A 72,089-nucleotide genomic window follows, 5' to 3' on the forward strand; every position below is an offset into this window, starting at 1 on the left:
GAGTTAATGAATTTTATATTGTATAGTTTATTAATAGTGTTAATTGTGGTTTCATCATATAGAATGGGCGATAGGTTCAATATACAGATGCATCGTGATAGTGCTTTGCAAAGGCATCTAGAATTGACATACCTAGGAGGCAGGATTCATATAGGGGACAATTGTGATCTAGATTTCATTTTATACTTTGAGTTGGTAGATATGGTCAAGGAGTTAGGGTATCAAGAGGCATCAAGAATGTGGTACAGGGTTCTAGACATGAATGCAAGTGAGGGTGTTAGAGAAATTAGGAGTGATAGTGAAGTGATGGAAATGGTACCTACTCCACTTTAACATAAGACCATAGTAAGTTATGCAGAAGGTGTGGCTATTCAGGACTTGAAGGATAGAAATATAGTTAAAAGTAATGAATCTGAAGCTGAGGTTATGACTATTGAAACTTTTGGTGAAAATATTGCAAATATTCAGGTTGTAACACTTGTAGTTAGTGATAGGCCTTCTAATATAGATGATGATCCTGACTACATACATACCAATGAAGCCAAGTGAAATTGAGGAGACTTTGAGTAATGATGAGCTCATGACAAATGATGAAGAATATCTGGAAGCCATAAATAAGCAGAAAGCTGTGAGGTAAAAGGATACTAGTGGAGTTCATGAACTTGGTAGTGAAGTTGGTGGCATACTTAGAAGTGGAACTGGTGTTGTTGGACCAGGCGCTATTGGACTAAGTGCTGTTAGACCAGATTTTGTTGGACCAAATGTTGTTCGAGCTAAATCTAATGAACCTACCCATTCTGTATAGATTAATGAAGAGGTGAGAAGAGAGTTGGATAATTACCATATTGAATATGAAACTTCAAATGCTAAAGTCCTAACTCTAGAAAGTAGTGAGGATGAGCAATTTGAGTCTAGAAGGGGGAGGAGGGTAAGGTACACTTATTACAACCCAAAGCGTGACAACAGGAATGTGATGTTTGAACTAAGGATGAAGTTTGAGGGCCCTAAACAATTTAAAGATGTTGTTAAAGGATATGCGATAGTGAATGGACACAATATTAGATGGGAAAGAAGTTGTGAGAAAGAGGTGGAGGTCAAATGTGTAGACAAGTGTCCTTGGAAGATATATGCAAGTTAGATATGGATGGAGAAAATATTTGTTGAAAAAACCCTTGAAGGACAAATAATAATGAGATTTAACTGAAGTTGATAGGCTATTTCTTAGAGCAAAGCCATATTTTTATATATTTTATATGGGTTTTGATGCTTCGAAGAGAGGTTGGCTAGCAGGGTGCGGACCAATCATTGGCCTGGCTAGTTGTTGCTTTAAGATGTTCCTAGGGGCCAACTACTTTATGTTGTAGGAAGAGATGAGAACAACCAAATGTTATCTATAGCCTAGGTAATTGTGGAGGGAGAGAGTGAGAATACTTGGACTTGGTTTCTACAACTACTGCTTGATGATCTTGAAATTCATGATGGATATGGATACACAATAATTAGTGACCAACAGAAGGTACTTCTATTAATATCTTAACAACTTATTTTCCATCTCCTTTGTTTATTTTCTTTGTATTATGTTAATATCTTAATATGTAATGCTTGTTTGTCACAAGGCCTTCTTAATGCAATCACAAACTTAATTCCACATGTAGAGCACAAGAATTATGCCAGGTACATATATGCCAATCGGAAAAATCCTAATCTTGTCCATGTACTGAAAAAGTGGTTCTGGGTTTCCATAAGGGTTACAAATCATATAGATTTTAATGATGTCATTAGAGAGTTGCAGGACTTGTCAGGTAAGGCTATTGATGACTTTATAAACTAGGGTCCACACCACTTTCTATAAAGCATTTATCAGTACCTTTCCGAAGTTGTGACATTATTGACAATAACGTATAAGAGACTTTTAGTGGTTACATTATTCAAGCAAAGCATAAACATATCTTAGATATGCTAGAAGACATAAGAGCTACATTGATGGAGAGGATGTATGAGCGGAAACAAATGATGATAAACTCAGATGACAACATATGTCCAAGAATAAGAAAGAAATTGGAAATTGCTAATGTGGGGTCCAGGGTCAGCACTCCAAGGCCTAATGGAGAGTTTAGGATTGAAGTTAGAGTTTTAGATGATACGTATATTATAGACCTTAGTCAGAAGCTAGTCTTGTTCATGTAGACAGTTGGACTTTAACTGGCATATCTCGCATCCATGCAATCTCATGCATCAATTGGATGAAGCAAGATCCAGATATGTATATTGATGATTGCTATAAGAAGAAGGCCTACTTGATGACTTATCAGTATGCCTAGTAGCTCTACCTTGGTTCTAGGAGAATAATGAACCAATATTGCCCCCTCCCATCAAGAAAATGTCTGGAAGGCCTAAGAAGAACATAAGGAAGGATAAGGATGAAGAACTCGAGAACAAAAGGAAGCTGTCTAGGACTAACTAGACTACAGATGCAATGCAAGGCCTATGGCCAATATGGCCTTAATAATAGAATATGCAAGATCAAAGACCAATCTCAAGGATCTAGACCTAAGAAGCTCCCAGTATGTATAAATCCCTAGTGTAATATGCCTTATGGACCTATATAAGTCCCAATGACTTTGTAAACTTTTTTTCATACTTGCAAGTTAGGAGAAGAGGAAGACCACCAAAGGATCAAGGTGTAGGAGCCAGTTCTCAAAGACCAATAAGTGCAAGGAGGGCAAAGTCCAGTTGCAAGTGATGTTAGTGCAAGCACACGCTAGGGTAACCAGCTGCAAAATAAGGCAACCTTTCACGACATCATTGTTTCATACTTTCTTATAATTGTTAGTTCTTCTTTTTAATTACAATAATATACACTACGTTATTAAAGATACAAACATTCTTCATCGATAATGTCATTTAACACTTGTAATTACCGGGTACTAACTCTATATGTGTAATGCTGACCTTAATGAATGAATAATTTATGATTCAAAGATGCCTGGAATTAGCACAATTCAAACCATTGGAGGATGATGAAAGCATGCTGCCATCAGACTAGAGTTAGTACAGACTAGGTATGTCAATTGGTTTTGGGTGCGAACTTGTAAAGAAGAGATAATAACCAATTGAACACAGCTTCCTAAAAACTACATAATAATATTCGTTCATCACAATTAGCATCCGTACCCTAACATCAGTACAGCCTAACATCAGTATATGATAAAGGTCATTTGACATTCAATGCATACATAAACGAGCAAAATCTGAGAACAACTAAAATCATTGAGCTAATTCATGGTAGATGTGTGCTCGTTCACTTCTCAAGACTGTCTGATTAGGAGATTCTCGGCTACCTTATGGTAGTGGTAGAAGCTGATAAGTTTAATTTCTCTTTCTCTCTCACACGCGCGCGCACACAATACATAACTCAACTAGTGCCTCACATCAAACATCAAAACCTAGGGCAAGATCTGTTGAGTTTGTTTTCAATTCACCCTCGGCAATAGCCACTAGATCACTAGCATTGTCATCCACAAGAGGACGGTGGTCCTAACATACATCTTTTCTTTTCCTTTCTACATAAAATCTTGAGCCTTAAGTACCTATTCTCCTCTTGGAACCTTGCGTACTCAATTGTCAGTTTTCTAAGCTCATCCTCCATCTTTGCCTTCGACATTTTCATTTTAACAGTCTTCTCTTCCAGCATTCTCACCTTTCTCGAGCAATTTCTTTCATCTCCCCCACTAGTTGAAGTTACTCCTTAAGCCCCTCCTAGTTAGTCAATATGGTAGCCACCTCCTTCCCACGATCACACATATCAAGGTTAATCCATTGGACAAAACCACAGTTATTATTCTGCAAAATAATAGTTCAATTGACAATTATCAGCTTTCCTAATATCATCTAATAATTTGATCATACCTAAGATCGGCATCGCAGGAACCTCTTGGTTTCACTTACTTCATGAAGTATAAAGCCCAACTTTAACTTGATAGTGGCATAATATTTCATCTCCAGGCACCATTAAAGTTGCTGAGATAGCTGTTCCCTTGATCATATCCAAGCTTGCGAGAGCATCCATTGCAAACCTTAATCTAGCTTCTCGCCCCTCACCTAATCTCATAAGGAAATGCAATCCTAATCACAATTCTCTCTCCATGCTTCTTTTTATTTTCCGCCCTCCTTTCAATTAAAACAAAAAACTCGATATTTTTCGTATTTTTTTGAATACATTTTCATGTCTTTTTCTAGAAAATATCTGCATCATTTTGATGCTTGCACGTTACTAGTACAGTTGGATGCTGATTGGCAGCAGATCAATATTATAATAATTTATAAAGTATATATCTAATTTAGAAAATAAATGATGAGCTAAATTTAGAAGGAGTTAATATATTATAACTAGCAATAGCCTCGTGGGATGAATGGATGCAATAGCTGTGGAGGGTTCTGTTTGGCAAATTTTTGCTTGGCTCAGCATTGCATAGGAAAAAATTGTCCCGTCCAATGCTTGAGAAGCTTCAGATCCTTGACCTCAACTGCTTCTTGGGTTTCTCTGTTCTCTTTCCCCGGAAAGAGAACAACGTCGTCGGCGGCGGCGGCGATGGTGGTGGCGGCGGATGTTGGAGCTGGGAAGGATCCGAGGGTCCAGATACATGGGTTCCATGGACTGAGGTCGGCCGGATCGATTCCTTTCGGACGATCTCCCGGGGCCTTGCCAGTGGCCTCCTCTTCGAGCTCTTCTTCCATCATAAGCGCCGTTTCCATGGTTAGATTTATTTCCTTCTCTCTTTTGTATGCCTGCTTAGTATTTTGTGCTGGCGCTAAGATTCCTGGTTCTTGGATTTATTTTTTTGACAGATTGTCTGCCTTCTTGATGGAAACGTGGATTTTTTTTCATTCTCTTGTTGCCTTTTCCCCTGATGAAGCACTCTCTCTTTACTTTATGTGCTGGGTACTTTGCTTGTGATGTCAAAGAAATGTTGGATTGATTGTTATGTTTCATTTAAAATGTAAAAGAAATTTAATTTTTATTTTCTGTTCTTGGTTCTGTCTTTAAGATAGTTCATCTTTCTCCATTATTGCTGGAACAGAATTGTAACTTTGGGGAGTTGCCCACACATGCCTGATCATTTTTCAGTCCTTTTGGTTATGAATATGATAAATTTACCCTTCGAATATGTAGCCTATTTGAAATTGGATGTTGTTAGGAAAAGAAAAATTATGATGCATTAGATAGTTCACATTCTAATTTTTACTGACTTGCTGTGCTTGAGATTTCAATTCAGGTAAACCTTTTTGATTCTAAGTTCTCAATTAGTTAAAAATAATTCTATTTCCTGGTGCAAACCCATATATCACTTGACTGATGTTGAACATATCTGCAGAAAGTCTAGAAAATATGGTTGGAAGGGGATCTTTGGAGAAATATCCTTTTGAAAGGCATGAAAGAAACAAAAAGTGGTTATAACAATTTGTGATTAGATATGGATAGGTTATCCTAAGTCTGACAGTCAATATTTGTCCAAAGTCCAAACTATCCTTTATGAGTAGCAATGCCGCATTCCTTGCTTTTAGATTTCCTACTTTCCAATCCTGTACTCCATTGGGTGATCTGCTTTGCTGGTGAGATCTGCAGTCTCGTCCAAATTGTGGTTCATCCACAATTCTGCTTTTTCACAGATCAAACTCCTGCAATGTCCTTTCACATCCTTGTTACGAGTGATGTATTCTAAGGTATTATAACTTGCCATTCTTGACCGCAACTTTTCTTCCTTGCGTGGATACCATTTCATGATTACTTAATGATCTGCTCATGATTAGGCTTCTTTAGATTGGGTATAAAGCAGGGAAATGACTCAGATTAAGGCAATTAACCTTTTCCAGGTGTATTTTACTTTTTGATATAATTAGCAATCATAAATCCAGTAATGCTATTTGGGTTGTGTTTAAGGGTTAGGCGTGTAGTCTAATTGATTGAGAAGGAGGTCCATGGATATAAACTCAGTTTACTTATCAATCTAGATAAACTGTTCAAGTCTTGGTAGTTTCATAATTGCATGATATCCATAACCCTTTCTGTTGATGCCATAACCAGGATTTTAACATATCAGAGCCTTAAAAATATTGGCTTGTTATATTGCATAGTACGAGTTTTATATATGCACATACCACGTAAAAAGTCAAAAAACAAATGTAATTATATGGAATGTGCTTTGCCCTTGTCAGTTGTTTTTGTTGCACTTTCACAACTATTCAGCACTTGTTCCTCAAGTTTCATAGTATTAGAGCTCCAATTATGACTTCCCTTGACCACCATAAAAGATCCAAAGACATACTTCCAAACATCTATTCATTCATTGGAGATCTACGATTGATGTAACTATGACATCTGAATTTATAGAATATTACTATCAAATGTAATCTTTACTACATAATTTTGGAAATACACAAATGATTATCAAGAACTTGTGAAATTTTCCTCAAAGCATTTCTGAATCTTGTTTACCACAATGTGGAGATTTCAATTTGTACTTCCATCACTATAATTGTTCAGTTGAAACTTCAAGGCAGTGTGCATGTTGTGATTCCCTGCCACTTTCTTTTCCCTTTGATCATTGTTGGTGCATAAAATCATGCTTGAATTGTCGTGCGAACTGTGGATGACATTTAGTATTCCCAATGTTTGGCCACTATTTGTAAGAACCCATCTTTTTTTTTTTAATTGGGCTGGGGCCGACCCCTAGGCCACTGCGCCTGGGCCAGCCTAAGGGCCCCGGCTGTTTAGCCACGGGAGTCTTCCTCTCCTCCTTCACCGAACTCCCCCAAATCCACCAGAAAGGAAAAAAAAAAACAGAGAAAAAAGGGGGATCAAATCTTACCAAAATTGAACCAATTCTCTTCTATAAAAGATCCCTTTCCCCTCTTTCTAGGGCATCAATCGAGAGCTCTTTCAAAAAAAAAAAGAGAGAGAGAGAGAGATCCGTGAGAAGCTTGGGTTGTTCGCCGTCGGGGCCGGCCGGAGGAGTTCGCCGGAGGCGAGGTAAGGTCCTCCTCCTCGTCCTTGTCTTTAGGCCACTATTTTTCTTGGGAATCCGGCCGGCAAGCCGCCGGATCGATGTGAACCGTGTTTTCCTGTTTCGGTTTGCTTTTCTCTTCCATTCCGGCCGGCCGTCGCCGGTCGTGGCGCACCGCCCGCACTGCCGGCACCGCCAGTCATGGGGCAGTGTCGACCATGGGCCGCCGCCATCAAGTTTCTCTGCCAATCGGGAGGAAGGAAGAGAGGGGGAGAGAGAGAGAACCATCCACTTCCCTCTTCTTTGTTCTTCTCCCTCTCTAGTTGCTCTCTCTTATTGCTATGATTTCTCCCTAGTTTAATTTAGGGAGATCATGGACTGTTGGTTAGTCCTGGGGTGATAGATACTGGTGGGCCCTTAGAGGATCCATAAAGATTTTTGGGTTGTCAGATATTTTGGATAATTTTTAATGATGACTTGATTCTGTAGGGGAACAATCTGTCGGACGAAAGAACGCTGAGCAGGGTTCTGCATATCTGGATTTATAGATCGCCGTGAGGGCGGGTGATTAGTCTATCTGAGTTAACAAAAGTAAGAATCCTTGTACGTCAATCCTGCATGATATAAATATTTTTACACCATATATGTTTGATATGCTATGATCCAGACAAAGCAAAAATAGTTTTATATTAAATTATATTTTGATCGTGTTGGCTTATGATTGGTTCTATGGTGGATGCATGTATGCGCATAACCTACGCCTGCATAATTGGATTTATAAATATGGTTCCTATAATATGATGGTATTAAATCATGTTTTGGTTATATTTGTTTGTAATTGATAGTATGATGGATACAATCCTGGGCATAATTTATATTTACATAATTAGACTAATGGATATGGTGGATAGACTAACCATGTTATATTGATTGCCCTGTCACGGGCTGGAAACGTAACTTTGGTTAGTCTAGGCCGGATATAAGATGGAAAAGGGAATTGATGTGTGTGTGTGAATTGATTAAATGAACATGGACTTGGGCTTATCTCGTTATTATTGATTGCCCCATCACAGGATGGAAATGTGATATTATCGATTGCCCCGTCACAAGCTGGAAATGTGATACTATTGATTGCCCCATCACAGGCTGGAAATGTGACACTATCGATTGCCCCATCACAGGCCGAAAATGTGATACTATCGATTGCCCCGTCACGGGCCGGAAACGCGATCGGGATGTAGCCCAAAGTCGGAAAGATAATTGATCCGGATCAAGTTAATAGAAAATAAAAAAAAAAGCATTGAAAACATTAATTGAAGATTTTTAGATATCGTATGACGTATCACACTTGAGTGGCTGGACTTTTATTGACATTTGACTTGCATATTCATACTGATTATTCGAGCTTTCGATAGCCGGTATATGATTTTATGATATGTACATTGGTTTGTCGTGGTTTCCAAATTAATATTATTATTGTGTTGGTATGGATGTGTAGGGATTCTTACTGGGCTGTAAAACTCACCCCCTCTTCTTTTTTTTCTTTACCAGAGTTGCAGGATGCATAGATTTGGATGGGATGGGCGCAAAGTGCAAGTACCAGAGTCATTAGTTAGTTTGTTTATCATTCTTTGATGTTGATGAACATTTGAAGATCTTGTAATTGATCTAATTTGTTTATTTGGACATTTCGGATTTGTCTATTTGAATTATAAATTTCTTGTGGATTTATTGGAATTTTTGTTAATCATAGGCCTTGCATGATCTTTAGGGCACTGCTCTAGGGCTCATGCGGCCGGTCGCGTACCGGACCTGGGTGCTGGGTTCGGGGCGTGACAGAGTGGTATCAGAGCTTAAGGTTAAGGTATCCTAGGGTTTATGTTCAGGTGAGTGTGAGTGGGGATATGATAGGAAAACTATTAGAGCCTTGGTTTATAATCACTTGAGATTGTAATAGGAATGATATTGTAATCTAAGCTTTAAGACCACTAGAGACTATGGCCTTAGTGGCATTAGAGTTTGAGGTTTAAGGTCATTGGGGATAGTGACAAAATTGGAATCCGAGCATATGTTTAAGATCACTAGGGATTGTGATAGAAATATATCATAGCTTAAGGTTATGATCACTTGGGACATGATAATTAAATTCAGTGCTTAAGGTGTAAGATTACTGGGCATTGTGATAAAATGTATGCATCGGGTTTGGTTTTCGATGAGTGTGGAAAGAAAGTATAAATTGTCTTTGATCATGATAAGAGAGGTTTGACCTAAGATTAGTGTAGGAAGGTCAACATTGGTATATCGGTTATACCATGTTCAGATATTATTTAAATGACCTAGAAGTTCAGACTTGATATGGGTTTTGATGTGATCGTACTTTTGATTTTGCTGCTAATTATTAGAGTGGGGTTTGTACGTAGATTTTCCATAGTATTGGAGTGAGCTAAGAAGATTTCATAATATTGAAAGGAATGTTCTTCGAAGTTGAATATGTATGTGGATTATATTTGGTGTTGGCATGTTGGATATTGCAAATAGGTCTATTTCCTATTGATGTATTTGATTATTTTGAGGCCATAGAGTATGCATATTGACAGGGGAATTCTAATTATTTGAATTCTCATGTTTGGATTGGGCTACTGGATTTTACTTATAATTGTAGAAGACTATTTGATGTGTTATTTTAAAACTAAAGCCTAGGTTTAAGATTTGAGCAGGGATCTTTTGTCATTGTTGATGAAGCCACTAATAAATGCCATATTGAGTAGAGACTTCGGTCATAAATCATTTAGAGGCTTTAGAGTAATTAAGGGATTAAATCAGAGTGCGCAGCGGAAGTATGGTGGTTTGAGTTATTTTGAAACTGGTGAAGGACATTAATATTTGATCTAAAAGGTATTATGATGGAACACTTGAGTTAGTTTCTAGTAGAGAAGAATGTTGTTGATTCTATGGATGATCGAGAGGTAGCTATGTAATTTTACCAGTGGGCTCTTCTATTGCTGAGAACTTTTGGGAGAATCTTGGGCATATTAAATTTAGCATTAACGGTTGATGATTTTTTGGTTGGTCTTAAACCTGAAATGTTTTAACATGAATCTTGTACTCCTAGATCGGTATTGTCAATCTAGCTATTTGAAAGGGGTTTGAGGTTTTTCTAGGATAGAGGTTGATCATTAAATTATGGGCAAAGTTAAGAAAAGAAAGAGGATTAAAGATTATGAAGACCATTTGACGATAAAGCCTTCTCCTATCCTTGTTAAGCCAATTATGATCTTTATGCAAAATTAATCAAGATAATTAAATTCTCGGAAAAAGAATTATGACATTGGGAGGTGGGCCTTCTTTTGAAGGAGATCAAAATAACCTGCTATGTGTTATAGATGGAAAAGATCAAGTTTTGTGATGTCATGATTTTGTATGTCAAATCTTGTGAGCTTGCATTTTGAGAGGGAGATTGTTTAGGAGTTCAAGGATTATGTGACGGTTGCAACCTCTCAAAGTCTGAAACTTAAGTATGGTAATTTCGAGGACGAAATTTTGTTTTTTAGGGGAGGAGAATGTAAGAACCCATCTTTTTTTTTTATTATTTGGGCTGGGCCGACCCCTAGGCCACTGCGCCCGGGCCAGCCTAAGGGCCCCGGCTGTTTAGCCACGGGAGTCTTCCTCTCCTCCTTCACTGAACTCCCCCAAATCCACTGGAAAGAAAAAAAAAGAGAGAGAAAAAAGGGGGATCAAATCTTACCAAAATTGAACCAATTCTCTTCTATAAAAGATCCCTTTCCCCTCTTTCTAGGGCATCAATCGAGAGCTCTTTCAAAAAGAGAGAGAGAGAGAGATCCATGAGAAGCTTGGGTTGTTCGCCGTCGGGCCGGTTGGAGGAGTTCGCCGGAGGCGAGGTAAGGTCCTCCTCCTCCTCCTTTGTCTTGAGGCCACTATTTTTCTTGGGAATCCGGCCGGCAAGCCGCCGGATCGATGTGAACCGTGTTTTCCTGTTTCGATTTGCTTTTCTCTTCCATTCCGGCCGGCCGTCGTCAGTCGTGGCGCACCACCTGCACCGCCGGCACCGCCAGTCATGGGGCAGTGTCGACCATGGGCCGCCGCCATCAAGTTTCTCTACCAATCGGGAGGAAGAGAGGGGGAGAGAGAGAGAACCATCCACTTCCCTCTTCTTTGTTCTTCTCCCTCTCTAGTTGCTCTCTCTTATTGCTATGATTTCTCCCTAGTTTAATTTAGGGAGATCATGGACTGTTGGTTAGTCCTGAGGTGATAGATACTGGTGGACCCTTAGAGGATCCATAAAGATTTTTGGGTTGTCAGATATTTTGGATAATTTTTAATGATGACTTGATTCTGTAGGGGAACAATCTGTTGGACGAAAGGACGCTGAGCAGGGTTCTGCATATCCGGATTTATAGATCGCCGTGAGGGCGGGTGATTAGTCTGTCTGAGTTAACAAAAGTAAGAATTCTTGTACGCCAATCCTGCATGATATAAATATTTTTACACCATATATGTTTGATATGCTATGATCCAGACAAAGCAAAAATAGTTTTATATTAAATTATATTTTGATCGTGTTGGCTTATGATTGGTTCTATGGTGGATGCATGTATGCGCATAACCTACGCCTGCATAATTGGATTTATAAATATGGTTCCTATAATATGATGGTATTAAATCATGTTTTGGTTATATTTGTTTGTAATTGATAGTATGATGGATACAATCCTGGGCATAATTTATATTTACATAATTAGACTAATGGATATGGTGGATAGACTAACCATGTTATATTGATTGCCCTGTCACGGGCTGGAAACGTAACTTTGGTTAGTCTAGGCCGGATATAAGATGGAAAAGGGAATTGATGTGTGTGTGTGTGTGAATTGATTAAATGAACAGGGACTTTGGGCTTATCTCGTTATTATTGATTGCCCCATCACAGGCTAGAAAGGTGATATTATCGATTGCCCTGTCACAGGCTGGAAATGTGATACTATCGATTGCCCCATCACAGGCTGGAAATGTGACACTATCGGTTGCCCCATCACAGGCCGGAAATGTGATACTATCGATTGCCCCGTCACGGGCCGGAAACGTGACCGGGATGTAGCCCAAAGTCGGAAAGATAATTGATCCGGATCAAGTTAATAGAAAATGGAAAGAAAAAGCATTGAAAACATTAATTGAAGATTTTGAGATATCGTATGACGTATCACACTTGAGTGGCTGGACTTTTATTGACATTTGACTTGCATATTCATATTGATTATTCGAGCTTTCGATAGCCGGTATATGATTTTATGATATGTACATTGGTTTGTCGTGGTTTCCAAATTAATATTATTATTCTGTTGGTATGGATGTGTAGGGATTCTTACTGGGCTGTAAAGCTCACCCCCTCTTCTTTTTTTTTTTACCAGAGTTGCAGGATGCATAGATTTGGATGGGATAGGCGCAGAGTGAAAGTACCAGAGTCATTAGTTAGTTAGTTTGTTTATCCTTCTTTTATGTTGATGAACATTTGAAGATCTTGTAATTGATCTAATTTGTTTATTTGGACATGTCGGATTTGTCTATTTGAATTATCAATTTCTTGTGGATTTGTTGGAATATTTGTTAATCATATGCCTTACATGATCTTTAGGGCACTGCTCTAGGGCTCATGCGGCCGGTCGCGTACCGGACCCGGGTGCTGGGTTCGGAGCGTGACACTATTGAAGTCATATTGTAAGCGCAGTATACCTGAGAAGCATTCATCGTTTTTTCTGAGAGAGAAGGATGGGCGAAGCTCATCCATTCATTTGATGAAAATGAAATAAATAGAGTTGGAAAAACAAGAAGGAAAAAATATAAATATATCTAGTGTTGGAAAAAATATTGGACACCTCGATCTCGGACCAGACCTATCCCTTTGACCTTGGATATAAACTAAGGAGATCAACCTTGGCTCCAACCGAGCAGCCAACCAACCGAAATTAGCTACCTTGGCCCCGGCCGAGGAGCCAATTAGCCAAGGAACCATCAGCCAAAGAGAATAATCAGCATGTGTCGACAAGGACTAACAGTCCCAACAACCGACAGCTTGGCAGCTCGCATCGTGGCAGCACCATGGCATGCACCCCACTAGCGCTACCTGCCACCCATGCGGACTGGCTTCTACGCTGCGGCCGTACTATCGGGTGTTAACTGGTCATCATTGCACGCTACGTCAGGCTAGGTAACGACAAAGTGGGCACCCCTATATAAGGGGGCAGCCCTGAGGACCTCTGGTGTATGCAATATTACTCACAAAAATCACACTCTACTGAAATTCTCTTTCTTCTACGTTGTTATCTTGTTATTCTGACTTAGGCATCGAAGGGTCTCTCGCTGGAAACTCTCCGACAAGCGGACTTTTTACGGGCCACACCCGGAGGAGATCCACCTCTGGCACCTCGGCCAGCTTGCTCAGCTCATCTCCAGCCGACCTTAGGGTCGTCCGAGCTTCGCTCTGACCTCAGCCCCAGATTCGGCGACGATAGATTGTCGCTAGAAGGAGGACCCTAGCCCCCAACAGCATCGACATCCATTGAAGAGAGAGACAACCAGCATGAAGTCACCAGGAGCCCGCGACGCATCGTGTGCTTCGCAAGGCTACGCTCCGACCTTCCGGAGGTTGTTGCAGAGCTCGGACCATGCTCCGCTGGAGCAACCCGCTGTGCTTATAGACAATGAGCAGTTCAACTTGCTCACTCAACAGGTGCAGGTGCTAACCGCGGCGGTCCAAGGCCTACAACAGACAGTGGTGCAACTGGAGATGGTCTGATCGGAATTTGGCCAGCCCAACCACCACTCAGTCGCTACCGCACAACAAGCATTTGGTGAGCCACCACTTTCGAGATCGGGTCTCGGAGTGGTCCCCCTAGGATCGGCGCTCCCAGTGGAGCAGTCCTGTTCGGAGGGAAAAACAACGTGCTCCAAGCCTCCTTTTCAGCAAGGATTGCGCTCCAACCCTATCGCCTCCTCGCCACATGGAGCCTCCGTCCTGGTGGAATACTGACCACGATCGGAGAATCGAGGAAATAGGCCGGCAGATTCAGGCCCTCAAGGGACAGGCTTCGAGGGCGAACCTGGACTTCAGCATCTCCTCAGAGCCCCCCCTTCACCAGGCGGATCATGGAGGAACCGATTCTATCTCGGATCAGAATGCCGAAGGTAGAGTTGAACGACGGCACCTCAGATCCCCTAGACTACCTTAAGAGTTTCAAGGCTCTCATGATGTTACACGGAGCCACCGACGCTGTGCTTTGTAGGCATTCCCTACAACCCTTTGCAAGTCGGCCCAGTTTTGGTTCTCTAGGCTTTGGCCCTATTCCGTTCACTCCTTCGAGCAGCTCACCCGCCTCTTCGTGACCCACTTCGTCTCCAGTCGAAGACGACGCCGTAGCTCGAATGCGCTGCTCGACATCAAGTAGAAGAAGAAAGAGTCCCTCAGAGACTATGTTAATTGCTTCAATGCGGCGACCCTGGAGGTCCGCGACCTAGATTAATCGATCGCGATGTCAGCAATAAAGAATGGCCTGCGGCCATCGAGCTTTCTCTTTTTTTTTGAAAAAGCGCTTTTCCGTCGACTTCATCGAAATGCTGGCGCGAGCCGGCAAATATGCCAAATGGAGGAAGCCATGGCCTTCCATCGCGAGTCTGCTGGCGGGAGACCCTCTCGAGGAGGAAGGAGGGATGCAAGGAGGGAAGGGAGCCGAGGAATATCTCACCTCGATGCGAGAGGGGCCCGCGACGGTGCAAGAGTCCTCTTCGAAAGTTTGAAGAGTACACCTCTCTCTACCCCAAGGATTCAGATCCTTATGGTAAAGTTCTACATGGATCTAAGCTCAAATTAATTTTTTAAAATATTTATATTTAAAAATTATTTTTAATTTAAAATAATTAAAAATATATAATTAATACCAAAAAATTTTAAAATCATAGTCCATATTACATATTTCAAAAGTATTTTTCGAAGCAAAAAATATATTTTTCTGAATTTATGGTTTTTAAACATATTTTAAAATTTAAAATTTATTAAGAATATATAAATAAATAAAAAATATAAAAAAATAGTACTATGTATTATATAAGTCAGATATATTTTTTGAAGAAAAAATTTTTTTTTAATCATAACAGAATTTTGCTATTTTTAAATAATTGATAAACTCACGTACTTGATAAATCTGCAGGAATGGAACCTTCAAAAAAAAAAATATAGCATGACATTAGTTGAGATCATAGGCGAATACTCTCAGATCGGCACCACTAAAAGTGCAACTGGTGCAATATAGAGTTCAAAGAAGGATGGGTAATAGGTTGAAGCAGCACACCGCTGGTGTTATCTCGATGTATCTATATGTTGGAAATGCCCATAGGAGATCCGATAGTTGATGAAGAAGTACTTCGCTGATTTCAGAGCAACGAAGAAAAGGCTTGCCAAGAAGAAAGTAGAGGTGGACTGTTGAACGACAGAGCCACCTTTCTATCAATCTAAGGAGTCAGATGAGTCGTTCGCTCCAGATGACGAGGAGGCACAGATCCAGGCTACTATTCAGACGAGCATGGATGATCAGTGGAAGCATAATAAGGAGGCAAGGCATGAAGCTCGATTTGGACCCTCACATTACGAGTCAAGCTTCGATTCGGCGACTAGCAGGGCAGATCGAGAGTTTAGAACCTCCTCAATTAGGGATGCGTTAGTAGAGGCCGTGACCGTATTGCATCTATATTTGGAGCTTTTGGTAGCAGAAAGAAATCCTCTAAAGAGATTACACTAGGAGCCAACATCCATAATTTAGATCTACATGCCTTTTCCAACAAAGATTCAAAGCAACAGAGGGTAGACACAATGCTAAAAAAGGATAAAAAGAAGGATATGTAACGAGCTATTGGATTTTGATTCTACTTCAACCACATTACAGCAAATGCGCAGATAATATGTACTATAGGTCTGTCATTTTCTCCATACAGATTGCTGGTGTAGGTGTAGATTCTTCAAGACCGAAGGACATCTATGGTGAGCTTTTTGACAACAATAAGGAAGAGCTAGAGAAGTGGATTGCTTCATACAAGAGTAAGTAGCCCATATATAAACTAACGGTGATGTGTAATAGTTAGACAGATCCTATTAGGTGGAACATCAACTTTTTGACATATTGTAATACGAAGAGTTTCTTTCATAAGTCGATTGGTGCTTCCGATCAGGTGCACGACGCCATGTACATCCTCAGATTGATGAAGGAGGTGATTGATCAGGTAGGAGAAAATATTGTGCAGGTTATCACTAATAATGGGCCACAATATAAAACCGCCAGAGAGATCTTGATGGAGTGGTGGCCATATATTTTTTGGATCCTATGTACTGCATATTGTATCAACTTAGACATTGCAAAAATTCATAGGATGCAGCAGACAGTAGAGATAGCCCAAACCATCATCAGATATTTTTATAACCATATATGGATCCTATCATTAATGACGTGGTATGTAGTTTGCTACAAACTATATTGCACTTAATAACCTTCTTGAGAAGAAAGTAGCCTTACATCATATATTGTTAGTTCCGAGTGGTAGAAAAGCAGATTTGCGAGGGTTGACGCTGAGGGGAGCATTGTCGAGGACTTGGTGACGAAACAGACATTCTAGCAACGGACTGAGAAGATAGTGAAGGCTACCAAGCCATTTTATGAAGTGCTTCGGGCCGTGGACAGTGAGAGGTACCCCTAAATGGGTTTTTTGTAATATATGATGGAGAGGGCAAATAATTAAATGAGGTAGATCCGAGACATGTCTAGAAATACATCGACATTATTGAGCGGCGGTGGGACTACCAGATGGGTAAGGACTTGCATCTAGTAGGTAAGCAAAAATATTGAACATTAAACTGCTCATGTACTTGTACAATTTTACAAAAATAATTATGAACTCTATTTGCAGCTTACTACCTGAACCCGAGTTTTCGGTACACTGTACCTGGAATCAATATAGATAAAGAACTTCTGACCGCTCTGCATAATATAATTTATAAGATGGAGCCTGATCTAGAAGTCGCAGCCCTATGTCTAGAAAAGATAAGCTAACTTAAATGACATGTGTAGGTTAACTAGCCTCTTCAATTATTAACATATTACAACATGGTTCTTTTTCATAAATCAAAACATCTAAAGAGGGCACTAACAACTTTGGAGTTCGACAGCTATCGTAAGTAAAAAAAGTATGAATCCAGGTATATTACATATCAATGATAACTATTACCTGACGTTAGATGGTTACTAATATAATACTATCTTATATGTAATTTTTTTAATTATTTTTGCAGCTCAATTGTAGATTCATTTTGGTTTGTTTGTGAGAAATCTTAAGTGGTTAGCTATCTGGATTCTCTTCCAGACGATCTTCTCGAGTATCTATGAGCGCAATTGGTCCATCTTTACCCTCATTTATAGCAAATAGAAGAACCATTTGCATAGAAGCACCTCAATGACCTTGTAAATATTTCCTACAATCTGAGGTTAAGGCTGAAGTATATCAGGAGGAAGTGGAGTTAAAGTACATAGATCCGATCCATACTGCTTTTGTGACGATGACGATGACGATGATTCTATGATCAGATAGCTTGTGGTCTTAAATTTATCGGTGAGTCCCAATTTACGCATGCTACATAGGATAGGGACCACGGTGTAGATATGATAGAGCCTACAATTCTATGATTGCATACAAGAGATGGGCTCCTCAAGGTCATTCAGGATAACACGATGCAACTACAGATGATCTTCTACGTAAAGTAGGATTTATAGACATATCAAGTTCTAAGTCGTATACTGGATCCTATTGTCTGCAACCACAGACAACTTATGACCCATACATATATAAAGCTACAAGAGCTTAGAACATCTCTTAGAGCCAGAGTTTTAATAAGAGATCTGAAAGTGCTTATAATTCAGAGCATATTCCTTTTGGAATGAACATATAGGACTGCAACGCTGTTTGGTTAGAGGAGTGGGCTGATGTGACTTTTGACTATGCTAATGATTTGGATATTTATGAAAGATATCGCCACTCGATGATATTTTAGATGTTGGTACATCTATTATACTTTAAATATATATAATTGATTGTATTATTTTATATTTTTTATTTTACTAGTTGATTTTATGATATTTTTGATGCTTCTTGTAGCATGCAATATCTTATTAATTATTTTATGCTTTGTATTACTGTAAAACAATAAGAGACATTATTTAGGTTATACCGAGATCATAAAAACATCAAAAAATATTAAATTATATTTAAAATTATTAAAAAAGTTGAAAAAATTGATTACCAATAAATCAACGCTAAAAAGCTTTACTGGCATTTCGAAGCATACCGTGTGTCGGTATGGAAAACTAGTACCGTACCAACTCACCTGCTGACCAGTACGAGTTCTGGTACCGGTTCGGCGGACATTGCTTAAAAGAGTCATCAGTCCTCCAAAATAAAGCTAAATCTGATGATCATGCAAATGAATGACCTAAAAATTGGTTACTATCTATTTACACATCCAAACCGATGATTGTGATTTGAAGACCGATACACCAAGGGAGGTGCAAGCTGATACACCAAAGGTGTAGATCGAGTATTTAAAGCATAGACCTAAGGGAGCGAGAGTTATCGACATAGGACGAGTCCTTAGTGGAGCAGAGGCAAGGATGGTGGTTGGCCAGGGTTGTTGCAACCTATGCATGGGAAGAGTAGTAGAATTACCGAACATGCATGGCAATAATAGCCCATGTAGCATGCAATAACAAGGACAAATGTCCATAGCGAGTAGTGGTATCTATCTTCCCGCTATCTATGATGTAAGAAGAGGGGTAGCACTACCTATCATATATAGCAATAATAGGTCATGCAGCATATAATAGCAAGGACAAGTGTCCAAGATGAGCAATAACAATCATCTTACAAGTTAAGAGGATCCACGTATAAGTATCGGATTATAACTATGGAAAAGGGATCCTTTTGCCGATCAGTGAAACCAGTTTATCTTTAAGTTACTTTTATCTTTATCTTGAAATTTCTTGCTTTTAGTTTTCTAGTAAGACTTTAATTTACCAGTAGGAGAAGTAGTAGAATATTTCGTTCGTAGCTCCAAGTACACCCTATCCTTTCTTCTTCCAAATAGTTGGTGTGACGGTAACGAAATTTCTTAAAGGTCAAGGCACCTGGACCCACACTATCTCGATCATCTCCTTTATTTGTCCCCTTTCCAGCTAATTCGATGCCAGTGGCATATCCGCGCATCTATCCCAACCTAAGTCACGAGACTTGTCACCCTTCTCTCTCAAATAGCAAGCTTTTTGGTACTCCTGTCTCCCCCTCCTGACGGTTGAAAAGGGGAGCCAAACAAGTTCCTTTGGCGTGCTTGATGGGACATTGTCCTGTAGCTATCATCGTACCATAAAGAAAAGGATGGATGATTTACTAACGTTAGTGACTAGTTCACCAACCAATCTTTCATAAGATGTCGCCATACTGCTCAAGTCCTACCTGGAGGAGAGCTGACATGGCCTATTAGAAGTGTTCACATGCCAAGTGTCTACATGGGAAGGCCACTTGTAGAGTGAAATAGGACAACTTAGAGTTCATGACAAAAGAAGTTGAAATACTTGTTTCTATTGTTGAGGATCAAAGTCATCGACTACAATATGCTATGGTGCATATTGTAATAAACTTAGTCGAACATGCCTCTAGAGAAGGTAAATCAGCCTGTCAATCTTTGAAAGGAAATGACAAGTTCTTTAAGGAATCTGACTTTGGGATTTCAACCTGTCAGGAGGAGGCCGAAGACTATCTTGTAGAGTCCTCAGGATTTACAGACTAAGGTAAAGCGGAAATCCTACTAGCATGTGTGGGAATACCAGATTGAAGTAGGAGTTAATATTTTGGTAAATGTTGGACGAACACCATCAGCCACTATTATGTACAGGTAGCTGCTATTGGTGAGGTTGGTGGGACTACGCCGACACAAGCATCTGATGGTAGATTCGATCTCCCCTTATCGTATGGAGGGCAGTGATACAACCTTACAGTACTAGCTATCTTCATTACAAGGGTTGGGGTGCAACCTTGTTGATGGATGCTACAAGGTTTTTTTCTGGCTGATACATATGATAAATCCATATGCCTGGGGCAAACACGGCTATGGGTCTTTCCTCCACCAGATCTTCCACAACTTCTATCTGCTGCTCAAGTTTAAATATTGCCTCTACCAGATCCACAGTCTACACCTGTTGTTCAAGTTCACCTTTCCTAAGAGATTGATCGATGTGGTGTTAGTTACATCCCATCACTCTTCTGACAATCGATCTATAGAATGTGGGGGACATTGTTTACCCCACATCCAAACTGATGACTGTGGTTTGAAGACTGATACATCAAGGGAAGAGCAGGCCGATACATCAAGGAAAGTGCAGGCCAATATACCAAAGGTGCAGACTGAGTATTTGAAGTGTAGATCCAGAGAAGCAAGAGTTATCTGCCTAGGACAAGGCCTTAGTGGAGCAGAGTCTAAAGGTGGTGGTTGCCTAGCGGTTACCACTACCTATGCACGAGAGGAGTGATAGAACTACTTACTATGCATGGCAATAGTGGCCCACATAGCACATAGTAGCAAGGACAAATGTCCATAGTGAGTAATGGTACCCATCTTCTCACAACACATGATGTGAGAGAAGCGGTAGCACTACCTATCATATGCGACAATAATGGGCCATGTGGCATATAATAGCAAGGACAAGTATCCAAGATGAGTAATTGCACCTATCTAACCAATTAAGAGGAGCCACTTATTAGTGTCATATTGTAACCATAAAAAGGAAATCCTTTGGCTGATCAATAAAACCAATTTATCTTTAAGTTATGTTTTGTTTTTATCTTTAAATTTTTTGCTTTTAGCTTGCTAGTAGGATTCTAATTTTCCAGTAGGAGTAGCAGTAGAGTATTCCGATCATAGCCATGGCTATATCCTATTTTTTCTTATTCAGATCGGACGGTGTGATGGTAGCAAAAGTCCTTGAAGGTCAAGACACGTTGACCCTCGCTACTTTCATCATCATCCTTTCATTACCCCTTTCCACCTAATCCGATGCTGGTGGCATGCCCGTGCATCTACACCAACCTAAGCCACGAGACTACCCTTCTCCAGTAGCCAGTAAGCTTTCTAGCATGCTTGTCTCCCCCTCTCAATGGTCGAAATGAGGAGCCAAACACTATATGAATATTTAAAAGTTGGACAGTAAAGGCAAATTGAAAGCATTCCATCCTTCTGCTTAGTGATGACTTATGCACCCGAACATTACATAGGGTGGATCATAACAATAAACAGTCCTCATATGCTGTTTTCTTCAGCCTTTTTAATCAGGCAATATTTTCCCGTTTTGTTAGTTTGAATAAAGGAAAAAGAAACAATCTCCCTGACTTGTTCCGACATTTCTGATTCATGTCATCCAATTCTTTTCCATTTTTTAAGCATGTCTATTTCTGGCCCAAAAGGTCAGAAATAATTTGATTTTATTTATTTCTTTACTATAGTCAATTCGTTATGGAATTGGTGGTTCATTAAACTGACTTTTTTTTTCTTTTTTTTTTCCAACCTACAAAAGCAGAAGCATCTAAGGTTAAGTGAAGTAAGGGTGAGTTGTTCAAAGAGCGAAGCAACTTTCTTAGATATCCTTTAAATGAGGAGCTGCTGACAGAGGCTCCAAATATAAATGTGGCTTCTCCACAATTGATCAAATTTCATGGAAGTTACTAACAAACTAAAACGGATGAACATGGTGGAAAATCTTAACAGCTCATGCTTCAAACAAAGAATCCATGTGGGAAAATCTCAAATAATGGTTATGGATGATCTTGCACATGAGTGAGATTGGCACTCTTTGTTTGATAACTAGACAAACATTTCAGTTACATGGGATCTTGAAAGAGAACCTCAAAACTTTGATGCATACAATTATTAGAAGCATGGGCTCAACTCTTGGCACATTTGGAGACCTGAATAGAAATGTGCTAGCTCCTGCAGCACCATATATGAAAAAGGATTACGTTTTTTGCTCAGGAAACTGCAGGGAACACTACTGCACTTCTGACACCTCAATCTGGTGCATAATATGATTTGTGGGTAGATGGGGAGAAGATCATGTCAGCAGTGCCTCCTGAAGTAGTCAAAGCACACAATGACAATCCCATGGAACAAATTTTCCAGATTCTCCAGAGCCAATTTATGGTATTTAGTTCTTGCCTCGAAAGCTCAAGAGCAGTAGCTTTGCCTACAGACAACTCAGTGAATGTTCTCACTAATGACATCTGAGTTGTAGTAATTTCTGATGGTGATGAAGATCCTCGAGACTTCTATATTTATGTAAGAACAATTCTGTGTGAGACCCTGTTTAAACCTTGGAGCATGTCTATTCTATAACATTGAACTGCTTCAAAAATTTATTCAGTAATAGGTACGAGGTGGCATGGGAAGAATGCACAGGGTGGAGACTACTTTCCCTTGTCTGGTTGAGCCACTTGGTTATTGCCAAAAGAAGATATATGCTGTAAAATCACTTGTTGTTTTACAGAGAAAATGGGAGTAGAGTTGACCAGAATTATAGTAGAATGAAGTATTTGATTAGTCAATTGGGAATCGACAAGTTCTGCAGTGTCATTGAGCAGTATTATGGAATGAAGTTTGATTTTGAGAGTTCCAGAGTGGGAATTCAAGAGCTATCTTTGGATTGCATGAACAGGTTTGAATGCATCACATTTGTGCACCTTCAATCATGTCTACACATGCAAGCACAAGCAAACTGTATTGTAACTGTGTTTTTCAATGATCTTAATTTGTTTATCGTCATTTGTGAAGTGACCATGCTTCAAAATTTTCTTTCACTTAATCCATTTTGATTATTTGATACTCCTTTTTAGAGGGTATGGTGCAATGTTTTGTGGATTGCATGTTGACAATGGTTAGATTGAAGGGAAAATGAAGAAAACTTTAAGGAAAATAATTGAAATGTATAGCTTGTATGCATGCATTACGCCTAGCCAGAACATAGTCTTAGGTGACATTCACTGTTTATGGAGATGACCTATCACCATAACTCCTGCTCAAGCAGGTCTACTGGTAAGACATGGTTTATCTTTTACAGCTTGCAATATGCAAGTGCATGTTACACTTCAAAATAAGCCTTTTTCTTTCCCCATTTGGATCTGCCTTATAAATACAGCAACCTAGGTATGTAGATCCTCTTAACTGCCAGGGCATGTCCTGCTTTACCACTCTGTGCGCTAGCAATAACAGAAGCTGAGGGAGCAATACCTAACATTCTCAAAAGGGTTTGAGCTGTTTTTGATAAGGTAACTTACATTGTTCCTCTATTTGTATTATAGTAATGTTATGTCTCAAGTTAATAATAAATGAAAATATTTGGCTGGCTGTCTTTGATCTGAGACAATTAGGTCAGATGGGTCTCAAGCAGGATGAGTCGGTAGTAATAAGGGTGGCTGGCTGCCCTAGTGGTTGTGCTGGACAATATGTGGCTGAGCTAGGACTAGTTGGCGATGGTCCAAACAGCAATCAGGTATTTAATATACTGTTCTTATTCATTATAGTGACATGTGGGAATTACTCTTTGTACATACAGAGAAATACTAGATGTAGAGAGTCATGTGGATAAGAATCATTTACGCAACTACTAATATGAACTGAGACACTCCAAATTTGAGGTTTTTGGCATGTTGGACAATTGGGATACTGATAACAGTCCTTGACACTTCATATTATCATATCATGTCATCATCATTATGTTTAATTTTGGCACTTCTGTATGGAAGTTATCAATTCTAAAATAACAATGAGCAAGCATTTTATCAAATTTTATGAACTTAAGGAGCATAGATCTGGGTTATTATTCATTACATGTATATATCAATGCATATTTTATGTATTTACGCATACGCATATAAAATACAAATGTGTCCGTGTCAAAGTTGTAGAAGTTTCCCATGTGGGATACTTCTAGGCTAGGCGCTCCATGTCACTTGTCCAGGTAAACATTGTGCTGAAGCATTGAATTCCTCTTGTATGGAGGACATGACTACATGGTGGGATATCCAGGTTGCTTGTTGAGACTTTATTTGTTGGAAGCCTTTGCTGGCTTTCAAATTCAAAAAGACCAGTTCATTTTTCATTATTGAAAATGTTGTATAGTCTAATCTGAATGACCATTGTATTCGAGCATTTTAATTGATAGATCAGAGTAATGATCTTGAGACCTGCACTTAATAGTTCAGTAATGAGCTGGTGTTTAGATGGGGTTGACTCTTAAAATCCTATGATTGATTTGACAAATTTGAGAATGCAGCAAAGAAAAAAAGATCGTTCCAAAAGTTATCTGACGTTGTTAAATTTCATGTTTCACATGTGCAATTAGATCCGGCTTGGCGGGACACCTCATCAGACTAAACTTGCAAAGTGCTTTGTGAATAAATTGAAAGTTCAAGACTTTAGAGAAAGTTTTGGAGCCTCTATTTTACAACTGGTGAAGGAAACATCTTCAGGGTGAGTCATTTGGCAGCTTTTAAATCCTGGAAAGTGAGTATCGTATATTTACTTATCGGTCATTGACCTGTAGCTATGATAAGTTTTGGTGGAAGTGAATTTTTTCCCCTGCCTCTTTGTAGGATTTTCAGAAACTTGAAAGATGCTAGAGAAGTGGGAGGGTATCTTGGAGGCATCCTTGCTGTTTAATCTGAAGCTTTTTGCTGACAGGGCGGCACATGAAGCCATGGCTGGTCTTTTACTACTGAAAAACAAGACCGCTCGTCAGTTGGCCATGGAGGTCATTTGCAACTTGTTGCAGCCCAGCGAAATGGTAACAGTGAATAATCATTGGGCATGGAAGTCATTCACAGTTTGTTGCTACCCAGTAAATTGGCTAGAGGCATCTGGATGGCCCTTCCTCGCTTGCTGGTTGCTAGCAGTTAAGGTTGCTTTTTCTGCACCACCTTTTATCTGAAGGGTAATTTTCCTGGTATCTGTTGAAACACTTATATCACAAATAATGTTGCGTAATACTTGGCAGCCGCTTGAATCTTTGGAGGACACCATCCCAAATGCTAGTGCGCGAGCATCTGCAAAGCTGTGAGAATGTTCAGCGATACCAGACCGGCTGAGTTAAATGCAGAGTCATGTCGGAGTTTTGGTAGATTCACTCTTTGGTGCAAGTATTCTTGCCAGTCATCATGGATGTAACCTGTCGATATGGAGGCCATGGTGCTTTATAAAAGAAACCAGATACCTTTGATCTCGGAGGCAGATATATCATCAAAGCCAACATTTTTTGCTCCATTTAGTTGGGTTTAGCTGTTAATAATCCTTCAAAGGGCTACAATGATGGTTCAACTAGACCTAAATGTTGCTTAACTTATAAAACCAAAAAAATTTTGGAAGTCATCATGCATTGAATTGTTTTTGAGGAAAAATCATACGCTGAGTTGTTAAGGTTGTTTTACAGTGATTGTTCTGACCTTTGGTCCGGGATCTATTCCTCCATTAAGATGACTGCATCAATTATCTGGATACATCACTTACTGAGAAGAAGGATATTGTGGCAACCTTATGTTATGAAACAAAGTTCTTCCAATTATTTATTAGATAACACCATATCAGATAAACTAAGATAGATGAGGTAAATTTTAAAATTTATGAGTCGAGTTCCTTGTTTGTGGTAATTCTCTTGTTTTGTCTTGGATTCCATCGCCCAAGTCTGCAGGGACAATGTGTCCTCTGTTTGTCCTTGCAGTGACTGGCAGAAGTGGGTACACCGATACTGCACTTGGGTCCAGGTGTGGTCCCTATGTACAATCCTGTGCTTGGTCTGAGCTGCACTCCTGATGAATAAGGCTAACCACTGCATGGGCACAGAGGTGGACACTAGAAAAGCATGAAGAAATGTCCTATGAGCCATCTTTCCATAAGAAAAGCAGAAGGCACTGTACTAGGGTTCAGGTTGTAGCTTTGGATTGATATTCTTTCACGACATCGATTGTTGGATCATACCTTGCACAGCTTTCAAATACTTCAAAATCCTTCATTCATGCACCTGCACAGCTCGGTAATTTAGCAGCCAGCAACTCCACGTAAGCTAGAGATCAACAACCAAGGTTTAGCCATCTGGTGCTGTCATTACCCACTGTCACTGTCTGGAGTCTGAGACATGAGTAAAAGATTGATATGATAATGGAGATCAAGATGAAACACTCATGGCCGGTCAAAACATAACAAACCAGTTGGAATCATTTGTACCGACGTTTAGAGAAAGTTGCATAGGGCACTATATATGTTTTATCAGTACAATAGGTTCTAAATTGTCCATGGGATCCATGTACTTGAATCTAGAGTTCTATGTTGTGACTTATATGAGTATGGGGTAAACCAATATTGCGTACATGGATGGACTTTGCCTAGCATCATCAGTGCAGCAAGGCGAAGCCTATGAAGCTAAGGGTGGCAATTTATGATATGATCCATCAATCTGACCCACGAACGACCTGCTTTAAGTAGATTTGGATTTGACATAAACAGATTTCGGTCATAAACGGATCAACCCATCCTAGACCTAGTTATTAAATAAGTTCGGTTCAGGTTTTGACCTTTGATCCATTAACCTATTTTGACCTATTTAATAATTGGATCGGATCATTACCCAACCCATTTAACATGTATAAAATGTGTTTAACCTATTTGAAACCTGCTTAATATGTTTCTAATTTGTTTAACCCAATCCGCTTAACATGTTTAAATTTATTAAATTCATTAAAAACCTATTTAACCTATTTAATTCGTTTAACCTGATTTGACCTATTTAATTTGTTTAACTTGATTAGACCTATTTAATAATAGGTTATGTAGGTCGTGACGAGTTAACAAAGAGGTCGGATTTAGATATGAAATTTTAACTTGCTTCATAAATAAGTTGGATTCAAGTTGACAAATTTTTAACCTGATCCGCATCCAATCTGACCCGTATGTCATCTGACCCAATTCAATTGCCACCCTTTATCAAGCTTTGGTTACTCAAAGATGTGCCATTTCTTATGGTGGATGGACTTCAAATTCCAAAAACATTTCTTAACCAGCGTTGATTGGGATGGCCATTTACCCCATGAATTAAAGGTTAGAATTGCTAATGCATCACCTTTCCCTGTGTAAAACATTTCTTTGAATCTGACACTCATCCAAAATACTATATATACAAGGTAGCATTGGTGTAATAAGAAATCATAAAACAAGGTGCGTAATTGGTAAACAGTTTATCTCATCAAAAAATTTGTAAATAATTTTGTTTAAGAACTAATTAAACTAAGTCAGCTGGTCAGTGACCCTCTTTTCAGTGAAGAGGTAGAGGTTTGATGCACGGAGCATCCTTTCTATGAGCAATCCATGTACAGTTTTTATAACCATTCTGAATAACTCTAACATAGAAATCTTTTCACGGAAGATCAAATTGCTGTTTGCACAACCCCCCCCCCCCCCCCCCCCCCCACCCAAAAAAAAAAAGCCTTTATCTTCTTGTTTATTTTGTTATTTTATGTATAAACAGTGACAACGATAGATCCCAAAGCAGCATATAAATATTTGTGCTGAATAGTCGTTTCACTGTTGCTGCTGATGCTGCCTCAATAATTTGTCTCAATCATGTGCCCAAGACATCATTAAGAACCTAAGAAAAGATAATAATTCAACCCATGCGGCTTCAGCTGTGCAGCATAATCTAATGCAACTACTGTCGCCTTTAGTTCTTCACCTAAAGTGTCCTTTATAATATATATATATATATATAGTCTTTTTACAGTCAAGAAGATAGGGAGGAAAAGCAAAGTTAAGATATTGAATTTGGAGGTCCGTTCCTTTCTTGTGGGGTTCAAGAAAACAGGTCTATTGGTGGCCATTTCAAAGCAAACCGTCAGAGCTATTCTCTTTGCAAACAAGAGAAACAGGATTCGGCCGGCCGGCAGAAGACACGAACCAGCTGGGAGAGGGAAGAGGGGGATTTGAGGAAGAGAAAGAGGTCCTTTTATGGCGCTTCAAGTACTCAAAAGCATGCATGCTTGGCTCTCGACTTTATCTATCTGATGAGCATATCTCTTGGAGTTCTCTGTTGTTCTCCTTTTCCTATGGAGAATGGTTTCTTTATGCAGGATCTGTGTGGCTCTCCATGTGTCCATGCATTGCATGCATGTTTTGCATGGCGTGCCCCCTACGATCTGAATCAATATGCGTCACACGAGCACCATAGAAAAACTATATATGCTCCTTTCTAAGCAAATGTCTGTTCAACTCAAAAGTTCCAAGTATCGGTGGACCTCTGCTGGGGACATTGCTCGTCTCCACTTCATAATTAAGCGTTGCATGCAGTAGGCTCTAGTTTTCTTTTCTTTTCTTTTTTGTTATTTATAATAGGAAAAAAAGGAACCTAACCTACCAGAAGAATAAGAACTCTTTAACAAAGAAACCTCCCAGGGAAGCAGCTTGTGCCAAATACAACTCTAATTATCATTGAAGTGAAAAAAATAAAATATGTTTGTTAGTCAAGGGCGCAGGTTTTCAATGGTCATACTATCATGGAAGCAAAGGGTAGGCCACAAGTGACCAACCACTAAGGATAAAACTCATTGATTGCAGTTCCAAGAAAATTATCGCATTTAATATTTTACCATTGGTTTTATTAACATTATACATTTAAAATAAGGGTAGTGGTGTAAATGAGCAGGAGAGACCGAGCAAGCCTAGTTCAAACTCTGCTCATTTTATAGCTGAGCTGAGCTCGAGCCAGCTCATTTGGTCACCAATGGCTCGTTTAAGAAATCCAGTGAATTCTTGATACCTTTCAATGCTTTCTTTCATATTGTTTGGATTAACTTTTTAATTACATTTTACATTTATAGTTAACATATATTATATTTTCCATAAATTATGTGAAACTATAATAAATAAATATAAAAAATATATGGATATTAATAATTAAAATAGCATATAATAGATGTAAATTACTTATATATTTATGTTTCAAGCTAAATCATGTCAAGCCCAAGAAGGCCATGCGTAACTCTAATTCAACTCACTTATTAATCAAGAAAGACTAAAGTTGAGCCAAATTTCGAGCCAGAAACAAGTTGGCTCATTAACAGTTCACTTGTTTCAAAACTGTAAATGAGGGCATGTTATTGTGGACGCCTCTAGGAAAATGGGCCATGGTGCAAGCTGGCAAAGATTTAGAGTTGCAGTTTGTTTTTGATGCATGAAAAATAGAAATCAATATAAAATAGTGGATAAGAACGATAAAAGCTTGAAGGACCTTTGAGAAAAGCTTGAAGGTTGAGGCACCACTTTTAGCCTTACATATAAGGGCCTAGGACCATCCTCTATGAGGTGGGGCCTATGATTCACTCACCGCGCACCTATTGGATGGGTGCATGGTGGTTGGGAGTTTAAAATTGAAGTTCTAGCCCACTTTACAACCTAGGATGATAGCATTACAAGTTTTGGTGATGATGGAGCTCCTTAAGGGGTTAGATCAAGGGATCTTGAATGCTTCATCTATCTAGAAGCCCTGGAAGGGGGAAAAAGCATACATCTTTAAGTTATTTATGAAATATACAGAAATTAAGCTAAAACAAGCAGAGAGATAGGGAGGCTTATTCATCATCAAGGAGCAAGAATTTCGACAGAGGCAAAAAAAAATAATTACATGCTATTAGTAAAAAATACATAATCAAAATAAAAAAATCAAGAGAAAAGAGAGGAAGAAAGCCTTCTTCAATGGTATCTCACCATAAGCCAATATGCTTGTTCCTTAGAGGAGACACCTAAAACGGTCTCCCCGAACTCGAGCTTCTTTTAGTTTTTGGCCTTTTGAATTTGAAGTAAGGGGTACTCCTTAAGTTGGAAAGATTCTAGATCTAAGAGAATTGGGGAAGAAGAAGAGAGGAAGACGAGATAGAGAGCAAAAGGAAAAGGAAAAAGAAGCTAAAGCCTAAGAAAACTAAGAGATGGCTCGGAAGGGATTAGAAGAGGAGTCCAATTCCCTTCTCTATTGGTCTATACATAGATGGAGGGGGATGAATCAATAACTGAATTTGAATTTTTTTAAATTGAAGAAGGGTTGAGATGATAGCAAGTGGCATCTGATTGTTGGATCAAGGAGAGAGCATCTGTCCATTGATTCAAAGCTAAAAGAAGTTAGTTTTAGTTCAATTAACATCATATCTATTGATATTCTCACACTTTTTACATTTTTTAGGTACTTTTTTGGTGGATTTGTAGATATTTTGGGATGATTTTAGTTGGTGATGGTCAAGATGTTAGAAAGTATGAAATTTTAATTTGGATACATATGTTATGAGGAGATGACATTGTTCATATTCAATCCTAATCCGAGCTTATTTTATATGGTTTCAAAAATCATTAAATTTAGGTTTAAAATTGAACCAAGACTCGTCTAATTGACATCTATGCATGAGAAATTGGTCTAACTGAGCATGAGAAAGTCTAATTAGACTCATGAATCACTAAATGGGATAAAGAAGAGACCAAATAAAGGGATAATTAGAAGAAATTGAATAAGGTTGGTGAATCAATCTAAATCGAGTGAAACAAGTTAGCCGATTCAAGTGAATTTAGTGAAATTATGGTGAATTTTACTTAATTGAGCTTAGAATTGGTTAATTGGAGGTGGGAAAAGGTGGGATAATGACCAATCAAGGGCTAAATTAAAGCATGGAAGGTGGGTTGGTGAGATGAAGATCTGACAAAACCAAAAATTTGAAGTATACGCACCAAATCACTTCGTAACTTTAGGTCAGAAATATTGAGAGGTTATGCTTGGACATGAAAATGGTTATACAAAATAGTAGATATGCAAATAAAGATGTAATCGAATTAAAACTAATTGATGCATTCCTTGAAGACCATAGAAAAAATTTTACAGAACAGCAAAAATTTGTAGTATTGTATGATTTAAAATATTTGGCAATAGAGAAGGTTTAATAAATAATTTAAATATGATAAAAATAAGAATGATAAGATAGATATATGGTAAAAATGGAAGGAACAAATTGAGAAGTGAAAATATTATAAGAATGGTAATAGTTGTATAAATTAAGAATAAGATGATAGAAAATCAATTTAGAAATATAACATAGGCATGTGCAACGAAGATCATGAAAGGGATCCTAAGGAGAAATACTTCAATTTGTGTTGAGAGATGCTAGAAAAGAAGGAGAAAATTCTAAAATTAATATGTTTGAAGATTATGAAAAAATATATTAAGAACTTAAAATAACATCACATGTGGTGATAAATTTGAACATTTAGAAGTGAGCGTCCATGAAGCTGACTTCAAATAGTTGAGTTATTAGATATTATGACATGTTTTCAAAATGATAATAAAATTTTTATTAACATAAAATAGTACCCATCAATTTGTTTAAGAAATATGGATATTTTCATTGAACTTGTATGGACTATCAATGTTAACTAGTGTTAATGGTTCTACTAGCATGGCACATGTTTCTTTTTTCTTTAAGTATGGTTCAAATTCTAGATTGGCAAACCCAATTGTAGTTTTTCGCTTAAATAGTGCTTATTACCTTGTACTATACCATATATGCTTTTATATATTCTACTTATGCATGAGTAAAGTTAGCTTAGGGAAAACCCAAACCTACTCCATATGTAAAATCCCAACCAAATCCAATTTGACAATGCTAACATGTTGGCAAAGACCTGCCATGAATTCAAACTAACCAAGAGTCGGGTACCAAATGTAATGACCTACCACATAATCACTAAGGCTTATGTTAGGAGTTAGAGCTGGTTTTATATTTAAAACTATTTGGTTTAAGGTAGGGGAAGGGAAATAAGAGGGATCTTGTGAGATATGAGGGCAATGAAAATACTTGTCATAAGATAAGTTAATGAAATATTAAAGGAGAATCTTAGACAAATATAGTTTGTAGGATAAGAAGATAAAAGATAAATCTAAGAGTCGAAAGTGGAGTAAGAACTAATTAAGAGAGGAGTGACATATTTCTCATACTTGGTCTTGTCAACAAGCAAGAAATGTTCTTAGTTGAGAATTCAAAGGTAAAGAATGAAAAAGGTATAGATTTCAGTAGCACTCTGAATTCTTCATTGATAGTAAACTTCAGTAGCTTAGTATAAAGAAAATTATTAGTATTATATATATAAATTAATACTGAAAGAAAAGATTGAGACGTCTCTGCTCATTTTCTCTTCTTACCTTTTGTTTCTTATCTTCTTACTCTTCCTTTCTTCTCCAACTCTCATATTTTCCTCATCATTTTACCAATTTTTTCTAAAAGATAATAAACTTTTTACTGATTATGGACTGGGTTAAGCTGCACTATTTTCAGCAACTTAACTAACAAGTGAAGTAAAAAACCAACTAGAGCAACATCAAAGTGGTACTAAAGTAAATCAATTCAAATAATAAACATGCTTTAAGAGGCCTAACCCTAATCTACATGCATGTCATGCACAAAAAGTGAAGCTTATGGAGTTTCTAAAGATGAATTTATACTGAGATGAAATGTTTGTATGGCTACAAACTCTGTTACAGCCACACAACCTCCTATTGAAGTTTCATCATCAACCCAAACTCCTAAGGCATTATCTAAACAAAATATAATAAAATATATTTATAAAGAACTCTTTTCTTTGTAACAAATAATGCATAAGTCAAGGTACTGTGTGAAGCAAATGTTTAAAGATCATAATGAAATCTATATGATATAAATAAATGTTGACAAGTATCCCCAAAGATATGGATCTATATTTGTAGATGTGATGAATTTGGACTTCAACTTACCCAAAGAGCATCAAACGAGATTCAAGATCATTGGAGTATTCGAATTAGGCACCAATTGTTAGACTTGATTGACTATAAACTAGAACATATAAATATTGTATCATCTTGAAGTTTATCAAGCAACTTGTGAAGATCATAGTCACATCTATTCGAAGGACCCATTGCATGGAAGAAAACATTAGACTCCAAGTTTTGGAAATCCAATGGTCCAATCAGACACATTGCATCATAAAATGTCTTTGAACACACTTTTGCCCTCATCACTATGGTCAAGGATAGCTTTGATCAAGCCTTTGCTTGAGGTGCAATTTAATTACCCTATTTAAAAAAGATTTAGATCTTTTATTGAATTTGTCAATTAGGTGTCCTTTAAGAAACTTCTAAATGTCTAAACATCATAGGCTTTGCTTTATCCATGATTAATTTAACCAAAATTTTATTTATGTAAGAGTCTTAAATAATCGCAATCAGCCTATTCAACCTATCCCATGGCAACTTAAATCCCAAAATATAGCTAACCTCTCCTAAATATTTCATGAAGAATTTGTAACTTGACTACAAACATCATGGATGTACTGTTTCCAATAAGGAAAATATCATCCGAATGCAGCACAAGAAAATAATGTTGGGTCCCTCTTCTATAATATCTGGACATGATCCACAGGTCATGATATCGATTGGTTGTGGTTCATGTTAATAATTTTTTCCAATGACCAATCTAAGATAAATGCATAAAATGGGACTTCTCTATCCACTCTATCTTTCAGGGACTAGCACGATTATACATCTTTATGCATAGGGAGGTTTTTCAGCCTTGCTTCATTATAACTATAGTATACCTAAGATATGGTAGATTAAAGATCCAAGTTGACTTTGAAGTCCCACATTTGTCCGCCCTGACCTTCTCACATCTTTTTTGAGTTCTCAACAAACTCATACTTAGTTTAGTTAAGCAAGTGAATCAGACATAGTTGGTTCATATAGACTAGCATAAAGAGTAGATTGTATTGGTATTTCAAATTAAGACCCGAACTTATCGGGCATTGGGGTTTACGAGAGTAGTCGACTCCAAGGGCAAACCCTAAGTGGCCAACTTCTTCTAGAAGCCGTAGAGGTGGCCAGCTGAGTCTAAGTTTCTAAGATGGCCACCAACTTCCAAGATTTATCTTTAGCTAGTCTCCAGCACTAGGATTTCATCCAAGTGGCTACCATATATCTAGGGACTTCTAGGGTGGTAGCAAAAGAATCTCAGGGTTTCTACCTTGGGCTGATAGCATAGAAAGGCTTAGGGTTTCGCCCTAAGTCAACTTCTCTTATTATAAATAGGAGAGTGGGTGCAGGGTTTCACTAGAGAGTACCACAAATATGTAAGAGAAATTAGTTTGCCACAGTAAGAGCCAGTCATCCAAGAGAGGGTGCAAGTAACTCTAATGTACCACCAAAATAAGAGAGAGATAGGGAGAGAAGGAAGAAGAGGGAGATTGAGATAAGGAAAAAACTTCTAAGTAATTTCTGGACAATCTACGGTGCAAGTATTCTATATAATACCTAGAGATCCCTCCATTTATCTTCTTCTTCACCTCTCTATATTATTTTAACATTTTTGTAGGTGTACATCTATCTTAATATGCATGCAAATTATGTATCATGGTACTTTATCAAAAAAGTGCTATCCTATTTCTTGCTAATTATATTATTCCATTGTATCATACTTTGCAGTATTGATTCCATATTCCATATCTTTCAAATGCATCACAATAATTATCAGAAGATGAAAATGCATATGCCTATCTATGTCGCCCAGTAAAGAGCTTGTTTCACGTTGCTATTGCTTTTTCTTTTTCGAGATCTCAGGAAAAAAATATACTAGACTAAACAACATATATGATATAACAAATTTTTTTTGAAATTATTTGTGAAAAAATAGAGTTTTTTGCTGCAAAAAATTATTACTCTCAAAAAAAGAGTGATAATAAAATAAATGACAAGAGTTTTGCACAAATGCAATCTTCAATATCGATCTCTATATACTATTCGCTAATTTGGAGGGAAACAAAAGCACAAAAACACAAACAATAGCAAACACCCCTTATAATGTCGTTATTAGGTTTTCTAATGTGGAATGCAGACAATGTGATAACAGCAAATGGCTGTGGAACAACACACAGCTCCACAATCCGTTATAACAAACCGTTAGTTTAACACCCTCTCCAAAAGACCTCCGTTTTGCATTCGTTGCAAGAAGATCGGAGCCTTGTTCTCTTTTACGACAAGAGAAACGAAGAAATTTATCGAGAAAGAAAAGAGTTTATCATTTACCGAAAAAAAAGAGAGTTTATCTCATTAAATAATCTTCTTCCCCGTGTCTTTCTTCCCTTGCATCGTTTGTAAGAAATTCTGAGAGATAGAGAGAGAGGGGAGGGTGTTAGAAGAGGAACAATCTTTGGACCCAGCTTTGACCCTCTCTCTCTCTTGCCCCTTTCCATGGCCGATACTAGCCCATCCTCCTCATCCTTCTAAATTTCTTCTTCCCATCCTTCGCGTCCTTTTCTCCTCCCTGCCATCATTAGGACCCCTCTCTTTTTCTCTCTTCTCCAAGCCCTCAAACGGTCTAAAGCTCGGACCTTTCCCACACCCTTCGGCAGCTTTTAAAATTGGTCCCTTTTCTGTATTAGAAAAAAAAACCGTTCCTTTTCTTCCCGTTTTTCGAAAAGGTTCCGTTTCCGGCGTCCAATTTGTTCCCTTTCGCTGTATCTTTTGCAAATATTTTTCGATTTGGGAAATATTTTTTTTTATTTCCATTCTTGGCTCTTTACGGGATCCTGCGCTCATCAGGCCTCTCGAGGTCCGGAACCGATTCGGTTCTTCGTTGTTCGGGGCCTTTGGTTGGTCGGATTTGTTGGAAAGATCTGATCTTGGGGGGAGGTTCTTGTTGGATCCGTCTGTTCTCTTGCCAAGTTGCCCAATTTTTGAGTTGTTTGGGTTCCGGGAGTCGGAAAGCCTAGAACAGATCGGATCCTGGTTGCGTGCTCTTCGAAATTTTAATGGGGAATTGCTGCGCCGTGCCTGTTGATCCCTCGGAGAAGAAGAGGAGGAAGAAGGAGAAGAAGCCGAATCCCTTCTCGATAGATTACAGCCGGGGTCCCTCACAGGGTGGCAAGCTCGTTGTCCTCAGAGATCCCACCGGTCGGGACATCGAAAGCCGGTACGAGCTCGGCCGGGAGCTCGGCAGGGGGGAGTTCGGCATCACCTATCTCTGCACCGATAAGGAGACAGGGGAGGTCATTGCTTGCAAGTCCATCTCCAAGAAGAAGCTGAGGACCGCCGTCGACATCGAGGACGTGCGGCGGGAGGTGGAGATCATGAGGCATTTGCCGAGGCATCCCAATATTGTGAGCCTCAAGGACACCTACGAGGATGACAACGCCGTCCACCTGGTGATGGAGTTGTGCGAGGGAGGAGAGCTGTTCGACCGGATCGTCGCGAGGGGGCACTATACTGAACGGGCGGCCGCAGTGGTCACCCGGACCATCGTCGAGGTCGTGCAGGTGAGATCATTCCCAGCTTGGAATTGCTTTGGATGCTTTTAATGGTTCTGCCTTGAAATGGATTCTCTTTGTTGTTTCTTAATGTTGCTTTGGTGGAAGTCTGGGTACTCTTCGCTTTTAGATTCTAATAAACTTCTGTTTTAACCCGCTGGGCAATTGTGATCTTGAATTTATGGGCAATCTTGTTTCGCTGCTATTCAATTTTGTGATAACGTTCTTAATGTGGTGTGAGACATTGAGGAAGTATTCATTTTTCGCTGCCGACTGAATTCTTTCTTTTTGGCCACCTATTCTTCATAGAATCTTGATTACTTTATCTAATCACTTGCTACAGTTTGTGAAATCATAATATTCTGTTTTCAACCAAGTTTCTGTGAAATCATAATGTTTTGTCTACAACCAGTTTTATCTTTCTCCATTTTTTCTAGATATGGGCTCTACTTTGTGTGCTTACACTTTCTGGAATATTCAAATATTCTTCCCAGATGCTTATTTCTGATGGTTAGTTTTGGCGACAGCTTTCAAAAGTATCAGTTTTCGAATGTGAGACTTGTGATATTCTTTCCTAGATTCTTCCTTTGGTTGTAAAGGTTGTTTTGTTTTTATTCATGCCTGTGATTCTCAGACTTGGAATCTCTGTATCCTTATATTTTACTATTGCCAGGTCTTTTTCCTTGAAAATGGGTTCTTGACATTCTAGAAATTGTGCCTTTGGTCTCTCGATGATGTGACTTTTACTCTAACATTAAACCTACCTTTCCAACTTTTATGTGTGCTGCAACCTTCCTAATGCTGCTTCCTTTTCCCCCTTTCTCTGTATAATAATGCCACAGTGCTACCACCTTCATGCAGCACTTTATAATGTCTTTTAATTGATGGTTGCATGAGTGATAGTTCGGTCTATAACTTGGTCCCTGGAAAATCCTCTAAATTGTTTTCATTAATCATGATTCTGTTCTGCCCATGTTACATGCCTGGTCATGGTGCCTCAGGTTGGATTGAAAGTTCTCATGCTTTCTTTTGATGTGATCGAAATAATATGTTGACATAGGTTTGACTTTTTTTGTGCAATAACAGATGTGCCACAAGCATGGAGTGATGCACCGTGATCTCAAACCTGAGAATTTTTTGTTTGCTAACAAGAAGGAAGCATCCCCACTCAAGGCAATCGACTTTGGGTTGTCTGTATTTTTCAAACCTGGTATGTTGCTCGCCTTATTGCTGTGAACAATGTGTTGATGCTAAGCTGTAATTTTTTTTATTATAATTTTTGAAGTACAAAACTATTGATGCATATGACTCCCCTAAGAGACAAAAGTCTATTTCATTTCATTTGGTAGTTAATTACATGTATAGATTGAATGTTCAAGAGGCATCATAATGTTTATTCACTCTCTCATTTGCTTATACTGTTGCTGATTTTCTCTTTCCTGAATAGGTGAGCGCTTCAATGAGATTGTGGGAAGTCCTTATTACATGGCCCCAGAGGTTCTAAAGCGAAATTATGGTCCAGAAGTAGATGTATGGAGTGCTGGGGTTATCCTATACATTCTTCTTTGTGGTGTACCACCATTTTGGTCAGGTAATTTTCTTCTATGGAAGAATAAAAAGTTTTATTTGATGAGCTCTGTGGTATGAAGGAGACATCGATTGCATCTCTTTCTGGGTTTATTTGTAATGAATTTTTTTTTTGATAAATCATATTCTCTTCTTTTAGAAACAAATAATATAATACTGATGTAAGGCTTATGTTTATGTGTACACAATTAGGCTACAGGTGTCTACTCTAATTATGTGTGGTTTATTGCCTTGATGCAGAAACTGAACAAGGTGTTGCTCAGGCAATTATCCGTTCTGTCATAGACTTTAAAAGAGATCCATGGCCTAAAGTTTCCGATAATGCCAAAGACCTTGTAAGGCGGATGCTTGATGCAGATCCCAAGCGGCGGTTAACAGCTCAACAAGTGCTTGGTAATGTTCAGCGCCTACCTGCTTTTTATGTCCGAAGACTGCTGTACTCTTGAATTTTCTATTCAAATAACTTCTTTTTACACATCATATTTGCTATAGTTTTTATAATTAACTTTATACGAACAAAAGTGCATTATGTTTACCAAAAATACGAAGAAATTTATATGAATTGTTGTACAGTCTCAAGAATTATTGGCTAATATTACTGGATTCAATTTAGAGATATTTAACCCTCATATTATTAGATATTAGTTTGGTGTATTTTTTTGTCTTCTTCGTACTCATGCCTATGCTATTACAGTTGTCCTTTTCATGTTGTTTTAATTTAGAGTATATTTAAGTTCCCTTGCCAAGCTAGATTTCAGAATGTATAATTGGGCATTTCTGGGATATATCTCTTACAATTTCCATTGCAGACCATCCTTGGTTGCAGAATGCTAAAAAGGCACCAAATGTTTCTCTAGGTGAAACTGTTCGTGCAAGACTCCAACAGTTCTCTGTAATGAACAAATTTAAAAAGAGAGCTCTAAGGGTAAGGCCACATTGTGTGTCTGTGGATTTTGTCTCTGTTGATACCTTAAGAAGAATAATGCTTTTGTTTTGGGTTCTGTGCATCTTTAAGAAACTCCATGCAATGCAGGCTGTAGTCATGCTGTTTTAATTTCTCCATTCTCATGTTGAATTGACCCCACTGACATTTTAGGAATTGAACCATTGCAGGTGGTAGCTGAACATTTATCTGTGGAGGAAGTTGCAGACATAAAGGAAATGTTTGGGAAGATGGACGTAAATAACAATGGGAAGATCACGCTGGGAGAGTTGAAAAATGGTTTGCATAGGCTTGGGCACCAGATTGCGGATGCAGATGTTCAGATATTAATGGAAGCTGTAAGTATTTGACCTCACAACATTTATAGTTTTCCTTTATAAGAAATTAAGGCCATGTCAAGTTTGAAATCAGGTTTTATATGGGCTTTTACTTCTATGGAACTTAACATCACAAGTTTGGCTTACCTAACTAAGGTGGTTTAGCCTTTTAATTTGTGTTCCGCAGCTTGAAAAGCTAAGAAAAATTCTTTTAACCCAAATTACAGAGAATCTGGAATGTTTTATGAATATATCTTCTTCTTCGAGCAAGGCAATGATGGTTTGTGATTAATTTTTTCACTATTGCATGGTCTACAGTGTGAATCCATTATTACAGTAACATGCTTGTATCCAGCATCTTTGTTTTTGTACAACACAGTATCCTGCACCAGTGCAGTATGTATCTTTTCAAAATTTATTTTTTGAATGGAGTGGAGCATTCATCTGGTTAGTTTGGGGTCCTTTCTTGTATTTATGCCTTCGACTATGGTTGGAGCAAACTTCTTTATGTGCAAGAATCCACTTAATTTGCATCAGCACCTGCGCACATTCGTTTATAACTTTAAAGCTGACGACCATTTTTAGTTTAGGTGTATATCTTTTAAGTTGATATGCCACGCTAATGACAGGCTGATGTTGATGGTGATGGTACCCTGGACTATGGAGAATTTGTTGCTGTATCAATTCACTTGAAGAAGATAGGAAATGATGAGCATCTGCGCAAAGCCTTTGCCTACTTTGATCAAAACAATAGTGGATATATAGAAATTGCAGAACTGAAGAATGCCTTAGCTGATGATTTGGGTCCAAATCATGAGGAAGTCATTAACGCCATCATCCATGATGTGGATACTGACAAGGTCGGTTTCTATTAATCTTAAATTATATCTGTATACCATCTCATCTCCTTTCCTTCTCCAATAATGTCTTACTTAAAAACATTAAAAAGACAAGCAAATGTAAGAAAATACATGTTAGCTCCTAACATCAAAAAAATCAAAAGAGTTCTAACAATTAGATATCAATAATTCTTGTTGCTGAAAACATTGCATAAAGAAAAGGAAAATCAACTCACGGGGTGTTGGTCTTTTTGTCTCAGGATGGCAGGATAAGTTACGAGGAGTTTGCAACGATGATGAAGGCTGGCACAGATTGGAGAAAGGCATCAAGGCAGTATTCACGGGAGCGGTTCAATAGCCTCAGCTTAAAGCTGATGAAGGATGGATCTTTGCAGCTAACAAGTGAGGGTAGATGAACGCACAGAAAGTTTGTGCCCTTGGATTCCAAAGTGTGAAGTTCTTTTTTGTTGGTCTTGCAATATTCCTTCTTAGCATTAATTTAGGACATTAATTCATGGTTTTAAGTCAGCAGGGGATGGTTGAAGGTTTATGTTTCACCAGATGTATGGGCAAAAAGGGGAGGTTAGAGGGGCTTATGGTTGTAAATATCTATGTAGCATCAGCTTTTTAGCACACTGGTAGCAGGTGGATTCAGTGTTACTGTTGGGGGACATGGATGCTACTTGGAAATTTAGGCCTCAGGCCTTGAAATTGTTTCAATATTTCTCCACTCTTTGTGCTGCATTTTCAGTTCATTCCAGATCTCAGCATCCTTGTCATTGTACTCCTCTTTTCCAAGTCTACCTTTCAAATTAAATCTGGGTGTCATTTCAAATTGGAAAATGGAACGGTGGTTGGTTATGGGTTTGTTTAGGACAAGAGTAGGACATGAGTTTGGTGCAACGGACTTCTTGCCACCATTGATGTGAGCCGTTGTCTTTTTGAGTCATTTTATCTGTTATCCGAAGGAAGGTTGTTTAAGGGTCATGGACTAAATAATTTGAGACAGCTTAAAGTCTCCAGACAAGTATAACAAATTGTCAATTGCAAGATGAGTGGTTCTTTGGCTTATTCTTGAAACAGAACAGGTGTGGGTCCTCAGTAGGCAGAGCAAGATCCAAAAGAATTAGAATAACACAGGCAACAAAACATTGGAAATAATAAACCTAACAATACAAAGCTTAAAAAACAAGTGAAATTTTTTTAAAATTTTTTGGGTACAGCGAATTATGGAAGAGGTTGGTATAAGTCTTCTTTTTCTTTTTTTTTTTGATGGGGTGGGGAGAGGGGAGAAGATGGAATTTTGTTACCTACTTTTTCCAGGTGATACATGTACATGGGATTTTTAATAAATTATGTTAATTCATAATATAGGGTCTTAACCTTCAGGAGTAGGTTATTTTTCAGGTTATGCTTATCAAAGAGTTGAATTCTGTTTTTAGGTGAGTGCTCATCAAAGAGTTGAATTCTTATGCCTCACAAGAGTACAAAGATTGTTAAGTGCCTTCTTATTAGGATGGCAAACCTGTTTGCAAGCTAGCTTAATATTTGGTTTTTACGGATTTTTTTTTGTATAGAAAAATATGAGTTGAGTTTGGCTCACCCAATTGAATATGCGTGGAGCTTAAACTAGATTTAGTCAGCTAAAATTAAATGCACATCACTCAAGCTCGGCTTGAATTAGCTTAAAAAACTGTTATATTAATCATATATTATTTTTATTACTCTTATTTAGATGAATAATTATTTTTATAATTATTCATTATTATATAAAATAGAATATACTTCAATTGTAAAATTAAAATATATTCAAAATTATTATTCTAAACTATATAAACGAATGTTTCAAGTAACATCGAATTTTACTTCTTTTTTTTTTAACAAGTTGATCTCCCCGGCCACCTTACTCAAGATCGACTTTTCAAATCATAAACTTGGTTACTAGACACACCAGTGCTCATCACCCTGAGTCATTGCTTCAGTTCCACAGGAACCTCAGGACATTTTGTATTGCTTATATCCATCGGTGCAGCATAACCTGATGGGTCTACCTGAAAAAAAAAAAATCATAAACTCAAGTCTCCAACTGGAGATAATTTCTTTGCAATTAAAGTAAAAAAGAGGAGAAAATATAAAAAGTTTAATTGTAAAATTAGTAAACAGAAGTATTTTATCTCTAAAAACAAGAAAATAATGGATGAAAATATGAGAAACGGGAGCAAAGTATTTGAGTTGCAGAACCCACCATGAGAACGATACTTGCTGCAGTTCCTATTTGACATAGAACTTTATTTGCCACCTATTAACCATGGCCCAAGCAGCCCCGTCTACCAGCAGTGTTTACGTACAGGAGTAGCCATGAAAAGCGAAAAGAATGTACTAAATCACATGCATGAAACTATGAAAGTTATCACGGGAAGGGCTACGGTGTTTTTTTTTTTTTTTTTTTTTTTTTTGTATTAAAAGGGAGGGACGCCCACCCGGAATATTTTATTGTCATCGATACAAAGGTGACTTTACGAGGAAAAAGGTAAGGAAAGCATGAAGGAATGATTACGCAGAAGATTACAGAGGGGCGTGGGTAGGAAGGGATGATGAGGCTGGGCGTTGGTCTCGAGAGGACCGCGAGAGGACCGCGAGTGGACCTTCTTGCCTTCTTTTCCGGACTGGGCGATACCATGAGTCGCGGAATCGGAAGAGTTTGATTAAATACAACCATTTCCTTCCCGTGATAATAGGTAGGTTAGTTGGCGTTCAGTTGGCTGGCACCACTCCCACAAAAAAAACAAAAAAAGTTTCACAAGGATCGAGGTCTGAACCTATATAAACAAGAATATATCTCAAACGAAATCATCCTGTTCTTCTCAGAACAAGGATCGTTCATGGGATCAGTCCAATAGTGTAGCTGAATGAAAAAATCAAAACTAATAGACATGCTAACTTAATATTGATAAGTTTTGGTGCACTTAAGAACTTGTACACAAAAGCTTTGTTATTAGCTTATTACATCTTATATAGGATAGCAATAAGATGCCTTTTGATCTGCGGAAAGATAGGACTCTAAAATTAGATTACCTCAAAATATGGGAGTGCTACCCAACATTGGTACACCTGAACTTAAATGAAAGAAGATTGGACCCTTCTCCTACAAGGCGGGGGTTGCGGCGGTGGAAGAGGCAGGAGATGGGGAATATCTTTAGAAAGTTGGAGGAGGTTGAAAAGGCCATAGCTGAGCTGCAGTCGCAGGAGGAGCGGCAGGGGAGGGGGGGGAGGAGACTGATTGAGAGGGAGATGGGGGAGATAAGGACCCAGTTATCGATGCATGACTTTCTTCTCAGACAGCAAGAGGTACTATGGAAGCAGAAGTCCAGAATTCAGTAGATCAGGGAGAGTAACCGAAACACTAGGTTCTTGCACTAGTCGACGATCATCCGGAGGCAGAGGAACATGATCAAAGTAGTGAGGGGAGCTGATGATCATAGCACAAAAGACCTTGTAGCCATCAGGGGGATTTTTAAGCAGTTCTTCCGTTCTAGGTGGACGGATCTAGTTGGGACTGGGAGCCCGTAGGTGGTGCAGCCCCTACTGACTAGGGTCTCAGAGGAGAAAAATGCAGCTCGGGTCAAACCGATCATAGCCGAGGAGATACGGGAGGCGATGTGGTCCCTAGCTGAGGATAAGGCCCTGGGGCCTGATGGTTTTTTCCTTCTCTTCTTTCGGAGGTATTGGCCAGTGATCAGACGGAATGTGGTTGAGGTTATTCAACAGTTCTTCAGAACAGCTGCGATGCTGACGGACTGGAAGAGGACGTACGTTATGCTGATTTTGAAAAGACAGGATGCCATAGAGCTAGCCCCTACCGACCTATCAGTCTTTGCACAACCTTGTATAAAGCCACGACAAAGATACTAGTGGCCAGATTGAGATGCATACTACCGAGACTCATCATCCCGGAGCAAGGAGCTTTCATTGGGGGTTGGAGGATCTCCAACAACATTCTTATTGCTTAGGACTTTATGCATGATCTCCAGAAGGCCCTGACCTATAGAAGCCTTGTGGGTATCAAATTGGACATGGAGCGGGCATATGAAAGGATATGCTGGGACTTTCTGTAGAGCTCTATGGTGAGTTTTGGATTTCATGAGGACTGAATTGGCTGGGTGATGGGGTGTATCAGGTCTCCCTCCTTTACCACACTGGTAAATGGCATGCTTATCAGCTTTTTTGAGTCCTTGGTAGGGTTGCGGCAAGGGTGTCCACTATCTCCACTGCTGTTCATTTTGTGCTCGGATGGACAGTCTAGAGGCTTTCGGCAGGCTAAGCTACAGAGACTCGAATTCTGGAGGTGTATCATCTGGGGACTGGGTCTGCCCCGATCTCACACCTTTTATTTGCCGATGATTGTTTGCTCTTGGCGCGGGCGACAAGACAAGCTGCATGGGTCATTCGGAGGATCTTAGGGGACTACTGTGCCGCCTCTAGGCAGTAGGTAAACATGGTCAAGTCGGCAATCAATATCAGCCCGAAGACCAAGCCACAGGTGAAGGCAGCTATCGGAAAGATTCTGGGAGTTGGAGAACAGATGGGTACTATGAGATACTTGGATGTTCCCATCACAGGCCGACGCCTTCGTGCTAGGGATTGCATCGATGTTGAGCTTAGCGTCGGACGAAGGATTGAGGGTTGGCAGATAGGAGCGCTCTTGATGATGGGCAAAATGACCCTAGTGCAGTCTGTGCTCAGCTCGATCCCCATATATCTGCTAGCGAACACTATTGTGCCAATGTCGCTTCTGAGATCCTTGGAGCAGTCTTTCAGGAACTTCATTTAGGGCAGTCAGGAGGGCAAGAGGAGCATTCATTTGGTGGCATGGGAGGTGGTATGTCAGCCTGTCAGTCAGGGGGGCCTGAGGATCCAGTCCGTGGTGGCGAGGTGGGAGGTGATGGTGGCAGGGCATGCGGCTCGGTATATATTGGAGTCTGACAGGTTGTGGTGTATACTAAGAGCCAAGTATTGGGCTCACACATCAGCAGCAGATTTTCAGGTCGGGCGATGATGCTCCCACATCTCGAGGGAGCTCTGTTCTTATGCGCCATTGGTGCTTGCAACGATCAGATAGGCGGTTGGTGATAGCAGATCCATTGGAGTCTTGGAGGATAACTGGGTACTCAAGTAGCCATTATGTCGAGCACTGACTCTGGTGGATGCCACTAGATTGGAGGTTTGTAGAGTTAGTGATCTGATCGTTTCGGACCAGAGCAGATGGAACAAGACACTGGTTAGGAAGGCCTTCGAAGAGCAGTTGGCAGAGAGGATCTAGGGCATTCCGTTACCCATAAGGGAGGTGGCGGACATGCTGGTTTGGGCTGCCACAGGTAGATCTAGGGTGAGTGCCTCGAACTTACAAAAGGTGATGGGTGCGGAAGTTGCCATGCAGATAGACGGTAGATGAATCTGGAGAATGCAAGTTCATCCCCGTGTGGTCTTATTCCTATGGAATGTCACATGGGGTTGTCTACCTACTAGGAGTATGCTAGCGGGGAGAGGAGTCACGATCACCCCGTGCTGTGGGTGGTGCCTGGATGTGGAGGAGTCCATCGATCACGCTTTGCTTAAGTGCCCGAGAGCTGCACAGAACTAGAGTAGAGCTGGCTTTACTTGGCCCCAGTTGTTCTGGTCAACGGACAACCTCCTAGACCAGATGAGGGAGGCAATGTGCCGAACGAGGATGATGGAGTGGGGTATCATGTGCGCCTACTTGGCGTATCACATTTAGCTGGATAGGAATGCCTGAATTTTTGAGAACTGGCGAGCGCCACTGAGCAGTATAGTGGTGAGAGCCACTATCCAGACTGCTGAGCTCACCTGGGCTACTACGACAACTTCATTGGGGATGGCTGGGGACATCTGGGGCACTCACATTGCTGATATAGTATCTAGGCTCGTCCTTGTCTCTTAGGTGCCCCCACCCCCCGACCATCTCAAGATGAATTCCGATGGTAATGTTACCAGGGCGGGAGGTCGAGCAGGTGTGGGTTTCGTGATCAGAAGTCATGATTCACAGATGATTGCTGTGTGAGGTTGAAGCATCGTCGGGCTATTAGCTATGGGGGCAGAACTTAGGGCAGCTTAGGAGGGCATCTCGCTTGCGAGGCGGAGGCTAAGAGCGGAGTGCATCATTCTGGAGGGAGACTCAGCATTGGTGATGGGTTGGATATGAGAGGAGGGGTGGAGGGGGGATGCGAGCCCTCTACTTTGCCACATCAAGCAGACTTTGAGAGGATGCAGAGTCTTTTAGGTTGAGCATATCTACTGGGAGGTGAACCGCACTGCTAACTGGGTTGCTTTTTATGTGGCTCAGCATTTCGGAGAGGTCCTCTAGGCTCATCAGGGGGTCCCTCCTGCACCTTTGTGCCAGGTTCTTATTTTAGATTCAGTTGGCTGCACCTACACTAGAGTAGCGTGAGCAGTCGTTTGTATCAAAAACAAAGAGAAAGATTGGACCTAAAACCATAGAAGCAATCTTTTGTAGGGTATTCCTTGAATAATAACACCAACAGGTTTCTAGCGATAACTTCGATGGTGAGTCATATCTCAAGCAGTACTCTTATTAAGGCTAAAGATGTTACTTATCTTGAAAATATTTTTTCTTTAGATATCAAGTCCCTGATCATCTTTTTTTGAATGATCCTTTTTCTATAACCCAAACCATATTGCATCAAAGCTTCCTTATGAACCAAAAAAAAAGGAGAAGGGCTAGACCTAATAATAAGCATCGGTGAAGGATTCTCCACTTTTTTTTGTTGAAGATGAACCTTCCACCTATTTGGAGATGATATCTTTACCAGATACCCCTTTTTAGAAGAAAGCCATCAACTCTTAGTTCAAAATCAGTCAATCAAAATAAATTTTGAATACCGACCGACCTATCTCAAGGAAGCAAGTCATTAGGTTGTAAATGGTTATTCCGAAAGAAACTTAAATGTAATGGATCTATAGAAAAAATATAAGAGTAGACGAGTAGCTATTATAACTAGAAAAAAGGCCTAGATTGTTTTGACATCTATTTATATGTAGCTAGAATTATAGCCATTGAAATTCTTCTTAACAATGGTTCCATTTTCATAAGTTAATAATTCATCAAATGGATGTGAAAAGTGTATTCTTAAAAAGAGATCTAGAAGAAGTGATGTACATAGAATAGCTTGAAGGTCTTATAATAAATGGATAAGAGGATAATATGTGCAAACTTGTTAAGTTCTTATATAGTCTAAAATAGGCTCCTAAATAATGGCATAAAATGTTTGACAAAAATGTGCTATACTTTGATTTCATCAATAAGGATCATGATAAACATGTTTATTCCAAGGTCATCAATTATCATTATATAATTTCTTTATTTGTATTTCAATTATATTTCGATCTGTGGAATATCCTAAAAGATCATTGAAGATTAAATCATTTATATCCAACAAATTTGATATGAAAGAACTAGGTAAAGTTGACATAATCTTAGGAATGAAACTAATCAAAATCCCTGAAGAGGTAGCTCTCTCCCTTTCTCATTCCACTAAAAAATGATTAAAAATTTGGTTTCTCCAATTTAATTCAATATCCACTTTGTATGATCCTAGTATACACCTTAAGAAAAACTTAGGTGTCTTTGTTGATCAGTTCAGATTTTCTCAAGTTCATAGGTTCTCTCTTTTATGTGGTAAATAGAACATAACTTGATATTAGCTATGTTGTAGGGAGATTAAGTAGGTAAAGCAATAATCCAAATCAATCACGTTGGACTGTTCTAGAAGTGTTCTAATATCCTAAGGGAATCATTGATATTTTTTTTCTCTCACTAGATTCCTTGAGCTGGTTGAGGGTATTAGTGAAGCAAACTAGGTTACTAATCTCTAGATTATAAATCGACCCCTAGTTATTTTTTTCTACTTAGAGTTGCTGCCATAGCTTGGTGATCTTCTAAGCAAACTAACATATCTTAGAGCACTATGAAGGCCAAGTTGATTGCTCAGTCAGTTCCAGTCATATCAATCTATTATAATAATAATGTCGTAATTAAACTAGCAGATCAAAAAAGTACTAATAAAAAGATGAACTGGTATATCTAGCTTCATGAAAAATATATAAGACGATATAAAAAAATAACATAATTTTCTTGGATTAAGCAAGTCATAAAAAAAAATTGGCAGGTTAGTTAACCATAGATTTACTTAGGAGTGAAGTCCTAGAATCATTGAGGGGAATGTGCTTAAATATACCATTTGGTCACCAAAAATGGATACCCAACCTCTATGACTAGAGTACCAGGAAGGATGCCATATGGTAGGATAGAAGCTAAATGATCATGTTAGAGAACAACTTTCGGATAACATCTCCTTCCATCCTTGCAGTGAGTACTCATATCAATGACAAAATAAACTAAAAGGTTGAATTACACTCTTATTAGGTTCAAGATAGGAAGGCTACATGGTATTAGATCATAAATGTCCTTGGAGGACTAACTTACATGAGAACCGTCATAGAAGCTTGGACTAGGGATTTATTTTAGCCTTAACAAATTCTTACGAAAAGTCGAAGTACTAAATGTAAGGCCTTTAATATGCATTTACAAAGACTTAATTAATTTGTACTCTATGTGTGTGTGCAGAACTAAGATAAGAAGCTAGTTCAAAGTCTAATTGACATCCTAGGCTACTTGGACCTTGTGGATGTTAGGTGGGCAATCACATGAGCCTACACACACTCGCTTGGCTAGCTTGGTTGGCCTTGCCTTTCACATGCACATGCACCCGGCATGGCATGCACTTGCGCAATGCATACATGTATGGCTAGCATATTTTGCCATACACCTTAGCCAAAATTAATTTATATTTGACTTCATATTCATAACACAAGCATTACATATATCAAAATTTTTGATATGTGATCTTATTTGATGATTTTAAATTTGAATTCAAATTTGAATTTGAATTAGGCTAACTCGCACACCATAACATAAATCAGGCATTCATGCACGTGCTATCAGGCCTTTATGAAGTGCCAACACGTACAGGCAGGCCATTAAGAACTTGATGGAGAGCCATTAAGGCCTTTATGGGCCTCTCCATACCAAGCTTACATAAAGGCTCCAACGTCAAGGTCTTGAATACAAGCCAGGAAAAAGTTTTGTGTTAGTTAGTGAGCTTTTTTTTTCTTTTCTATGAGTTATCCTGCTTTGAGCCTCTTTCTTCTAATTTTCTTTTATTTTTCCTGCTCTCTTCTCTTCCTTCTTGGGCAATTGAAGGAGTTATTTGAGTCATTCCTCCACATGATCATGCTTATGCTAGGAGGATTCGGGCTAAACTAGCTTCGCCGTACATCGGGGACAATCTTGTTGTATGCTTGCATAAGGGGCTGAAATTCATTCTTAAGACAATATCTTTTCACATCCCATGCCAAGAATGCCTTCAGATTTCTTTTATTATTTATTTTTATAATTATTCATAAATTTGTTTTATGCTATTGCTAGCAATTCTAAGAAATAGTATCCAACAAGGAAGCATCCCTTATGTTTTCATACCTGTTCCTTCATCTCTTCGGCCTTTCTTGAGTCCCATAATTCTCATTACTGTTGCTTCTCCTGTTCACTGATTTATTTCTCTTATCTAGTGCCCAGCATTCGTAGCAGCCTTAAAATTGATATTTGATATTTGCCTTTGTAAAGAGATGTCTAGTCCCTAAAATGGAACAAGCTTTGTTGGAGGATTACTGTAACACCCAGTCCAGCTAATAAGAGATTGGGCCTGGTCTACTTGACTAGCCTAGTGTAAGATTTGGAGTAGGACATGGAAAAAAAGTAAGAGTTCTATTCGACTTGGAGTAGGAGACGTGCTTCTCCTCCATTCTGATTTTCTATGGGAGTTAGAAAATCTGGCCTCTATTGGTTATTTAAAGACCCCCACATCTCCTTTGCTTCGATGCTAATAGGTTTTGCCAATCACCACTACTAGACCACCATTGGTTCTTTCTCCTTCTTCTCTTGACATCTGAGGCCTTGACTTATCATACTCATTGGATATTTTAATTAAGCGCTCGCCGGAGTTTTAGGTTCTAAGAGAGATTTTTGAAATTAACTGGACTTGTTTGGTTTTGCTTGCAAGGTAAGTAATGTAACTCGTTTCTAGATTTATTTGCAAATTATAAATATTTTTTGAATCAAATTATTCTTGATTTATGAATTTGATGCATAGTGTTTATTATTATATATGCCTTTTCTAGAATATTGTATAATTCTTAATAGAACGTATTGGCTATGCTCGATTGATTTTGAGTCATATGATTTTATGTATCTTATAATTTTGAATACTAAACGTGCTTTTGAGAAAATGAGTTTTGATTCGAAATAGATTTAGACTTGCAGCTAGACTATATTTTGATACCCTATACGTTGGCATTTCGATACTCTGCCAGTGGAGGTTGTATGTTAGCACTTCGATACCCTGTTAGTAGGAGTTATATATTGACATCTCGATACCTTACTAGTGGAGGTTGTATGTTCACACTTTGATACCCTGCTATTGGGGGTTATGCAGTAATACTTTAATGTGATCATAGTTCATGGTTGATAAGATGAACTTGATGTTTTGAAAGAAGTTAATTTATAAACGATTAAACTTTTTAAATGACTGGATAGTATTTAAATTTGATTTTGAATTAATATATTTTGCATGCTTAATTTCAGCATATTATTATTATTTTTATTGTTTCATTTATCTAGCTAAAGTGTATATTGCTTACTGGGATATTTTGCTCATCATACGATTACTATTTTTGCAGATTTGAAGAACTAGCTTAGCTCGGAGATTTATCATAGGATAGCGACTAGATATAGAATTTTGACATCTTTATTTAGATTAGGTTTTTATTAAAGTTGATGTAAGATTTTAAATATTGTTGGTTCTACAAGATATTAAAATTTGGTTCTAGTTATTTAAATTAAAGTTTGAATATTGGTTATTTAAATTTATTCTGCTATTTGCTTTATAATATTGTGATGAGATGCCTCGTTTGCTTGTAGGAAGAGTTTTTTATGAGTATGCGACGGTTGTCATGACCCCAACTCATGAACTCAAGTCCGTGGCGTGACAATTAATATGGTATTAGAGCATAAGTGGATCAATCATAAGTTATACAATCAGACATAGAAATATTAGGAATATTGGGACATTAATTTATGCTGATTGTGATAGAACTTAGAAACCTAGATTTGATATAGGTGTATTGGTGGGTTTAAATCAGAGTGTGCAGTGTTAATGTAGTGGTTTTAATTATTTTTTTAAGTCGATTAGAACAACAATTTGATGAAAGACTTGTTCTTGAAATTAGAGGGTTACTTGAGGCAATAACCCTTAAATTTGGAAGACTCTGGAAAGAAAATTTTGAGGATAAATTTTTTTTAAGGAGAAAGAATATAACACCTAGACCAGCTAATAAGAAACTGGGTTGGTTCATTTAACCGACCTAGATGTAAAAGTTAGAGTAGGAGACAGGAAAAAAAAAAGCAGAGTCCTATTCGACTTAGAGTAGGAGACGAACTCCTATTCCATCCTAGTTTTCTATGGGAGTTAGAAAAAAATCTAGCCTCCATCGGCTATTTAAAGACCCCTACACAGCCTTTGCCTCACCGCCAATAGGTTTTACTAATCACCACTACTAGACCACCATTAGTTTTTTTTTCTCCTCTTGACTTCCAACGGCCTTAACTCATAATGCTCATAGAAGATTTTAATTGAGCACTTACCGAGGTATTACAATCTGAGAGAAATTTTCAAAATTAATTGGACTTGTAGTGGTTTGGCTCACAAGATAAGCAACGTAACCTTTTTTTAGATTTATCGAGAAATTATAAGATTATTACACTAATAAATTTGAATCATACTATTCATAATGCATGAATTTGATGAATGGTATTTTATTATTGAATATGCTTTATTTTAGAATATTATGATGATGCATGGTCGAAAATATTGAATGTGTTCGATCGATTTCGATATTGTATGATTTCTTGTATTATTGTTGAACTGAGATATAAACTGCAAGATTATTTTAAACTCTCAGCCTGACTATATTAAGGATTCTACTAATGGAGGTTAATATATTGGCACTTAGTTAGTCCTAAATATTATGTCGCAAAAAGATGTACGACATACCACAAGCAGATATGCGTTTTCAAAGGACTTTACTGCAAGATGATGCGTGGCACACCACAAGAAGATGTGATATCATGACCTTGCCACAGAAAAAATATGGTCATAGTTCATGGTTGATGAGATGAACTTAATGTTTGGAGAGAATTTGGATTTATAAATGAAATTTAATTTTGAGAAAAAATAAATTTAGCATGTGTAATGTTTTGATATTGCTGCATATTGGGATTTGATTTTGACCTAATGAATTTCATATCTTTATTTTCTATAAATAATTATTTAATATATTCTTGTAATATCTTTCTTACTAGGCTGTCTAACTTATAATTTCATGTCATACTGTTTTTATAGATTCTAAGAACTAAGATGGTACAGAGTTATGATTGGAAGAGTGACTAAAGGCCAAAACAAACATATTTAATTTAGATCAAGATTTGAATAGAGTCAGTAAGATCTTTTAAATATTGTTGGTTCTATGTTCTATGAGACATTAAAATTTAATTTTAGTTATTTAAGTTAAGGTCTGAGCATTGATTATTTAAATTTATTCTACTATTTACTTTATAATATCATAATTAATTAGATGCCTTGTATGCTTGTGGAGAGAGTTTCCTACAAGTATGCGGTAGTTGCTGCGACCCCAACTCACAAATACAAATTGGGGGTGTGATAATTACTATAGAAGCACATGCTACTAACCGAATGATTGGATTGTTATATTCTTTTCAAAGGCACGAGCAGATCATTGGGACAATGCAGTCATATCCTTTGTTATAGTTGCATTTTTAGTAGATTTTTCCTTCATGATGTCCACAAGAGTTCAATGGTTGATAGTAAAGGAAGGTAAGGCACATGATATAGGATCCATCCCCATATTGACTATGAGTAGGTGCAAGTAATGAATAATCAATTAGTGGTTTCTTCTATAGTGCGATCAAGCGGGAAGGTCAATGGTGTTGTCCAGTTTCATTTATTTAAATTTTCTACTACAAGGATCTTCGTTTCTTTAAATTTATCTTATTTCAAATCCTTATCTCTCTGCAACTTTATAGGATAGCCACTTTATGGGATATAGAGAATTTAGCCAATTCTTAAAGGGTCATCCTGATTTGTCAAATTCAGATGGTGCCAATAAGAGTCTTGGACAATCTTTTTGCTTCACCTGCTTTTTCTATATTTTCTCTACAAGACTTAGTCTACAACTTTATGCATGTTATATATAACTGTAAAGAAAGGCCATGTTCTTGATCCCACTACACAAACTGCTCCAAGGATGACTGTAGTCTAACACATTTGGTATGCTTTATATGCATTGGTATATTATTACACTGCATATAGAAGATCATTGCATGTTGATTTTGTCAATTGTACTTGTTGGCGAATCCAAGATCTCTATCACATGGCATGGCCACTCTCATACTTCAAAATGTAGAGAAGTATTCTTGGAAATCCATATGATTTATTATTCTTTACCATTGTTCATGTAGATATTGGTTTTTCTTTTTTGTAGAAAGATGCTTATAAGTAATTGGCTACATAATGGGAGCTAGTCCTTTCCTAATTGCTACTAAACCCTAAGCCTTAGTGAAGATGAGATTTGATCCTAAGTCACTTGATAGAACTATCAAGGAATTCATCTGGTTATATGTGAACAACAAATTCACAAATGTATTCAAAAATCTAGAATCCTTGTGATGGTATATAATGTTGATTAAGTGTTTTTTAGGCATCTCAAAGTATTCATCATAGCAAGCTGGGCAATTTCAAAAATCTTATTTACTTATAATAATATAAATACCCTATATCATTGCTACATAGTTATATTTTAGTTTCCTAGGTGACTTTTATGCCTTGTAAGCTAGCTAGTCATTGTATTTGAGAAATTAAAAATTAGTAATATTACTCTTTCTTTTTTTTTGGGGGGGGGGGGATTAGTAATTTTATTTTAAAGGTTGGGCATAAAGAAAGGGAGGAGTAGGAGTAGAAGCGGCAGACAAGAATGAGGGAAGAAGAAAAAGAGGGTCGAAATGGAAGTAGAGAGGGAGGAAGGGATAAAAGGGGGGGGGGAGAGAGAGAGAGAGAGAGAGAGAGAGAGAGAGAGAGAGAGAGAGAGAGAGCTCTTAGTAAGTATGAAAATTTGATAGGTAGAGGATCATTTTGAGAACAAGGTTTCGTTGGACATATGTCTCTCCTTTGAAATAGAGTGGCATCACCTTGAGCTGGAATAGGATTTGACCCATTCCAGCCAATAGAATGAAATTTGATATTCTCAGAATTTCAAATTAGAGCTTACCCCAACTTTTCAATAAATTGCCAAATGAACCTCGAGATAGTTTTAGCCTATTTAGGGCATGTTTAGTAATTCATTAGGCTTGGGCTGGGTCTCCCATTGGATCATAAATTACACCGTCGATTTAATTAGGGCCCATACAACCTAATCCCTCTCCAACCCATATCCTTTGGGATAAAAGAGAAGACCTCCATAGATATTTTCTTCATCCTGCAGTCCAACAGGCCCATAGATAGGATTTAGGCCGAGACTAGAACAAGCCTTCAAAAATATGGGTTGGAGAGGCTAATAGACCCAATTCCTATAAAAAATCAAGCTCAATCTTGATAGATTTTCCAAATAGACCTTTAAAGGCTATCTATTCTGTTATATGATCCAAACCGTCCGAGATCTATTAATGAAACTCCATACTTTCATAGTTCTAACTTACATACATCATATGTTCCATGTTATACTAGATGGGAAAAGTTTTGGATCATGGTGTCTAGCAATAATTACATGGTAATAGCAGAAGATTAAGGAGGGCCTTGATTGAATAGAATGATATCCGATGTGTTGGATGAGAAATTGTAAAATATAGGGGAAGTGTTGGATCATATCCATGCTAACCCATATTTTGTTCTATCTCTCATCATAATCACTAATTATAGCAAGCTAAACTGGTTCCCTATTAAATGATAAGAGAAGCAACAACTTTGGTTTAATATTTAGAGTAAATTACAAAAACCTCCTGAGATAGGGATAAATTATACTTACATTCAATAATTTGATAAACCTATGCTTACCTTCCTAGAGTTTATTTTTACCCAACATTTTAACCCATAACTTAACAGAATGTTAGTCCAACTATTAACCTTAAATAAGACCCAAAAACCACATCAGAAAAAAAATTTCTGAAATAACTACAATAACCTTAAGTAATATATAATAGCCACCTAAGGATATGAGAGAATATGTGCATCATCCTCCCCACCGAAGAATTATTTTGACTTTTTACATGAGATAAATTGTTTCACTAATGCTATTAATTTAACTAGGTGTAAGTGTAGATTTTTTAAACTATTCATATAAATATAATAAATATAAATCTCAAGGAGATTTTTGTAATTTATTCTAATATTTACAAATATGAAAAGACTAAAACCATAACACAACCTCGATGTGAGTTTCTTCACAAGAAGATGGGTGCAAGAGGCTATTAAAATTCATGATCATGAATTATGATGAAGGTACTCAACCTCAGTCACAAATATCCAACCCTAGTAACTTTAGCAAGGGAACTAATTGACAATTGGCACACTCACTAACTTTTGTTCCCTTTTCTCATCTTGCCTTTTTTTCTCGAGGGTTGTCCTTGCTTAAATTTCAATGAGGCTAAGAATTGGCCAAATAGGTCTCAAGCTAGCTCCGACCCATTTAGAAAGTTTTCTATTCATGGATCTCGGTTGTATCCTTCGTGCAAAAGAAGGATTCACCCTTGTGTGGACTTGTTCACCATCAGATCACCCACTACATAGCTCTCAAAGCACTCCAAACATTGTCATTCATTTTTCTATACAGATCTCAAAGCAAGCAATGGATGATCCAACTATGGATTCATGCGAGGTAAGATGAATCCTTCTTTCATGCAAACTAAAATCCTCTACAAGATGACCCAAACTACTTGAGTGCTCTGTTAGTAAAACTCTACACTTTGTGATTCAACGTTGCATGCACCATATATTCATCCTCTACAAGATGAAGATAGAAACAACATTCCCATACCAATAATTGTTACAATACTAAAAACTAAACCATAAACAACATGGTCTCTCATTGGTACGTGACATATCTTTCAGTTATGTGCAAATATTTTGAAAATTCAATAGGCATATATTTTGAGTACCCCCTCCAATTCCACTCATTCCCTCCAAACCCTCTATTCCCATTCTCCACTACAGAAAAATGGGCATTTTCCGGCATTTTTTATAGCCTTTACCGATGCTTATAAGCGTCAGTGAAAACCTAGCCGACGCTAAACAAAGCATCGCAAAAGCGTCGGCGATACCTGAGTGGGAAAATTTTTTGCCAACGCTAAAGAAAAGCGTCGAAAAAAATCAAGCTTTACCGACGCTTAATAGTGTCGGCGTATCTGTTTTTCCGACGCAATAACGCGTCGGCATAAACGAAAACTTGGGCGTGGCGGGATTTTGTCCGACGCTTACTGCAGGTTTTTACCAACGCTTCAGAGTGTCGCTTACACATTTTTACCGACGCTTTCTTGCATCGGCGAAAGCATGCCAGCCCGTGCCAGAGGAGTTTTTTAACGACGCTTTAAAGCGTCGGGAGTGGATTTTTTAAAGAAAAAAATAGAAAAACAAATACATATTAAGAAACATATTATAGCAATATGTACATTTACATCAAAACAAACATTCAGATCAATCAAAAAATTCATATTGTCATATATGATGAAATTTACATAATAAGTTTAGAATTACAATGTATTTTGAAAAATATAAGAAAGATACCTATAAAACTCCTTAGATAACAATCTCAAAAATATCAGGGACCGGATTCAGCACCATCATCATCTCTACAAGCTGTTGAAGTATCAAAAATCTACAAAAAAAAAGAGAGAAACTTTAGAAGTTAGAAATATGAAAATCATTAACTCATGAAAATAAGTGATAATTATGTAAGTCATCAAATATATATATTTATTTACCTGAGGAGGGAGAAATCGCTGCAACATAGATGATATATGCTCAAGCTAAGACTGCAAAGTTTGTTGGTTCTGCTTCAGCTCCGCCAACTCTGCCTGATGGCGATCCTTCATATCTTCAATTGTTGCCCGAAGTCTACAAACTTCTGCATTGCTACTACCTTCTCCAGCATTTCTTGTATGCATATCCACTGTAGACAACTGAGTGGGGATAACTCCAATGCCATAACCCCTCACTCGACCATAACGCTCTGGGCCCAATGATTCGGCAAGCACCTGAGCTTCAGCATGACTAGTCACGTCGAATGATGATGACTCCCCGACATGCTCTGAAATAAGAGTTGTTGCCCTGTCCTATAATGCACAAAAGAAAAAGTCATATTAATGTATAGCAATAATAGAACTAGTAATAATATCGTTGAAAGATTCAAAGATGAATACATACAACTATATCTTTTGCCTCCTTCCGAACAAAACTACCATCTCGATGGGTGTGAATCATCTTATAAAACTCTACCTTACCAGGCTCCCTCTCATTATCATTCATCTACAGCAAAAAGTATATTAACAAGCTAGTTATCATAATACATGCTATATGATAGAACAGTTTAAAATAGTTGTAAAAAATTTCAAAAAAATTTACGAATTCAGCTCTACGCCTAGCATAACTCATCGAGCCTGAAGTATGAGGAATAATCTGAGAGGCTCTTGGAGCTCTACCAATATTGAAATATGTCTTTCCAAAAAAATAATAAACAATATAATATATTTAATGTATAAATTTGTAATCTATATTATTAGTAAATACAATCTAAAGTATTGAAAAAATATACACAACCTGAGCTTTCTCTGAAAACCAGTAGTGGACAAGCTCCCTCCATTGATGAGGAATTACATCAGGAGGACAAACACGAGCCACCTCCTCTTCAGTCATGTCCACGTGCTTCCAGTCCGCCTTTAGTTTTGCCTTATATTCTTTCCATTTGCGGTTGAAAGACTTCAGCACCCAATCATGGCTATTTGCAGGAAGGACAAACTTTTTCTACACCAAAGTCAAGAATGTTATAATAATGATAAATCAAAAAATAAAATTATGATAGTAAGCAAATTCAATTCTTTACCTTAATAATTTTAAGAAGCTCAACCTTATACAAAGGAAGCATTTCATTCCATTTCGTATAGTTGAGCAGACACAACTGACCCTTCCGCACAACCGATCCTAGAAAAGTCGATAAAATGCTTGCAACCCTCTTGATAGGCTGCCCCAGTTCATTGCATTGGACGACGATCTTCTCATCCTCACGTAGGCTCCACACGTCCCATGCTCAAGTGGGTCCTCGTGCCCTCCTCACTCTCCCCAATCCATCTATAAAAATAAAATAAAATATCCATGGATTGTAAGAAAAATTAATATAAAAAATGTAAATCAAATTACCCTGGATGTGCACGTCATTTATGTCTGGACAATCAGCAGGTGGCACGTGCTCAGACTGAGACTCGTGCTGCTGGGGCTCGTCGGGCTGCTGGGATCGTAGGGACTGATCAGAAGAAGATCCCACGGATGTGTGCTGAAACTCAACATCTCTGAATTGTTTTCTTCGCGGCATGTTGTTACCTAGTATGCACAAAAAGAAGCAATATTAGTTAAATAATAAATAAAATCTAAATGAAGCGTCGGCACAATTTGGCATGGAACCAAAATTTTTCAACGCTTTTCCCTAGCATCGAGAAAAAAGCATCGAAAAATCTTATTTTTCCTGTAGTGTCCTCAGGATGAATAAAATTTAAGCAAACTCTTGCCACCCAAAATTCATGCATCTCTCTGAATACAGCTTGAGAAGGAGTAGGGGGTTTAGCTTTTTTCTGAAAATAGAAAAAAAAAAAAAAAGAAGCAAATCTACAACCCAAATTCACTAAGCTTATTCCCTATCCACCAAAATTCTATGACCACCATAGTTCCCAGTCCATGTAGAAAAATACATGAAATAGGCATACATGTGGAATTGAAGTGGGACACTCTAAGCACAAGAAAATTTTGAGGAAATAGAATATGGAAGACCAAGATCCTAGTAGGAGGAACAAGCAAAATAGCAAGAAGAACAAGCTTGGAGAAGCGAACAAACAGTCAATATTTCATTACTCAAACAAAATTACGAAGGGACTGACTTTGAGATGCTTAACATATTACTTGCTCGCTTGGTTGTCCCACATACAAAATGGCTGACTATAAGGGTTAATATAGATGCAATATAATCTCGTGTATGTCCTTCACATAAATCTACCACTACAACCCAAAAGGCACCATTACTGAATAACTATATAGCTCTAAGAGACATTACTTAAAAGCACTAAAAGACATGGTCATGAACACTACATTAATTAGTTCTTATTAATTTGTATTAAATTTGATTTCCTTTTTTACACCTTTTTTAAACACAATTTTCTTCATTTGTCATTTTAAATAGCACTTCTAGCTATGCCTCAGCAATCTCTGATATCTCGGCATCCACTCCTACAACGACCTCCCAAAGATCTTGCCCTTGGATGTATACTTTCATGGAAAGCCTCCAATATTAGTAGTTAATGTTGTTTAGCTTCTCCACTTCGAATTGGTTTAAACTACTGCAGTTGGAGTCCATCCTTAGCAATACACGAATCATCCACAGATATGTTTTTCTGTTGGTCTTCCTCCTCGCAAAGCTGCAGATGCCACTAAGCCTTCCAAGGAATCCCTCATATTGTTTAGAGAGTAAAACCATTGTCAAAATTGTAGGTAGCCACCCTAGACTACACATTCAGGATCGTAGCAGAAGGATGAAATAAAATACCAAGAAGAACAAGTTTGCAGTTGCAGATAAATATCCAATATTTCATTACCTCAAATAAAATTATAAAAAAAATGGCTTAAAATCTATCACATCTCGACCTAGGATAGGGTTTGTATCTTTTGCATGAAAGAAGAATTTACCTCTTTCTCAGGCGGAGGGAGATGGGATCGGCTGGTCAACGCCGCAAAGAAGGGAGGATGGGAGGAGGATGTGGACGGTCGCCCAGCACCGGAGAGGAGGAAGCAGAAGAGGAGCTTGGCGTCGGACGTCGCTTGGTGCCGGAGAGGACAAGAGACGGGGGAGGCGGTGGATTGATGTCGACGCCAGAGGGAGGAGGAGAGGAGAGTGGCTTGGATTCGTGGCTCAAATCCAGGAGACAGGGGAGGTGGTGGATTGATGTCGGCGCTGGAGGGAGGAGGAGAGGAGAGTAGCTTGGCTCAGATCCAAGAGACGGGGGAGGCGGCGGATTGATGTCGGTGCCGGAGGGAGGAGGAGAGGAGAGCTAGGGCATCGAAAGGGGTTTGAGATGGGGATAGGTTTTGAGATGGTTTTGGACTCCTATGACGTTTATAAGCATCGTCGTAGATCCGATTTTCCACAATGCTTAAAAAGCATTGTCGATTCCAAATCTCTATGGAAGCTTTTTAGAAGCATTGGTATAATTTGGCGCGGAACCAAAATTTTCCGACACTTTTCCCTAGCGTCGGAAAATCTTATTTTTCCTGTAGTGCTCCATCCCACAATGGTTATCCAACGACCACCAACATCCAACCCTCTACTCAAGTCTTTTTATTCCTCCATTCTTGCACACCAAAAAGACTTCGTTGAGCCATAAAGGAAGCTTCAACTTCTTCGGCTGCTAATGCTTTTTCCTCAAAATTTTTTCTTGAAAACACTTGGTGTAGATAATTCTATATGCTATAATGTTTGTTTTGAGGCTAAAATTTGTCTGCACTCTATTTTTTTCTTAAAAACCCTAGGTTTACAGTTGTTGTGCATATGATTCTTTGTTCTATATCCTCACAGAAAAAATTCATGGTTTAATTTTATTTAAATGCATTGTTCACTGGTCAGTGGTGCATTGTCATCTCTTTTCTAATACCTATGGTCTAATGATTGGTGTCCGATAAGAAAATTTTTTTGACTTTGTTCATGTGTTGTGGTCCCTTTTCTATGATTTGTGTGCCTCATTCATTGTTATTTATGCTAAAATATGATTTGTATGCCTCATTCATTTTCTATTATTTGTATGCTCATTTTTGTGGTCCCTTTTGACCCTATGCCTATGTCTTAAGGGGTTTTTTATACTAAACTATGTGTATTCCATTGTGGTCACTGCAGTCAAAAAGCTACTATGGTGTTTTATGCTAAACTCTGTGGGGTTGAACGAAAAGCCACAATGCACATTAGATTGTATTAACTATTAAGGTTTCTTATGCTAAACTAACTAACAAAATCCCAATTGACTTGAACATTATTTCAGTTGGTTACCCCTTGAAACAGGATTCAAGGCTATATTCATTGTTGAAATAGAAGTTGGTTGTTTATTTACGGACTTGAACACTACCCATGTTCCACTATATTCATTGCCATACCTTATAGTTTGCAATGGCTACTCATAGTTAGAGCAAAAGAATATTAGCAATGGTTGCTCATAGTTCTCTTTATTAGGAAGTATGCAATCTCATGCTTAAGAATATGTCTATAAGGAGACATCAATTAAGACAATAAAGCAATTTTCTTTATGCTTATGTTTTATCATTGATGCATTATTTATTCTTTTTAATGTGATTTATAATCATTGTAGAGATAGTACATCCACATGCAAGTTTTCTATTTTTCAATATTTGGGATTACTTGTTTATGTGTAATATCTTTTGACTGATAGATGAATCATTTAATATCCTTTGTCCACTATAGAATAATATTTCTATATTGATAGTATTTGTTGCAATGGGGTTATGAGCAAATGTCGATTTCATGTGTCTATTCTAGTAGGGCTGGAGAGTCATCTATTGGCTGCTTCTTCTCCACATGCACTACAACAGAGGATCTGTGAGCCACTTCAATAATTGTGACCCAAATAGAATGAGTATTATAGAGCTTGAAGACATGATGGAGTAGCTAGGGTACAAGAATTGTATCAAATTCTACTATCTCATACTAGGACAATTTTAAGAGTGGCTTGAAGGAGCTTAGCCATGGATATGTTGGAGGCAGTGAGAGGGAAAGATGCAGTGTAAGTCTATATAGGGCATAAGGTGGATGAAGTGAATGTGAGCCACCATGATGTTCTCTTGCTTCCATCCCATCACCCTTTACGGGTGTCTACTACTTCTAGTGGTGACAAGGAAGCTAGTGGAGAGATGTACAAGAATCGTATCCAATTCTACTATCTCATGCTAGGACAATTTTAAGAGTGGCTTGAAGGAGCTTAGCCATGGATATGTTGGAGGCTGCTAGAGGGAAGGATGTAGTGTAAGTCTATACAAGGCATAAGGTGGATGAAGTGAATGCGAGCCACTAGCATGTTCTCTTGCTTCCATCCCATCACCCTTTATGGGTGTCTACTACTTCTAGTGGTGACAAGGCAACTAGTAGAGAGATGCCTCAAAGGGGCAATGAGGTTGAGGTAGAGCTAATTATAGCTATAGCCACTAAAAAGGAAGCAACTAAGCCAAGCCAGAGCATGAAAATCAAGACCAAGAGACTTGTTGTAAAAGAGTTGGTGGGAAGAAAACAGCTATAATTAAAAAGGGGAAAGGTGGTCAGGACAACAGAGAGTTGTAGCCACTATTGAGGGGGACAGAGCTAATGGGAAGGAAAAGAAGAGAAAAGGTGCAGCCACTACTAAGCATACAAATGGTAGTAACAATAGTAGTGACAGTAATGTTTCCCTTAGTAAGCTAAGGTAGTCAGATGATGAGGATGATGATTTGTTTGATGAGTATATGGATAAGGACCTTATCGATGAGCAGATGAGAACATGAACTGGGCATTGTAGGATCAACATAGATACAAATGTTCTTGCAGATGAAGAGGCAGTGGGCCGGGAGAGGAGAGGAATCTAGTAACAGCTACAAGCTCAGGAACCTGAGTGGTAACAGTGAGTCAGAATAATAGGAGTTAAGGTACACACTATCCTATATTCAATAAAATTTCCGATTTGAAGAAGCATATCAAGCTTACGATTGGCATGAAGTTCAACTTTGCAGCTATATTCAGGAAAATGCTCAAGCTTTATTCAATTCAAGAGGGATTTAAGATCATCTATAAGAAGAATGAGAGAAGCAGAGTTACGGCTATATGCAAAAAGTATGGATGAAGGATACATGCTTTACCATTGCAGAGGGAGGACACCTATTAGATTAAGACTTTCCAACAAATTCGCAAGTGTGGAAGGCATTTGAGAATCGTTACGTGACATCCATTTTTTGTGCAGGAAAATATCAAGGAGATAAGGGCTGATACAAACTAGAGTCTCAAAAGCTTCATTTAGGAGGTGAAGAGAGATATGAAGGTTTTTGTTTCTAGGTCCTAGTGCTATAGAGTCGACGCAAGAGCAATGCAAATCATTCAAAAAAGGCACAAGAAGCAGTATTTCTACCAATGAGAGTACTGCCAGATCATTAGGAGGATAAATCTTGGAAGCACCATGTTGTTAGATGTAAAGAGGCCGAATGACACAGCTAGGCCACTTTTAGGAGGTTGTATTATTGTCTTGTTGTATCCAAGAATAGGTTTGTAAGAGGATGTAGACTCATCATTGGCCTAGATGGATGCAATCTAAAAGGATCTTCTAGAGGGCAATTTCTAGCTGCAGTGGAGAAGGATGGCAATACCAACATATTCTCCATTGGATGGGTTAAGTGTAATTATGCAGTTATGTGCCCATATTTTAGAACTACTAGGGTACCTCTATTTTGCCAAACTATGGCGGGTGTGTTTGTAATAGCTTAAAAGTAGAAGAGGCATCGTTGCAACCGAATGAAAGAAGAGATGGTATTAGTGGAACTACTGGAAAAGTAGAGGGGGTGGAATGATGTAAAAGTTTAGGAGGTGACTTTATTGGATAAATATCTATCTTTGGTTATGTAATTTAACTTGAAAATGTGTGAGGCATTTGGAAGATGCTTGGGATTAGAAAGCATTGGAGTAGTTCCGGTGCAAAATTGCTCTTAGTGTATCAGGTAAAGCCATTTATTTAAACCAACAATAGCATTTTCATTGCATAGGTAGTTTAGAGGTTATGAAAGAAGTTGGGGATAGTCTCCAAAACAAAACATCCATCCTTACCTACAAAACATCCAACCTGCAACACTCCTCAAACCCCAAAAATGTTCAACCTAGGACCCTTAACATATCAAACATTCAAAATCGAGATACTATAAAACAACTAGCCACAACAACCTAGGATGCCAGCATATAGAACACCGCCCATTTGATCTTTCTTTTGCAGCTTAAAAACTGGAACTCGAGCTCCTTGTTCTGCTGCAAGAGCCTGTTAATGATCTCCTTGTCCCTTGCATTTGAAAGTGGATCATGCCAATGGAAGAAACTATGGCCATCATTTTCCTGGAACACCAACTTAAGATTGGAGATTGAAAACAAAAATTGGAGAATAAATATGAAAATAGGACCAAAATGGCAACATACATCATATATTATACATCCAAAGAAACATCAGCTACGATTTGTGCTAGTCCATGATGTTCTCAAAGGTGACCTTGTTCCACCATGGTAGAACTTGACAGGGTGGGAGAAAAAGAAACCGGAACTTGCGTGAGATGCCTCCATGGCCTCTCCCTCTCCATTTCCTGCCACCCTCCCTCTTCCATCCCATTTGCTTTGGGGTTTCTCTGGTAGTTGAAGCAGTGATTATTAGAAACGAATCACGTGTGATTGCATGATTTGCGATATCTTGGCACTAGGACTTACATCCCACAAACAACTGATACAAAGGGTAGTTAAGTCATAATATAATTTTATGCTACCATGTGATAGTCATGTAACACTATATTGTTAAGGAAGAAGAATGACAGGACCAATTTGGAACAATTTGAAAACTTGAAGAGCCTGTTTGGAATATTTTTTTTAAAGTCGAGGGGGTGTCTCTCTAACAACTCTAAGTTGAGGGGGATCTCTATAACTTTTGCTTATTCTTTAAAGAAAGAAAATTACTAAAAAAGAAAAATAGTAAAGGTAGAAACCAGCAAAAAGGAAGTCAATTATCTACATAGATAGTAACTTCTTGATTCTCACCCTCCTAACAGGGTGGGTATTAGTCGGACCAGATCCACGTGGTAGACCAGTCCAAGCGTGAAGCAATACGCACAAAACCAAAAAAAAAAGAGCATGCAATGCACGTGCATTTGTGCGAGTTAACTGGTCCAGACCTCTAAGAAAAGACCTCACTACCCCTACATGATCTACTCAACAGTGCTCTGAAAATCCTACAGGATGACAGCTTGCTACGATAAGCATATCCCACCCAAACCGCAAGGCATCCTAATATTCTTTAGCTGCATGCAAACTAAAGCATCTACCATGGCAAGGCTATGAAGGGATCGAATGGCTCTTGCATACCGAGCCACATGCAATCAAAGGATAATGATTCACCAACGCTGCAAGATTTGTTCCCCACCGTATCTACTTTTTCCGCGGTGTGCAAAGGGTATACCATTTATCACTCTTGCACTCACTGGTCGCTCTAATAATACACCACCGCCCTTCCCAGAAAATGGCAAATTTGTTTGAGAACTGCAAACTTCTTGGATCAGGTTGTACTTTTTGTATGAAATAATGATCGATCTTTTTTTGGCAATATCAACTGATAAATTGCATCTTGCACAAATTTTAAAATAGTTTAATTTTTTTCTTTCATCTATCTCTATAGATCTTGAAGCGATTACCGCAAAATCTAATGGTCAATATGTCATGCAACCTAAGAAGTTACAAATATGTCTCTCTCTTTTTTTTCTTTTTTTCTGAAATAGATGGTTCATACGGTTCTAGTGTGAATATATCCAATAAAATCACAAAATAATAAGTTATGGAGCATTCTAGGCAATCCTTTTTTTTCAACCCATAGAATTTCTTAGGAATAACTAACTACATATAAAATCATCCAGTCTATAGTTTCATTTATTTTTTTAAAAAAAAATTTGGTCTGAAAAGTCTCACCGAGAATTCACAAAAAGTTCTGCAGTGGCCCAGGACTCATGCGGGCTTAGCAAATTAAAGGCACCACGCTGTAAACACCGAGTCCATGCAGAGGGAAACGGGTACGTATCACAACCGCCTTCAGCTCCGCACCAACAATTGATGAGCTGAATTCCTTATCCATCGTCATGCACAGAGCACTTGGCCACAAAGTACGACACCACGGTAATTGACGTGCGTCAGGACTCCACGCGTGCACAAAGAATGCAGCCACTTCAAAACATCTCAAGACACGTGTCACCAGCATGATCCACCAACCGTTGTTCTCCTTACTATATATATATATATATATATAGACACACATATAAACACAAGCCGCCGCTCTGCCGTCCCGTGTCCTCTTTGATCTCTCTCCTTCTTCAGAGTTCTAACAGATAAGGGAAGGTTATCTGAAAGCCTAGCATCTAGTTGGGAGCAGCATGGCATCCGCGGTGGGCGAACCCCCGAGCATCCTGGACCGAATGGACCGGCTGGACGCCTTGCTGGGATATCTAGAGAGGAGGGAGAGCCGAGCGGCGGCAGCGGCGGCCAAGAGCCCACGCGCATCCACGACGTCCAGCGGGACGGTCACGACGAGCGATGGCGGCAACTCGTCCGTCAACTCCTCCCCTAAGTGCTTGTCAAGAAGGTGGTGCCGCCCGGTCCACGACGTCCTGATGGAGGTCCAGGCCAAAGGCAGCCTCATGGACCGTGTCGACCACCTCGAGCACCGGCTTCTCAAGGCAAGTTGGTTTCATATATAAATCTTACTCTATCTATCTTTTACTCTATCAAGTATACGCTCTACAAGTTAAGCTAATGAGCTATCATTTATTGGTGAGAATTGGGTAGAGTCGTCATTTAGTTCTATGTCTGTTCGAGAAAATGGTTTTAATTGGGTGATTGATGATTAGTTGAACTTTTGCAATTGGAGGAACAGATAGAGGACGAAAAGAAGAGGGAAGAGGCGGAAAGGAGCCCGAGGAGCGGCGACAAGAGCAAACATGGGAAAGGGTTGAAGAGTCTGGTGAAGTCTTGTGTGAAGGGGAGCCTCAAGACGAAGGACTGAGCGAACCAAGTCTTCCCGAGCTTTTTCTGGAGCCGCTTCTCGTTTCATCCGCTCGCTCACTCGCGAATAAGCACCATGTTTTTCCGACCTTGAGAGAGTGTTTGGGCTTTCTATGTCGTGGTCCAAAAATGGGAGGAATGGATGTCTTGCGCTCTGTGCAGGAATCCCTTAAAAGCGTCATGTAAGTATATATAAACAACAAATATGTAATAAGAAGCAGCAGTCAAGGTTTTTGTACAGTAGGGATGGGTAGCCACGTGCTTACAAAATCATTACAGGACACATGCTAATCAAAAGATTGTTGATAATATGATTTGGGGTAAGCAAAATAATTTTAAAAAATAATGATTTATATCATATTCATTTAATTAACTCTTTTATGTGCTGAATTCTCTCGTCCCTATTTGTCTAATTGTGTTCTAAATTGTTCTATATTATTTTGTATCTTGTTTCTGGATGAAATCAAATCGATTAAGAGCTGTAGATTTAACTAAATATCTATTGGCATTTTTTCTCTCCTACCTAGAGGTGTGCCAGAGAAAATTTGGAGTTACAGGAAATTTGGTTGGCTGGTGAAGAAAGATTAAATTTTGGTACCACCGATATTTGATCAGTTAGAAAGGTGATGATAGAGATCGAATATAGGATTAAATTTTGGTGCTTAAATTTTCTAGAATTCTTATCATACTGCTATTCGAAAATATATAAAGAGTTGTAGAGAAGGATAAAAAATTATAGTGTTGGGTTATAATAGAGATATAGTATTAGGCTAGGTAAAAATGTAGTGTTGGACTATAGTAAAAAAATTAAATTATATTTTTTAATATAAAAAATAGATTAAAATAAGATAAAAAATAAAAACTCAATGTATCAATCATCAAAGAATAATTTATATAGAGTAGAAATTTAATATTTATAGTAAAATAAAATAATTGTTCAGTATGATTCCTGCCCACACCTGCTTCATTGCTGGTGGTTGCGGAAAACAACATCAGTGTTTTCCACTACTGCACGTCTTCATTTAGTACCACCTATCCACTAGATCTTGTACTATATGTCAGGCTAATAGTCTTACTCAATCTTGTACTATATGTCAGGCTAATAGCCATCCCCAATCAGTTGAATCTCTTTTGATGTAAATATTATCACAAATTAATAAAAATGCATTTATGAACTCAAACTAGCCAAACCAATCGCAAGACGCTTGGCAAATAATAGAATATGATTCACGGCCAACTCCCACGTCAAAGAAAAAACAGAAATTTAATTGCCAGTACCTCCATAGACGCCACTGTAATAGAAAGCCCCGTTGACTGACTGTGTAATTACCGGTCCATATATAGGACTATTGCTTCTATAACATCCGATCCCTATCCCATCCCTCCCCACCATGAAATGCCAACTCTACCCTTCTCCACCCATTCCCTCACCTACTAAAAAAAATGCTATCATATTGTGCTCATCCTATCCATCTTCTTTTTTGGATTCCTTATCCACCAACTCCGAAGAAAATGGGTCTCTCTCCACGAAGTAAGTATGGATAAATACCATCTCCTGTATCCTCACTTCGGGATAAAGCTCTATCGCACCAACGCACAACGCCATGTGTTGGGCTATGTTGCCTCTCGCATTGTAGCTAGTCGAAAAAATGCATCCGTAATCGCCAACTATGCCTCAACTTCGCCACCCACTGCATGGGACGCCACCTACTTGAGCTTCACCCACAAATCCTTATAGGCTATAGGCAACCGATACTTGGGCCAGGCGGTTGTCCATCAAGACAGCACTACAAAAAAACTTTGTCTTTTCCGACACTTTATAATGTATATATCGATGCTTTCTAAAGCGTTGGAAAAGCATCGGCAATATCAGGGTGGAAATTCTTTTACTAAGCGTCGGCAATATCATGGTGGCAATATCAGGGCATTATTAAACGTCGGACAACTGTGTATCTTCTCATATTCAAGATCCAATTCTTTTACTAGTTTTTTAGCTTCATAAAAAAATGATAGCAAGGTAACACCTTCCGAAAATGCATCATTTAATAATTAGAAAAGCATAATAAAAGACTTGCTAGACCACTCTTTCAAATATTTCTAATGAAATAAATTGATGCAACACCGATCACTGGAGGAGGCTGCTGTGGCGACAGAACAGGAAAATCAGGAGAAAGAGGGAGGAAGAAGAGGAGGGGAGGAAGAGAAGGAGAAGAAGGAAGGAGGGAGAAAGAGAAGAAGGAGAGGGAGAGGGAGAGAGAGGAGAGAAGAACGTGGGGAGGAAGAAATCTTAATTCACTTTTATTAAAACCCTAATCATAATGAGGGTGCCCTATTTATAAGGCTCAAAACAAGAAATTAACCCAAAACCCCTTATACACAAATAATTCCCAATAAAGCCCAAAATAACACAAATAAAACCCTACAACCATAAAGATGCAAACAAGCCCAAAAATAAAACAAGAATAAAATCCAAAAATAAGAATAGTGGACTAGACGAGCGGATTATCAGCTCTGATATCCCCATCAACTCCTCCTAGGTGAAAAAAACTCGACCCCGTCGAGTATAGGTCTGGCCAGCTATCGTACTGCTCCAGAAGATCGGGGTCAAGGCGCAGCAACTCGGCTCTCGATAAATGTGGGTGCAATGCGAATAACTGTGCAGACTCAAGCGCTCTATACTGATAAGATATGGGGATCAGATCTATGGGCTGCCTAGGTTTGCAGCCATGCACCACATCGAATGGACTCATGCTTATGGATTTATTGACTGAACTATCATATGCAAACTCAGTGGTCGGTAACACTAAATTTCAGATCCTAGCATGTTCACCTACCAGACATTTTAATAGGTTTCTAAGGTTACGGTTGACAACTTCAGTCTGACTGCTGGTTTGAGGATGATAGGTAGAAGAAAATTTCAGTTTGGTGCTTATCAAATACCAAAGGATTTTCCTAAAGTAGCTCATGAATCTAACATCTCTATCAAGCATAATATATCTTGGAGGGTCAGGGGGTCTAACGACTTCATCGAAATAAAGTTTGGCAATTCTAAAAGTATCAGAAGTCTTAGAACAGGAAAGAAAATGAGCCATCTTTGAAAATTGGTACACAACCACAAAAATAAAATCGTGCTTGGTAGAAGTACGTGGAAGCCCCAACACGAAATCCACAATGACATCTAGCCATCGGCATTCGGGACGAATCCGAATCTAGTGGTACCCACTCTTCAAATTAATCTTAGAAAAGATCATAGCATCAGACATAGAAACTAAAAGGTCGTTTAGCCTAGGAATGGAAGAACGATACTTAACCGTGAGTTTGTTGATGGCACGGCTATCAACGTACATCCTCCAAGAACTATCTTCTGTGGGGTTGAGGAGTGCAGACACAGTATAGGGGCTTAGGCTTTCACAATCATACCCTCTTGCGAAGAGTTCATTAATTTGATGCTTCAACTCAGCGCATGCATTTGGGTTGAGCTTATGATAAGGAGGGTAAGCAGAGGTGCTCGGAGGACTAACTCAATTGCGTGATGGATATCATGCATCAGAGGAAGTGCATCCGAAAGATCATCAGGGACTACAGAATGAAACTCCTCTAGAAGAGGAGCTATCATAGGGAAATGGTCAAGGTTGGATTCCTCATTGATAGCTTTAGCCATATGTGCCAACACAGGAGATTGGCTCTCGATATCTTTTACTACCTCTTTCGAAGTAGTGACGCGAAGTAGTGTGTTTGTACTTAGGTCAATATTTTTTTTTTGAGATCAATCTGGACAAATTCTAATCTGGTGAGTTTGTCTTCAAAGTCTTTTACATAATTTTATATATTTGGTTCACAGACTTGTTCGACATATTTGGCCTCTTAGTTTCTATCTTCTAGCTCAGTAATCAGGTAGATCTTAGTAGAACATTGAGACGCTATGCGGCAGAATTGTTAACACCGAGAGCATTGGATTTGGTTCCTAGAGGAATGGGGAAGGACTATAGGTGGTGCGGCCAAACCGATATTAGGTTGGGCTGCAACGAGGGTTGGCGGTTTAGGGGTTCTAAAGTTTCGCATGAGCTCACGGACCTCTTGTTTGATTTCTTTTCTTTGAGCATGTATGGCAGCAAACTGGTCCATGAGGAATTTTAGGACTTCGGAATCCATGGTAGCTAAGGGGACTTTAGGTTGGTAGGCTTGCATCGGCAGAACAACGATGAAGGCGACGACGGGCAGCGGGGAGCGGCGATGGCGGGCGGCGGAGACAGGTGAAGGCGGCACGAACAGAGGAAGAAGGTAAGCAGTTCCTTTTTTCCTTCTTTTTTTTCCTCTTTTTTTCTCTTTTTTCTCTTTTTTTCTCTTTTTTTCTTTTTTTTTCTCCGGAATGGATCCGGGCTGGTAGCTACGGGCTAACGGGTTTGAAACTTACCCATCAAGGCTGATCTCCTTCAACCTCTTGACGGTTGCGGGAGGTCGCACCGATCTTCACAACGCTGGCTGCGAACAGGGCTCAGTATCCTGCGGCGAAGGGATGGCCAGTCACGGGCTCCGGCCGACGGTGGCTTCCAGCGGCAAATGACGGACGGCAAGTGGCGGTGAAGGCGGTCTCAATTGAAGGGGGCTGGTGACGAC

The 72,089-nt window shown here is 38.7% G+C and overlaps 2 protein-coding genes and 1 pseudogene across 2 annotated transcripts; all 3 read left to right on the top strand.

The window, feature by feature from the left end:
• The first annotated feature begins 3,368 nt into the window (after positions 1 to 3,368).
• On the top strand, positions 3,369 to 25,141 carry LOC103718782 (annotated as a pseudogene).
• A 10,043-nt stretch (positions 25,142 to 35,184) lies between these two features.
• LOC103717807 (calcium-dependent protein kinase 20-like) lies at positions 35,185 to 40,934 on the top strand. The gene is made up of 8 exons (XM_008806337.4): positions 35,185 to 36,504; positions 37,582 to 37,705; positions 37,943 to 38,086; positions 38,323 to 38,475; positions 38,892 to 39,007; positions 39,196 to 39,363; positions 39,972 to 40,202; positions 40,442 to 40,934. Exons 1-8 carry the CDS (start codon positions 36,001 to 36,003, stop codon positions 40,595 to 40,597), a joined length of 1,596 nt encoding a protein of 531 aa, XP_008804559.2. The 5' UTR covers positions 35,185 to 36,000; the 3' UTR covers positions 40,598 to 40,934.
• Positions 40,935 to 66,723: 25,789 nt separating this feature from the next.
• LOC103717801 lies at positions 66,724 to 67,841 on the top strand. The gene is made up of 2 exons (XM_008806326.3): positions 66,724 to 67,147; positions 67,345 to 67,841. The coding sequence occupies exons 1-2, from the start codon at positions 66,845 to 66,847 to the stop codon at positions 67,471 to 67,473; spliced, it is 432 nt and encodes a 143-aa protein (XP_008804548.1). The 5' UTR covers positions 66,724 to 66,844; the 3' UTR covers positions 67,474 to 67,841.
• The last annotated feature ends 4,248 nt before the right edge of the window (positions 67,842 to 72,089 follow it).

The sequence above is a fragment of the Phoenix dactylifera genome, chromosome 6 (genome assembly GCF_009389715.1).
Source record: "Phoenix dactylifera cultivar Barhee BC4 chromosome 6, palm_55x_up_171113_PBpolish2nd_filt_p, whole genome shotgun sequence".
Classification (NCBI taxonomy): Eukaryota; Viridiplantae; Streptophyta; class Magnoliopsida; order Arecales; family Arecaceae; genus Phoenix; species Phoenix dactylifera.

Coding starts and splice junctions, on each gene's coding strand:
- LOC103717801 (XM_008806326.3), top strand. CDS start 66,845: ATGGCATCCGCGGTGGGCGAACCCCCGAGCATCCTGGACCGAATGGAC. Junction 67,148..67,344: donor TCGAGCACCGGCTTCTCAAG/GCAAGTTGGTTT, acceptor TTGGAGGAACAG/ATAGAGGACGAAAAGAAGAG.
- LOC103717807 (XM_008806337.4), top strand. CDS start 36,001: ATGGGGAATTGCTGCGCCGTGCCTGTTGATCCCTCGGAGAAGAAGAGG. Junction 38,087..38,322: donor TGTACCACCATTTTGGTCAG/GTAATTTTCTTC, acceptor GCCTTGATGCAG/AAACTGAACAAGGTGTTGCT. Junction 39,008..39,195: donor TTAAAAAGAGAGCTCTAAGG/GTAAGGCCACAT, acceptor GAACCATTGCAG/GTGGTAGCTGAACATTTATC.